The sequence below is a fragment of the Saccostrea cucullata genome, unplaced genomic scaffold (assembly GCF_032062105.1).
Source record: "Saccostrea cucullata isolate Sc308-1 unplaced genomic scaffold, CSIRO_AGI_Scuc_v1 ctg1079, whole genome shotgun sequence".
Taxonomy (NCBI): domain Eukaryota; kingdom Metazoa; phylum Mollusca; class Bivalvia; order Ostreida; family Ostreidae; genus Saccostrea; species Saccostrea cuccullata.
This window is the reverse complement of record NW_026925541.1, coordinates 710-72,798: the sequence shown is the minus strand read 5'-3', so window position 1 is coordinate 72,798 and position 72,089 is coordinate 710. Positions and strand designations below refer to the sequence as shown.

Here is a 72,089-nt window from a genome sequence, read left to right as displayed (position 1 = left end):
CTTTTGAAAAGCAATATTTTATAAAATTAGGGTTAAATACCCAGAACCTGTTTTTATTGAAACTCTTTTTAGATTTTATCAGCAAATATCTATTTATCTAATTCTTATGTGTGTTTGGGAAGGGGGGGGGGTCTTTTTCCAAGTATATATATTGTGGAAATAATTAAAATTATGTTTTAAACTATTTTAAATCGATATCATTTTTTTTAAAAACTATTATTAAATTCATCAAACATTTTGCTAAATGATTAATGCTATTTGTATTTTGAATATTGATTCATACATGTAGGTGCTTTTCACATGTGTTTTTCAATTAAATTCGGGGTTCTGTCTCGAATTGGTTGTGAAAAGACCGCGAATATTATACTTCGTGCAATTCAAGATAAATTTCGTATGATGGAGAAACCTGGATAGCAATATAGCAAGTGATCAAAATCAAGTAGATTTTCGATTAGCCCTTTGTATAATGTGATTACACATATGCATGTAACAGGGCTCTAAGTTGGACAATTTGATCCAAAGTTCATATTGTATAAATGGTATATTAGCTGTGAATTTAAGTGCCCGCAAGTAATAATGTATTATTGATACTTCTATGCATATAAATACATTTCATCTTCAATGTAAAGTACTCATATACCTGCGTTTTTCCAGTTAATATATACTCGTAAAATTATTTATTTTATTTTAGGAAAAAAAACCCAAATATCTACAATGGATAGATATTTGTTTTTTTCTAACGGTTAATGTTCAGATATTAATATCTACAATGGATATATTCATGTATTAATATCTGTTAGCCGTTATCTTGAAAGTCTTGCCGCTAACTAGAAAGGGGTCTGAGGTTGTATATGTACAAACTTACTAATGAAATAATTTCAAGATTAATTTTGAAATATATTAGGTTTAATGACTTCAATGCATTTTTGTCTGCTTTTGAACACTGGACGTTTATTTATTTTCTATCATTTGATCCTATCTGGCTTTCACTCGGTAGACCCGGGCCAATTTTAACAAGGTCTACATTTATGAAAATCGATTCGTCAAAACATGAAATATCCAGGCTACTTTCCAATTTATTCTCATAGTAAATCCTTTAAAGGTACTTGGACACAGATTTGAAGTTATTTTTTTCTCTATAATATTACGACTTACATATTTTAATAGCTTATCACACAAAAATAAATTTAAAATCTTATTAAATTTACAAGTTATCAAAATTTCAAATTTTTTGGCGGGTTTGATTGACACATTCTTGCACTTTCACAAATTTTTATTTACTTTTAATACTTAGGAAAAGTGGCAATCTTATTGTGTATAAATGAAAAATATTAAAACTATAATCCAGAAAATTCAGAGTAGACATGTTCGAAAGCAATACAAACGCAAAATATATTCTCAGTCCGTGCAGTTTTGGTGAGCAGACTTCGACAATTGAACGCACCCGGTGAACCGTAAACAGCCAACAATAACAGAGCTCTTGCCCTGTTTACAAAACTGTGTACACAACACGAGTGTGATCGATTTGCACACAACACTTAGCTCGGAATGACGATACTTTTGAAGGAGTTTTGCTTTCTAACATTTCTACTCTGAATAAAATTATTTTTCTGGATTAAAGTTTTAATATTTCTCACTTTCACACAACAAGATTGCCACTTGTCCGAAGGATTAAGAATAAAGTTAAAATTTGTGAAAGAGCAAGGATGTGTCAATCAAACCCGCCAAAAAATTTGAAGTTTTAATAATTCTTAAATGAAATAAGATTTTTAATCAATTTTTGTGTGAAATGCTATTGAAATATATTACTCGTGATACTATAAGTTTTTCTGAAAAAATATTAACTTCAAATGTGTGTCCAAGTACCTTTAACCGTTAAATCAGTTCATGTGGTGACGTCACGGTAGTACGCACACCCTCTTTATCGATCGCTTTGATTTTTGTGTCATTGAATTTTTAAAACAGGTAAAAAAAAGGCAATTTTAAAGGACGATAACTCCATTTATTGTGCATAGATTTCTATAAGCAGGGGCCTTCTATACTTTATTATTTGAACTATATATGTGAATTGTACATGAAAATAACATTATTACCACTCATTCTTTCATGCATTCTTGTTTATTTGAAAAAATGTTGTATTATTTGTATTCATATACCCCAGTTGGGGTCTTTGTCTTAAATAAAAACTTGAAAACTGGTGTTTTTCTTTGGTTTTATAAAATAAAAAGGGAAATTCTTACAATTTGTTCGGCATGTTTTGTTAGTTCCTGTGCATGGGAAATTTCAATACTTACTTCAATTCACTGATTCAATAGTGATTTCTTAAATTAAAGTGATTTGTTTGAGGATTTTTTTTACCTTGGCTCGAGAGCTTAAAATGTCCCAGATATGTTTTTAACACATAACTCCTGCATGTGCTCATGGCTAAAAAAATCATGCAAGTACAAGACATTTAATATTTCATACAAATATCAAACAAAATTGTTATTGATTCCATATACATTTATTTTATCTATATACTGGTAATTACAACTGGGACTTTTCACTTCTTATCATAGCCTGTGAAACTGGAAGTACGAATTTTCCATTTCTAATTATAGTCTTTACCATTTGTTTATAGTAACAAGAACTATAATTTCAAAATGACTACCTACAAATGGATGTAAGTAAAAATCAACCGTCTATCTTTATTTAAATACTGGTAAATACAGACAAGTACCTATTTTTTCATGGTGAAACATAAGCATTTAAAAAAAATATTTATACACATGTTTACATTTTGTCCAGGAACTTGGGTATACAGCAATTATCAGAGTCTGTGTTCGAGGAACTGTGTTACGTAGTAGGATCCGCACAGATAGTGATCATGAGGAGAGAACTGTTGGACTTCGGGGATATTATCTTAAATCAAGTAACGAGAACAAGGACAAAAAAACTATTTATGACCAGTGGGAGTTTCAGAGAGGGATTCAGGCTAGAGGGATCAGATTTAGACAGCATGATTTGGCCAAATGACCACACGGTAATCTGGGACTTGGATCAGGCTCAGAATTTCGACTTAAGCAGAAAAACAGTGATTCTCTGTGATTGTTCTGAGAGCCCACCAGGATTTGGGTTACTTGAATTACTGACATCGACACACAGGGAAAGTGTAAAAAATGCATGCTTGAGAATAAGTGACAGAATCTATATATCTAGTTCCAAATATAGACAGATCACATGTTCAGATGTTAAGCCTGATTCTACAGAACATGGTCCGTGTGGTAGGGGTGTTTGCGGGGAATTAGAATATGACGCTGCCCAATGCTTTGGCTGTGATTTTTGGCCCCCTCCTGCCTCTAAATGGATTGACAGATGTCATTCATGGCCCCCGTCTTTTATTGTTGATGACATAGTCAGAAATGGATGCCACTTTGTTGCAATTGGACAAAAACTAGGAAAGCACGCAGACAAAGAATGGAGAATTTCCTTTTCTTTGGCAGAACAAAAACTTGTATATTCAATGAACTATTGCCAATTCTTAACCTATGGGCTGCTTAAATTGTTCTTAAGAGAGACTATTAATGATGGATTAAGTGATGAAGATAAATTACTATGTTCCTATCACATGAAGACAGCAGTTTTCTGGGCGATTCAACAAAACACAATTCCTCACTGGTGTCCAGAAAATTTCCTGGGTGGTTTCTGGGTATGTTTTAAAGTAATCCTAAAATGGGTGTATGAGGGGGTTTGTCCAAACTTCTTTATTCCAGAAAACAACATGTTTTTAAATAAAATTCATGGCGAAGCACAAAAGAATTTATTCATTAGGCTTCATAAATTTTATGAGAAGGGATTAGTATCACTGCTTCATATTCCATCTATCAGATGTTATGTTTCAAATGTCCCTCAAAATTCAAGACAATTTGTTGATACAGATCAACACATGCTGATCTCTAAGGTTTCATTTGAATTAAATCTATTTAAAGAGTTGTATGCAACTAATATGCCGACACCAGACCTACACCAATGTATGATTTTTCTCAATGCTCTAGAAAAATTGATAATTTCACCTCTGACTCAGTACCAGGTTCTCCTTTTACGGAGATTTACAGCCACTGTACTTCAGAATACTGCTTTTATATCATACGACATTTCAACACTTTTTGCACCACTCAAGGTAAATTCTACCTCAGCTGCAAACAAACAGGTGTATCTGGCGAACAAAACATCCAGTTATATGCTGAAATTAGCAGCCAAGTTTGGGTGTATTTCTGGCATGTTATACATTGCAATGTTTAACTACAAGACATTTAGATACAAGAAAACTATATCAGTTATAGAAATGACAAAGGTCAAGTTATCACAGCCAAACGTATTTCATATAAACAATTTAACTATAGATGCAGTATGGTACATGTTTCATGCATCTTTAGGGGGGCAGTCCCCGTCTACAGAGATGAAATATGCTGTGGACATATTTCTTGATAATGCAGTCTGTTACATCAATGAATTAGTGCCAGAACAACTGTCTGGGTTACAGCGAAGACACACTTTATTAGATATCCCACTCGATGTGTTCTTACACATGTTAGAGGTCTTGTGTTACAGACATGTAGACCCATTGAGAGCACAAATAACTCTTAATGACCTACAGGACCTCGTTCTCCATCGTCAGGGGTTGCAGAATGAGGAGGCACATCTCAGAGACATATGCTGGGAGATTCTTGGGATCTGTCAACAAGTTACAGGGAACCATGAAGCTGCTCTGTTCTCCTACCAACAATCTCTCCGGCAAGAATCATACAACAATATAAGCACAGCGACAGAAATGAGAATACAAGATATCATTAGACCCATGCACAGAAATCATTAATTATCATGATTGTTACCTTCAGAATTCTTTGAGATCAGTAAGAAAGACCCCACCCTTTCTCTCTACCTAAGAACCCCCCCCCCCCAATTTAGTATAATATTAAATTGTGGTATTGTTTATTATTAAATAGAATAGGGGAAATGGTTTTCATCAACCTACTTTGTATATATAAAGAAATGCATATCATGATTTTGTGAATTTAGTTTGTTGTTGTTTTTTTTATTTTGTTGTTTGTTAATTAAGTTTGTTGTTTGTAAAAAAACATTGTGGAGGGATGATTTATTTCAGTAAATTCAGGTATATTACGACTTTTATTTGCTTTAATTGCACACACGATAAATAGAATTTTATTACAAAACAAGTTGTGTTTGTGGAACACTGATGCCTCACGACTCATGGCAACTGATGGCAAAGGTTAAAGTTTCTCAGATACAATGAGAGTTTTATTACAAGGAATACAAATGTAAAATATAAAATTCCAGTTCTACATGTTAAAAGTAAAAGCCTAGCTTAAAGTTTTTAAAAGTGGGCCGAAGTTTAAGGTCAATGTCAAAAGGTAAAAAAATACAGTAAAAGTCAGTTTTAACAAAGTTATTTAAGCCAATGACAAGTATATATTATTTTCAAAGATTATAACTTAAAGTACTGAAACGTAAGATACATGTTGATTGTAAAGTGGTCCCTGATAGTGGACCCTGATCGTAAAGTGCATGGCTCCTGATCATATAGTGTCTCTCCTTCTTAGAACATGGCTCCGAACAACCCTGCTCCGAAATGTGCGGCCCAGATAAGAGCGCTAAGTAAAATTAGACTATCACTTTTACAATGTACAATGCATAATATCCATTTACATATGAAACAAACAAGTCAGATGCGAGTCAACACGTTATACAATAAATTGGGAAGAAATCCTGGAATTATATAAAGTAGATTGTAATAAGAGTCAGTTATACGTTTGTTTATTTTTACGGAAAAGTATTACACTTTCATACCCCGCTCAATTTACTCTATCATATGTACATTGTTAATAGTTTATAATTTACATTTTTTGATTATAATAATTGTCTTAAACTTCATAAGTTTACAGTCACTGGGACCTATGAAATTACTGAGCTATATCTGCTGTATCCGTGTGAGGAATTCGTTAAATTAAAATAGCTGGGGATCCAAGAAAACTTCGTTATAACCGTGAATTCCCAATGTCCGTTTTCATACTTAACAAGTTTTACTGTATACCCATTAAAAAGTCTTGTCACAATGAATACACATGTGAAGTATGAAAGCCCCAACACCAACTGTTCAAGTATTAAGGACAAGGTTACAATTAGATATTTTTGTAAAAGTGGGACAAACTCGAATGTCAAGTCAAAGGGTCAAATTTGGTGGTACCTGAAGAAAGGTCTTGTCACGAGGAACACAGTTATGAAATATTAAAGCCAAAGCCTCATCCACATAAAAGTTATGGACAATGATGAAGCTTTAATGGACCAACAGACAAACCGACAAACAGGTGGAAAGACAGGACAAAACTACATAACCTTCGAAACTTCGATTACAATGACATAAAAACAACAGAGAGATACTATTGAGTTTCATTTTTCATAAATCTAATACTTAACAAGAGGCCCATAGGCCACATTGCTCACATGAGTACTGAGATTAAAAAAGAAAGAAATCATTCCAGTATTAAAAAGCTTAAATAGATAAGTAGTCTTGACCTACGACTAAAAGGGGGGTATTATTCCTTGAATCTACACTAACTATGAATGCTTACATATTTCTTTGACTGACTGTGGATTTGTTTCCCTTTAAGTTCGAACTTTCATTTTGGCCCCACCCTACCCAGAGAGGTCATGATGTGAACGGATTTGGATCTACACTATCTTCCTTGAGTATGCTTCCATATAAATATGACCGATCATGGCATAGTTGTTCTTGAGAAAAAGATGTTTCCTATATATTCCTATGTAAAACTTTGATCTAATAGGAGAGCTAATAAAATTAGTATTTAAAAAATGGACCGCGCGGGATTCGAACGCGGGATCTCTCACATATTATGCGAGAGTCGTATCCCTATACCACGGAGTAACTTGCTTGTTTCGTATATTATATTCAAACATTAGGTCACATACATGTATATATTCAAGTTCGATATTGTCAAAATTTTACACAATACATATGGTGACTTATTTAGCCTTATTAAATATGCTTAATAGATGTAATAAGGATAAAAAGTCCGCCGACAACCTGTATTATACGTTATAACTCTACACATGCCCCTGTGCTAAAAATAGTACCAAGCGACATTAAATACAATAGATACTAATTTAAAAAAAAGGGGGAAGGACACTTTGAGAGGGGTGAGAGAGGCACTAGGGAGTTTTGGTATAAAATTTCTGGTACTGTTTACTGACCCTCAGATAAAGAGTCTGTAATCATCAGCAACAAAAAATGTTGATCAATTTCATACAAAGTTGTATCATTCCGTAAAGTAATGGAGACCTATAAGGAAAAGTTCATCCCCTTTGCCAGCTGATTTATAACCTCATTGCCTACAAATTCTCATTTTTAGTGTTTAATACGAAAAAAGTATTTGAAATTTTTGTAGTGAAATGCGTACTGAAAAGATATACATATTTCAAGGCTATTTAGCATTTTTAAAAAATCATAATACAGATACGTCATAAGTGAGGTCAGCGGAAGCAGAGACTTATGTACCCCATTCATACGACGAAAAATTGCCTACGTATGTAAATATACTCATGTGTAAATTTACACATATAAGCAAAAGGTTATTTGCGATGCTTTCAGACAAGATTTGTGTACTATAAATACATCCTTAAAGTGTCATTAAACATAAGGAGATGGACTGAATGAATTGTGAATTTTCATAGAAAAAGGGTTTTTTCTTTCTATTAGACTAACTTTTAAATGATCCTTAAAGAAAGATGATAAAAACTAAAAACTGACCCGCTAATTGGTATCACAAAACTAAACTTAACGACTTTAAGTAGAAGAGTAAAGAAAAATATGGTTATTGCCTTCTTCTAGTTGGCATCTTCAGAGGAATATAGGACAACTGGAAATCTTTCTGGTCTGGGGAAATCTACAATGTAAGGTTGTCAGTAGTCGAGCGAAATAAGGGAAAATACGTCATAGGAAAACTTACTACTGACGAATTCAAAACCTTACTTCAAATCTTTGGAGCTCTAAATATGTCTTGTATCTCGACAACTTCATTAATAAGACCTTTATTAAATATTTGTAAAAATAAAAAAAATTAAAATTTTAAGCTGAAACTGTGTCCATGTCCCTTTCCTGTATTCACATATATAGAAATTTAAAAGAAAAACATGCTGCATAACCTAACTCTGAGAAACTGAAAAATGGGACAGTTAAACCTCAATCTTATCAGGAATTTGATAGAACTAACAAGAGGCCAATGGACCACATCGCTCAACTAAGCAACTGCCGAGGAAAAAAACAGAAATCAATAAATCAATACAGTATTGAAAAGCTTTATTGCATAAAGTGGACTCAACCTACCCCTAAAAACCATAAGTTTGAAAATTTTATTTTGGCATCACCCTACCTCCAGGGATCATGATGTGAACAAATTTGAATTTGCAGTACCTGAGGATGTTTCATTACAAATATAACCCTTTTGGGCTTTATTGTTCTTAACAAGAATACTTTTAAAGAATTTTTCAAATGAATATATTCCTTTGTTTAATTTTGATCATCCACTGTGCCTCCACACTACCCCCCGGATCATGATTCGTACAAACTTGAATCTATACTACCTGAGGATGCTTCCATATAAACTTTACCAATCATTGCTTTGTTGTTCTTGAGAAGAAGAATTTTCAAGATGTTTCCTATATATCCCTTTGTTAAACTAAGACCATTTATTGTTGTCCCACCCTTCTCCCGAGGTCATGATTTGAAAAAAAAACTCGAATTTCCTCTGAAGAATTTTCCATATAAATAGGACTAATCATGACTTTGTTGTTCTAGAGAAGAAGATTTTTGAAGATTTTCCCTATATATTCCTACGTAAAACTTCCTATATGGACAAAACTTCATTAATTAAACAAACTTGAACCAGGATGCTTGCATGAAGGATATGGAGATGACGAACAGTATTCAATATTATGTCCATAAAACAATTCAAAATAAGAGCAGAGCAAACACGGACCTCCGAAATATCAGAGATGGGATCAGGTGCCATGGAGGAGTGAGCATCCCCTGCTGACCGGTCACACCCGCCGTGTGCTGCTTGTCATGATCGGGAAATAACGGAAAAAATCCGTCGTCAATTCAGTGTATAAATAATGGACTAACAATTGGTATGAAAAACGTCAGTCAGCATTTGTCTCAATGATAAATTGTTTTGCTGCCAAGGTCATTGTATCGATCATAGAACTTACGAAATGATGACTTTAAACGAGACAGTTGATATTCGTGTTTCATCAACTTGCTTGTCAATATTTTACCTCGTTTTAGAAATTGTTCATACATAGAGCATGCACTTGCGTATCGAATCAAATTAGATATATATACTCCGTATGCAGGTGATGAAGGTATATTGCTGCATAAGTATGGAAAGTTGACGATAGAAACCTTAATGTCATCATGTTTGTCATGTAGTTCGGTTCTTACTTTACCATTCACGAATTTTTCAAGTAAAATATCCAAGTATGAAACAGATGTTCAGACTCTGTGGTATCTTTTATCTCAAGCTCACCAGAATATATCGTATCGACGTAGGAATGGAAATTACCAATGTTAATGGACAATACTTCATCGATATATTTAAATGTCGAGTTGAAGACCACAGTAAGTGTTTTCTCCTTTTCATGCATAAGATTTTTCATATATTCTGCTTCATATGAATATAAAAATAAGTCTGTTAATAACGGAGCGCAAATGGTACCCATGGAATTCCAATAAATTGTCGGAATACCTGGTCTCCAAAAGCCACATAGATATTGTCAATCAGAAACCCAAGCATCTCTTTGATGTCAACTTCAGAGTACTTGTGGGTACAATCAGAATGTTTTCTAACAAAATAATTCTGCAAATGACCAATGACCAGGTATGTAAATTTACGACTTCCATTCTTTTTAAAAAGCAACTGTCAATGATATCAAAAAGCCTGGATTTATCGTGAGGAATGGTTGTGTATAAAGTTGAAAAATCGTAAGTTTTTAAGCTGTTGATTTTGGTCAAATCTTGTGATTTCAAATTGTCGAAAAGTTCTTTAGAATTTTTAAGTATCACATTTGATTCACACCACCTCTTGAATATATATTGTTGCACAGTACTCTAGAAGTTTTTCCTTCACTACTGTCAATATCTTTGCGAGGAGTAACGAAAGAGGCTTGGTTCAACATTTACTGGAACCAGCAATGTATCTTTGTTTGTAAGGATTTTTATGAAGTTTCAGAATCCAATATATTTAGGGCAGTTCAAATTCATTTTGGCTCTGTGGAATATTAAAAATATTTAAAACTGACATATAATTTGGAACAATTTCATCCTTAGAAAGGGAAGTATGAGAATAAGTAGGATTGCCACTTGTAGAATTAAATCCAAGTTTTCTAAAATCAATTTATATAATGAGCCTTACAAACGAAGACAATTTTGTTCCCTGATTTGTCGGCAGGGACCAGTACGTACTGATCATGTAATCTATCTAATTCTTTTTTCACTTCTGGATTATTGAACATAGAAGGATAGATGGTTTTCCGTAGTAACTGAAGGTATTAACAATCATAAGACATTGAATTGATATTGAGTGGAAAGTGATGCTATAATGTTATATTTACACATCAGCGCATTTATCTTTTTAAAGTTTTTACTTTCTACTATGTTTTTCATGCAAACTTTTTAACCTAAGTTTTAAGTTTTATTGTAATAATTTTCTATTTTAAAGATTAAATATTTATATAAACTCCTAAAGAATAACATGTTATAAATATAAATCAGTGAGAACTAAATTACCTCACATACATCAAGCTAAATGGTCACCATTCACAATTTAAGCAATATCTCTGAAACTTGATGCTGCTTTCTTGATGAGTCAATGGTTTTTACATAGCCTTCACTATCAATTAGAAAACGGATAGTTTATTCAATGTTTCACAGGCAAGGATCCATGATTTTTTTCCAAGGAGGGTCCATCCCAGATGAAGAACAAAATCCAAACCCAGAAATTACTTTCAATAAAGTATTCACTTTTCCCAAACGAAAAAAAAAACTATTGGGGTGGTGGTGGGGGGTGGGGTGGTTTTTTTCACCTTTAAAGCCTCATACGTATGACTTTTCATACCTGTGTCCTATGATCCGAGTTTTCGAGGAGGGGTCCGCCTTTTCTACGGCGCTCCAATGTCACTTTTAATTGTTTAATTGCTTCAACATATAAATTTCATATCTCTGCAAATTCTACGTGGGGTTTCCAGACACCCCATTCTCTACCCTCTAAATCCGTACAAGTTTCATAAGGATTGTTGATTAATTGAATTTATTTTAACATCCCTCTCATGATTTTTTCACACATATGAGGCACCACACTTGCCATTGGAGAGCTGCAAATCGTGTCCTAGACTCGACACTAAGGGTCATTGAGTAGAGAGGAATCTTTTTCGTGCCAAAACCTACTTCGGTCTTTTTTGGTCTCATCCAAGGGATCTGTCTCCACGTCCCACAGTCCTGCGACGTATGGATCAACTCTCTACTTCACGACTCTACAAGGACGCTTTAATCACTGTACTAATTGAGCGACTGTTTCATAAGGATAAGGATATAAAGGATTAACTAAGAATCAACAAAAATAGATCTGGGTCATTTCAGATTTAATTTTGTATCTTTTTCAAAAGGAAAAACTGCTACAAAATCAAATGTGAAAATACCCATATCTATTTTTTGTTGTTTCTTAGGATAAGAGAGTTACAATCTAAAATTAGTATGACAATTACTTTTATACTTTTAATGCAAGGAAATTAATGGTGCAAGTGAACCAATTGTCTTTCATCATGTTTCAAGTTGAAGTCCACGCTTGTATTTCTTACAGATATACATAAATTTTTGCTTTCAAACTTTTTAATTTCAAAAAGAAACCACAGAGCCTAGATATCGAAAATATAGAATACAATCCTGCTACATGTTCATGTTCTTCTTCACCCTACAACCTTAGTCCTACTTGACATGTTATTAATAATGATAAACTTTAATTAAAAATGATGACCTTACGGTATATCACTTGTCAATTTTTAGAAAGTTCAGTCAGAACCTCTCATACTTTAAAGTATTTAATACAATTCAATTTTTATAACATATTTAAATTAAACAATGAAAATTGTTCAACCTTCAATTAAAAACTGACAAAAATAAAAAAAAAAGCAATATTTATTTTAGTAAAAAAAATTCCTCTGAGAGTACAAGTATTGCAAAATAGGCATAGTGAAATTGTAATATTCTTGATTTTGAAGAAAATGGATGAATTTGAGCATCTTCAGCTAATAATTCAAATGTGAGCCCAACCAGGATCCAAAAAAAACAAATTATGGATAAGAATCTTTTCATTATATAATTAAACTTATTAGAATCCGAGGTTGGGGGCTACAACATATTCTTTATTTTTGGCGAATACTTATTATCACAAAGAGTCCCTTGAACGTCAAATCGCGAGAATAATTATTTGCGAATGAACGGTTGATCAAGAGGATTTACGTGGATTTTGAAACTATAAAAATAAAAGCGAGTAATATTGTTTTGCGAGTGATGCTTCTCGTAAAATTACGCGATTATCTATTCCTCGCGTAGAAGGAATCTACATTATGCAAAAAATTGCTTAAACTTCTGGCCTTTTATGACTTTTTTTTTTAGAAATTGAGTAATATGACGCAATTCATGATGTCATAGTAGAGAAAAAATAGTACGTCATTTTTTATTGATATGAAGTAACCTAAGGTCCAAGTAAATTTTACATATTTCAACTAAAACTGAGCAGTTTTACAGAAATTCAGAGGTTTAGAAAAGGCCATGAGTGAACTTTGTTATTTTTCAACAAGTCGCATAAGGGCACAGGAAAAATGTATAGAGTTTTTAAACACATACTGCATCAACTAACTTTGACAAATGTAATTTCCTCGTTCTTCTGTACCAGAAAATGGCTTAAAAGTTTTGATGCGTTTTAATACATATTTATTGCCTGTTCTCATTGCTCTAAGGTCATACAAGTATCTAATATCTCATACGATTATCAAACAAAAATACTTATATTATTGAATTCTCATAGTAACATTTTTTTTAATTTTTATACTGAAAATTTCAATAGGAATTTTCCACTTCTAATTATAGTTATTAACGTAACAGAAACTATAATATTAAAATGAATTTCTACAAGAAGGATTTGGAGATAACGAACAGTATTCAATCTCAAAGTTCATAAAACAACAGAAAATAAGAGCAGAGCAAACACGGACCCCTGAAAAATCTGAGGTAGGATCAGGTGCCATGGAGGAGTGAGCATCCCCTGCCGACTGGTCACACCCGCCGTGTGTTCCATGTCATGATCAGAAAATAACGGAAAAAATCCGTCGTCAATTCAGTATATAAATAATAACAATTGGTATGATTGATTGATTGATTGTATATTGTTTTACGTCCCTTTTGAGAATTTTTCACTCATATGGAGACGTCACCGATGCCGGTGAAGGGCTTCAAATTTAGACCTTTACTCCGCTCTCAGGGCCATTGAGCAGTGAGGGTTCATTTTTAAGGTCATATCCGAAAGACCCGTGACTTTCACTTCAAGTGCCGAGCGCTTGGCGAAGGAACAGTCACTACCTATGTTAACGTCTTAGGTATGACGCGGCGCCGCGATCGAGAATCGAACCCGGGCCTCCCGATCACGAAGCGAACGCTCTACCACTAGGCTACCGTGACCGGTAACAATTGGTATGAAAAACGTCAGTCAGTATTTGACTCAATGATAAATTGTATTTGCTGACAAGGTCATTGTATCGACCACAGAACTTACGAAATGATGACTTTAAACGAAACTAGCGATATTCTTGTTTCGTCAACTTGCTTGTCAATAATTTACCTCGTTAAAGAAATCTTTCATTCGTAGAGCATGATCTTGCATATCGAATCAACTGAGATATATATATACTCCGTATGCAGGTGATGAAGGTATATTGCTAAATAAGTAAGGGAAGTTGACGATATAAAAGTTAAAGTCATGGTTGTTAGATTACCATTAATGTCTTTTTCATGTTAAATATCCAAGTATGAAACAGAAGTGTCGCACTCTGTGCCATCTTTTTTTCTTAAGTTTACCAGGATATATCGTATCGACGTAGGAATGGAAATTACCATTATTAATCGACAATACGTCATCGATATATCTAAATGTCCAGTTGAAGGCCACAGTAAGTGGCTTTAAAGTAAAAAAAACTTGTACATATATGTATCTTTATTTAATCAACATTGACTGTCAAATATATCTGCAATTTCCAAAAATTCGATGACCTGTAAGATTTGGCAAGTATACGAGGGTTTATCCAAAAGTAATGTCACAACTTCGATAAAATTGCTACTAGTCGACTTAAGTCAGCAAAATTATACATGATGTATTTATTATTATATTAATTACAAATCAGTCCTGAAAAATTCAAATAAAAATGATTAATACTTTTAAAAAGCCATCTATAAACAAGTCTCTTATTGTACCCCGATTTCGCGAAAGTGAGAGGACATTTAATCCATTCGTCTGTACGTCTGTCCGTCAGTCTGTCAGTCTGTCCGTCAAAAAAACTTTAGCCTTGCCCATAACTTTTGATTTAGTGTAGCTAATTTTACATGTTTATTTCTTGTGACAAGACCTTTCATTGGATACCAACAACTTTGTCTTTTTGACCTTGACCTTGGAGTTTGACCTACTTTTACACAAAAATTGCAAACTTTTACTCTGGCCATAAATGTTGAATGGTAGGTACTAGGACTTTTATATTTCACAGATGTATTTTTGTGGCTAGACCTTTCATTATATACCAATAACTTTGACCTTTTGTTCTTGACCTTGGAGATTACGTACTTTTGAAAAAAATAACCTTGGTCATAACTTTTGAAAGGTAATGGCTAGAGCTATTATACTTCACATATGAAATCTTGTGAGAATACCTTTTATTGGATATCAACAACTTAGACCCTTTGATCGTGACCTTTGATTTGACCTACTTTTAACAAACTTAGATTTTAGCATCACTTTTTAACGGTTAGGATTAGGGTTTTCATCCTTCACAAATGTATTACTTGTGACAAGATCTTTCTTAAGGAACAAATAATTCGAACCCTTTCACGTTGGAGTTTGACCTACCTTTCAAATATTTATCCTCCACTATAACTTTTGAACAGAAGGTGCTAAGAAGTTTGTATTTCATAATCATATTTCTTGTGAGAAACCCTCTACTTGGGCTAATAATATATTAAATTTGCATTAAAAAGTGTAATCTTCGTTCTGTAGCCATTGGGGGTCACAAACAAACACATCTTGTTTCTTATATTGAGAATAGATAGGGACTTCATATATGACATGTGCATTACCAAGATAATTCCGAGCATGCTATGATTTCTTTCCCCTTGACCTTGACCTTCACTATTGACCTTATTTTAAAAAATCAACTTTAATGATAATTTTTAAATAAATGAAATATGATAGGGTGACCGTGTTTATATTAGACACAATATATCATAAAGAATAACATATCACCCAGAAAGACACCAAAAGTGGGGACCACAATTCTTTGAATTCGCTTGTTTACATTCATTTCTCTCATCTTTAATCATCGTAACTGTCTCTACTGGTGATTTCCACATTTTGAAGTAAGAAACGCATTTCAGCTTGTTTCAGCGGTTTTTTTTCCATTCCAACATCTCTTTTGTTCAATACATCAGATTAAAACATCTATGTTTATGATCAAAGAGGAATTGCGTCATTTAGTTTTTAACTAAAGACTAGAAAATGCCATAATTTTTTTTTTTTTTTTTTTTTTTTTTTTTTTGTCTTTTCAAAAAATTGGCGATTAGACGCTTTTTAGGTGGTTTTTAATGTGTTTTTTTTAATATAACAAATACAGTTTTAAAGTTGTGACGCGGTGACGCCCCTTTGTTTAATGTTTTCAAAGTCTATAAAATTAATTCAATTAAACATTATTGAATGAAATTTTCAATTTTGATTCGATTTATTTTTATGTTTTTTTTGGTACATTATATTTGATAATATGACGCCAAATATTAAAGATATGGACACAGTGACATTACTTTTGGATCAACCTTCGTACACCATAAAACTCAATATACCTTGGATAAATCAGTGAAATTAAAGTTTAAAAAAAATATTTTATACCTATTTATATTTTGTCCAGAGATTTAGATTTACAGCGTTTATCGGAATCTGTGTTTATTCGATTGAGTCACGAAGTGGGGTCCTCACAGACGGTGATCATGAGGAGAGAGATGACGGACTTCAGGGAAATAATGATAAATCAAGTCAAAAAAATAATAGAAGACAGGATGATGATGTTAAGTGGGGGTTTGAGAGAAGGATTCAGGCTACCGGGGTCAGATGTGGGACTGTGTTTCAAAGTGGGGTCCTCACAGACGGTGGTCATGAGGAGAGAGATGGTGGACTTCGGGGAAATGATAATAAATCAAGAAATACAAACAGGAAAAAAAAGACATGAACATAGAAAAGATCAGTATGAGCTATAGAGAAGGATTCAGGATGAAGGGATTAGATGTGGTCTTTATGACCACACGGTATGGGACTTATACATGTTATACCAGGCTAAGAGTTATGACTTAAGTAGAAAAACACTGATTCTCTGTGACTGTTCTGATAGCCCACCAGGATTTGCATTACTTGAACTACTGACACCAACGCACAAGAAAAATTTACAGTATGCAAGTACGAGAATAAATGACAGACTCTGCATATCTAGTTCCAAATATAGACAGATCACATGTTCAGCAATTTTTTCTAATTCTACAGAACATGCTACGTGTGGTAGTGGTATTTTCCAGGAAGTAAAGTATGACACTGCGTTATGTCTTGTTTGTGAATATTGGCCCCCTCCTGCCTCCAAATGGATAGACAATTGTTACTCACGGCCTCAGTCTCATATTGTTGATGACATTGTCAGAAATGGTTGCCACTTTGTAGCAAAAGAACACAAACTAGGAAAACATGCAGACAAGGAATGGAGAATTTCTTTCTCTTTAGCAGAACAAAGACTTGTCTACTCAATGAACGATTGCCGATTCTTAACCTATGGGTTGCTTATATAAATTACTGTGTTCCTACCACATGAAGACAGCAGTTTTCTAGATGATTCAACAAATTACAATGTCTCAATTGCTTCCTGGGGGTGTTTTTGGGTCTGCGTACTGATCATGTAATTTATCTAGTTCTTTTTTTTTCGCTTCTGGATAATTGAATCCGGAACGATAGATGTTTTCATATTGCCCCTCAATCTTTTAATACCGGTATCCAATTTTATTATGGATCTGATACATTTAATCCATTTTGACAAAGTGTCAACGTCTTCTTTTTCATTTCTGGCCCATCGACTGGCGTAATATTTAACATAATCCATAATATTAATTTTACAATATTCCGACGAAAGTTGAAGAATCGGGATTCCCTATATTTATTCATTTTTATTTTTTTTAAGAAGTAATGTTTCAAAGCATCCTTTATAACCTAAAAAAATATCAATGACTTCCTTAAGAGACATTGCTCTTTTAAATATGATATTTAAAATTATAAACATATAAAAATTGCCTACTTCATGCTACTTTTCAGAGTTTATTTTTAGCAATCTTATAAAATATAAGGAGACAAGATGTATCCAAACTGATCATTTTTAACTCATAGAACCATAAAGTACTGCAGTATGGTTTGGAGCTAAATTTAAGGTAGGCTATTTAAATGATACATTAATTGGAGGGTCAAACATGTTTATTCCTCTGTTTAGATATACAGTTTATAGTCTTCCATGTAGAATTTTCACAATTTACCCCTTGTACCGCATTAATATTAATGCTTTATTTACCTGTATCAGTTACCATTTATCCCCTGGGTTGATAAGGTGCGCTATGACAGTAAAATAATTTATTATGATTAAGTAGATTTTTAGCGACCTAATCCGACTCAAACCCAGGGCTTCTTTGTCTTATCACTGCACCACCACATCTGTAGGGGATTTGCATTTTATGTTTTAGTACAGTGTTACAAAGGATATTGTAAACAAAACTTTTGTGTTCATATACAATATAAATTGAATTTTACTATTAACAAAACTGAAACTGTTTAACTGAATTTCTTTCCTTTTGATAGAATCTACGTATTTACAGGAAATACTTGATCAAGGCTTCCCCCTCTTGGCTGTAAGTAGAATCAATGCTTGTACATAAATGTGTGGTTTAAAGGAACTAGCAAGTATTTGTCTATTTTACAAGTTTTAAGATTATGTTATTATCGAGATGCTTATAAATAATGATATTTTGATACATTCTTACGAGTTTTGTCATCGGTTCACGTGACGTATATGTAATTATATAGATATAAATATTGCCAATCATACACTTGTTAAACTAGTCCTCAAGCAACATATGTGTTCCTTCAACTTCAATTTTCCACCAAAAAAAGCAATGACTCTGTGAATTTATTATATATTCATTATATAATACCATTATATATATATATATATATATATATATATATATATATATATATATATATATATATATATATATATATATATATATATATATATATATATATATATATATATATATATATATATATATATATATATATATATATATATATATATATATATATATATATATATATATATATATATATATATATATATATATATATATATATATATATATATATATATATATATCATTATATATTCGTTATATTATGCTCGATCGCATAAAGGTCCAGCCATATATTCCAACATATTAAGTTGAAGTCTACACTTCGTATTTCTTACAAATATACTTCGATTACTGCTTCCAAACTATTTCATCACCAAAAAACTCTTCAGTGCCTAAATATTAAACTTCTGAAATACATTTCTCCAACATGATCATTTTCTTCTTGACTCTACAGCTATAGTCCTGCTCGATACCTCATTACAAATTATCTACATATAGGTACTAGTAAATATGAGGACCATATATCTCTTAAGGGGATGAAGGATGTATGGTCACGTGACTCATTTGATTTATGTCATAATCTCTGATAAAATATGTACAAAACGAGGTTGAAACCACAGTTCTTGTATAATTTTTTGACTGTTTGTTTGCGTTCACCATCTAGTATAAAAATATCTGAAAACATTAAAATTTCTTGCAAATATTATCAAATTACGGAATAGATTAATCCACTCTGCCGTTTCCCTACTCTGCGCGTCCAGTGCGTTTTTTTTTGACGTCATAGTGGATCTCTTAGTTCAGTAAGATCATACACGGTAAAAACAGGTAGTATAAAATCATAAAAACGGGCCATAATATGTACATGGTAGGGTATTTTGTAATTTTCAGAACGCAAAAAATATTTTTACATGGTTGTTGACGGAAAAGTTCTGTGGTTTTGTCTTATTTCGCTTATTTCAGGAATGTGTGACGTCATAGTTGGGTTTTCCCGTACTCGAGAAATGTAAGCATGACACATTTTTCTCATGATCATGACACGTTTAACTTTGCCCCGTGCAATATTGAGCTCAGCTTCACCAATCGATATTTTTACAGTTAATCAATACAATGACGACCTTGAACTTCGACGTAAATTTTCAAATATTGAATGATAGGATTTTTTGCAAATTGATTTTTTTATGGTTTAAGTTGACCTAAAAAAGTCGTAAATTTCCGTCTCCAGATGTGGTGTTACAAAAGAATCTTGCTTTTTCGAATTTTTAACCCTATTCATACTCTAAAATATTTTAAAATACACATTTCCGCTGGTATATTTTTTATCTATGGTGAAAAATTTCAATTATCCACCGAGTAATGGACCCAAAACACGGAGAATAAAAACTCCGCTCAGACACTGTGGGGTATGGTATTTGTCACTCAATATCTCAGAAATAAGTCTAGAAACCTATTGATAAGTCTGCTTTATAGTATGTAGGACATACTATATAAGATGTATACAAAATATGAAAAAAATTAAATGACAGGTATTTTTTCAGCTAAAGGTCCTTCATCCCCTTAAATAAAAAGAAGGAAAGCTTTCAGAACTCTATTCTTTCATCGGATATCATATTGTTATAAAATATATGCATTTTGTGGAAGATTACGGGAGGAGATGAGCCAGGCATGAAAAAGAAGACCCCGAAACTTAAGTTGATATTGAAATCTCGCAATGATTAATGGACAATATAAAAACCAGCTATCTTTCTGTCTTTAATAACTAAATCTAATAAGTAAAAATTGAATTTTATATTACACGACCAATATGCACTGCGTCTCGCTGATAAAACAGGCAACAACACAGTCTTTGTTTTTTTAGAGTCATTAGTTTAATTGTATTTTGAATCTTGAATCTATTTTTGTAAGAAGTTATCCAATTTTGGGTTTCCTTTTTAAGCAGGAAATTCTTCTAAATTATATGTCAGTTTTCAATATTTTTAATATTTCCAATAATCAAATCCAATAATTTCCAATAATCAACTGTATTTGAATTAGATGTATACCATTGACTAACAAGTTGATGAAACAAGAATATTAGCAGTCATGTTTAAAGTCATCATTTCGTAAGTTCCATGGTCGATACAATGACCTTGTCAGCAAATACAATTTTCATTGAGTAAAATGCTGATTGACGTTTTTCATACTAATTGTTAGTCTATTGCGAGGGTTGTCCCAAAAAGTCGTAGACAGGGAAAACAGTTTAGTTTCTCTTTGATTAATTCAATTACTTTCCTTGTCATAGCAAAAAGTAACATTTTATGATCATGCATTTCAAGTTTCATGATGATATAACATCTAATAAGAAAATTATGTGAAAATAAAGAAAGAATGTAAGTGTACACCTGCGCACGAAAGCAAACGTAAATAACGTCTCTTATAAGGTCATGATCTCTTTGTCTGCTTCACTCGCGTCCATTAACATTCAGCATTTTCTTTTAAAGTGATAGACCACTCTTGATTAAGGGACTTATCTAAATTCACTATTATCCGTTTGTTTCATATATTTTTTAAAGCAGATTCAAATTTCAGTCGAATTTGTAAATTTAGTCGAAAGGTGGCCTTATATTGTAGGCAGGAGAGATTACACATTTTTTGACGTCGTACGCGTACAGATTGTTCTCAACTGCCTGTGCTCAACAAACAGTACTCTACTTCTTACATGCCGTAATTATTTTCGGTAAAAAGGAAAACTCTCATTGAATACTTTCCCATTTAAAAATATTTTTTTATTAAAATCTGGTGTAATGTCATTTTCTTACTCTTTGTCCCGTCTATGATGTAAATAAAGCATATTCAACACAATTTATTACATCTCCGTGCGCCGGTTACGCGTTTGACGACGTCATTTTCATCAAACTCAATTCCAACGATACTATGAAAATCATGACAATCGTCTGTTTTTAAATCTATTTATATGAAATTTTGACATATTATTAAGATTTTAATTCTGGTTTCAGTCATGTAAATTTTAGTTCAATCTATTGCATAGTACTAAAGATATAAAGGCAGATGTAATAAATATATATGCGTAAATTATTCAGAATTTTGTTCGTGCGCCGACAGACCTTACCGGCCTTCATATAAATCTTCCTAAATTTATTAATATGAACATATATATTTGAAAATTGACAATTTTTAAGAACATTGAATATGTTATGTCTATGCAAAATTTGGTTAGTATTGGTTGCATGTTTAAAAAAAATTATAAACATTGTCTACGACTTTTTGGGACAACCCTCGTGAATTGTATGCTTGTGCGTATTTTAATGTTAGTGTACTAGAGTATCTATAATATAATGTGCTATAGAAATTACTGTATAGGGGATTAATTTCACGGGTTGTAATTTTCACGTTTTTCTCTCATCTGACACGATCGCGGTTTCTTGAATTCGCGGAATTGGTATATAATAAAAGTTACCTCCCCTGTCTATTTTCTTTTAATCCATACCATAGTTCACACGACATTCTTCAGCGTTGTTTTTATTTCTCGAACAACAGGGTAGGTTAATATAAAATTGATAGAATTAATTAATAATTAATTAAAACAAGTGCACTTATCAAAAGTCCTACACTCTAAACGTCAAATAACTTTCCTATATGCTATTACGATGAGTGCATGTGCACCCAAGATCTCCAATACAACGTGGCGAAAAACCACTGGACGGAAGTAAATGTGTTTATGTAGTTCGCCGAAATAATATATTCCACACCTTCAGTAAGTTCGATATTTATTTGAATGATTTTTTTAAAACCAAAATGTCGATAAAAACTAACATGCATGATAATGCAGGTCACAAATACACATGGTAAAATTAGTTACACACGGGTAATCAAAACCTATGGCCCACGTGTTTTAATTGTTGAAACATGTAGCGTTGGGTATTAAAACAGCTTTTGAACAAACACGAGTTATTATCTGCCGATCTGAATTAAAGTAAAGTGTGATAATTAAAATGATAAAATGACGGGTACTACTCGTAATTACTGAAACGACCATGTACTGCGCGTACATGTATATCAACCTGTCGTAGTCAACATATCGTTGTCTATTCTCAAATTTCCAAATAAAACATTGAGATTATTGAAAATTTATTCACTGTTTCTTGAATTCACGGATTTATTAACACCGTGAATATAGCGAATATAGCGAATATTAACACCGCGAGTTATTTCCCCCCCTATATAGTATTGTACTTTATCGTATTGTATTATTGTCTACAAAGTGACATTAAGTGATATTAAATGATTCCCACAAATGGTAAGACACCATACTTGAACATAATGCACACTAGCACCTGTTTCCATATTCTACAAATAACTATTTCACAATCTGATTATGACCTTGAAATTATGGTCTAGATACAGTGCGAAATTTGATACAATTTGCATTCATTAATTATGAAATTTCAAAACTGTTTCCTCTTACACTTATACTTTGACACATTCATGATAATCATGTTTTCTACAGGGACTGTGTCATATAGTAGGGTTCTCACAGATGGTGATCATGAGGAGAGAGATGGCGGACATCATGGACGTGATTTTGAATCAAGTGACGATGACTTATAGCGTAACGATGATGACTAGTGGGAGTTATAGAGAAGGATTCAGGCTTCAGGGATCAGATATGGACTTAATGCTCTGGCCAAATGACCACACAGTAATATGGGACTTAGATCAGGCTCAGAATTACGACTTATATAGAAAAACATTGATTCTCTGTGATTGTTCTGATAGTCAACCAGGGTTTGCTTTACTTGAATTACTGACACCAAGACACAAGGAAAGTGTTGAAAATGCATGCATGAGAATGAACAAAAGACTCTATATATCCAGTTCCAAATATAGACAGATCAAATGTTCAGTATCTATTCCAAAATTTAAGGAGCATGGTCCGTGTGGTAGTAATATTAAATGGGGAGAAGAATATGACTATGCTGAATGTTTTGCCTGTGATTCTTGGCCCCCTCCTGCCTCCAAATGGATAGACCGATGTCACTCATGGCCCCCATCTTATGTTGTTGAGGACATAGTCAGAAATGGATGCCACTTTGTAGCAATAGGACACAAACTAGGAAAACATGCAGACAAAGAATGGAGAATTTCCTTCTCTTTGGCAGAACAAAAACTTGTCTATTCAATGAACCATTGTCAATTCTTAACCTATGGGATGCTTAAATTATTTTTAAAGAATGCATTAACAAGGGATTAAAAGATAAGGACAAATGTCTTTGTTCCTATCACATGAAGACAGTACTTTTCTGGGCAATTCAACAAAATACAATTCCTCACTGGCATTCACAAAATATCCTGGGTGTTTCTGGATCTGTTTTAAACTTATCCTTAAATGGGTGTTTGAGGGTGAATGTCCAAACTTTTTCATTCCAGAAAACAACATGTTTCTGAGTAATATCCATGGTGAAGCACAAACGAATTTATTCCTAAGACTTCATAACTTGTATGAGAAGGGTTTGGTATCACTGCTTCAAATTCAATGTTTCATGCCAAGTGGCCTTCAAAATGCTAGACAATCTTTTGATACAGATAAACACATTCTGATCTCCAAGGTTTTGTTTGAAATAGATCTATTTGATGAGTTGTATGACAGGGGTCTACCATCAATAGATATAAATAAATGTATGAGGTTCTTTAATGCTGTAGAAAAGTTGATATTTTCACCCCTGAGTCAATATCAGATTCTCATGTTACAGAAGCTAACAGTCAAAATACTCCAGAAAACTGCCTATATGTTATACAACTTAACCGTTTTTGCACCATTCAAGGTATACACAAATTCAGTTGTAAACAAACAGATGTATCTGGCTAATAAAGCATCCAGTCATATGCTGAAATTAGCAGCCAAGTTTGGATGTATTTCTGACATATTATACGTTGCAATGTTTAACTACAAGATACTTAGATATAACGAAGCCTTATCGGTTATAGAGATGGCAAAGGTCAAGTTAGCACAGCCATACGTAATGTATATCAGAGATAAAGATGTAAATGCAGAGATGTATATCTTAAGAGAAACCATATGGAGACAATCCTGGTCTACAAAGATGAAACATGCTGTGGCATCTGATATTGAACTTGAAAATGAAATTTTTTACATCGATGAATTACTTTAAACATATTTTATTGAGTATAATTCAATCAGGATTGGGCAACAGGCAATGCCTATGTAAACCCTCTCCTTACAATGAATTGGTACCAGAACAACAGTCTGGATCACGGTGTAAGCATCCTGAATTATTGATCCCACTCTATGTGTTCATACACATGTTAGAGGTCTTGTGATACAGGCATGTAGACCCAGTGAGAGCACAATCATCTCTTATTGTCCTACAGGATCTGGTCCACCATGATCAGGGGATATACATAGAAGAATGTAGAAGAGACATATCATGGCAGGTTCTAGGGATCTGTCAACAGGTGACGGGGAACTATGAAGCTGCTCTGTACTCTTAAGTACAATCTTCTAGACAAGAAACACAGAATTATATACAAATCGCTACATTGATGAGAATTAAAGACATAAGAGTAAAATTGTGGCGAGAAATTTTGTATGATATATTAACACTTTAGCGGAAATAACCGAGTTTAATATCATTGAAAAGTGCCAAAAAATGTTGTGATGTCACTTTGTAATTTTGACGTGATATTTTCAAAACGGACGTAAGAATCGACTGTGTTTAGCATACTGTCCATAAAAATAAGGTAACAAGAGAAACAATTTCAGGGAAGTCAGAATTTAATGTCAACATTTTTCTCGTTTCTTGGATGCGTGCCAACGGACACAACAGCCAGTTAAGAGAATGTTTATGTAGACTACACACTATCATATGAAATTATATTCATAGTTTCTGTAGTTCTGAGGTAGTTTAAAAGAGTGTCAAAAATATTCTGTTATCGAATATTGCTCAAAATATTGCGTAAAAAGACATTGCTGTTAGAAAAATGACAAAAATCGAAATCAAGGGAGGTGAACTACAAAATTTGTTGGCATTAATTTATCAGGTTTTTTGACAGTTTTGTGCGAACAATTACAGCTCAATAGAGGTTAAGCTAAGGATGTTAAATATTTATTTGTGAAAACCAAAATGCCACCGGTGCAGTTGTACCTCTTCCGTAACTCGATAGGGGGGGGGGGGGCAGCGAAGTTGAGAAAACGTGTGCATGTAAACCAAGACCGAGGGAAGGTAATTGCACATTTTATTTGTTATCGGATAGAGTCCCGTTGCTGAAGATAAATTTGTAGGAAAATGTATTGATACGCTTTAGTTTTGTACATAATATTTTTTATTCAACACAATTGTGAACTACACAAAGTCCATCTATACCATATCAATGAAAATCTTTTGCGATAAATATATATCATAACATAACCGGACATGAAGCGTGAAATATGGAACCTCTGATAAACAATTCCATTTTTTCCGCCTTACTCTACCTCCAAACAAATTTTCTTTGAAATACCTTTCCAAGTAGCTTTCGACAGCACTTTTCTGATCTCATATGTGAAGAAAAAACACCACGTTTCAATTTGTGATTCTGATGTTAATAAGAAAGTGATGTTAGAATAAATGCAATTTTTCCAGCTTATTTTATTGGCACCCATTTTATCAAATTCTGTGAAGCCGTTAATTAGGGTGCCTACTCCACCCCCACCCCTCGCTCTCTACCTTACACTTTAAAAAAAAAATAATTTAAATTGTTAGTATGATATTAAAATGTATTGTTTATTATTAAAAATATGGGAGTTTTTCTGAGTTTCTTTGACAATATAAAAAGAAATCCTCATCATTTATTTATGAATTATTATTTTTTTAATTGTAAATAAAGTTTGTGAAGCCATGAATTATTTAAGTAAATTCAAGTAAAAATACTAAATATTGGGTTTTCTTTCCTTTAATCTCAGAGATGAAAAATAGAATTGTATATCAGGAAAAATGATACAAACAAAAAGAATGTATGCATGGATTGGTATGTATTCTTGACTTAATTTCATTGCAAATGATGCCAATAATAAATTTCAAGAATATAAAGAGATTGTAAACTTTCTGTGGTGTTCAAAATTCTACCTTCTAAAACATCCTTATTATCCTATATAGATATTTTTTCACTTAAAACAACGCGGTGAAACGTTTTTTTTTATTTTATTCATTAAACATGACCCATGTTGTTATTTGAAAAAAAATTTCGACAGAAGTTGGTTTGTATCATCTGTCCTTAAAAACCAAAAACAACAGATAAATTCTATCGAGTTTCATCTTTTATCACATATTACCTCTTTATCATGTCAATATCACTCATTGGATATTATTCCATACACATAATCGGAAACTATCCTCTGCCACCTGTGTTGAATGAAAACACGGCACAAATAGCATCTCTCACTCACCAGATGTGGGCCAGTGTTTATGGAACGCCGTCACTGCCTTATGTGGAGAACTTTCATTATATGCTGGTATTTTGTTATTATATAATGGTATTTTTTCATTATATGATGGTATTTTGTCATTATATGCTGGTACTTTGTCATTACATGATGGTATTTTGTCATTATATGCTGGTATTTTGTCATTATATGATGGTATTTTGTCATAATATGATGGTGTTTTGTCATTATATGATGGTATTTTGTCATTATATGCTAGTATTTTGTCATTATATGCAAGTATTTTGTCATTAAATGCTGGTACTTTGTCATTATATGATGGTATTTTGCCATTATATGATGGTATTTTGTCATAATATGATGGTACTCTGTTATTATATGATGGTATTTTGTCATTATATGCTACTACTTTTCATTATATGTTACTAATTTGTCATTATATACTTCTACTTTTCATTATATTATGATACTTCAACATTATGGGTCCGTAGGTGATCGATAGATTTGTAGAAGAGATAATAGATGTTGATAATATTTTAAGCGATGAGCAGTTCATGATTTACTACTAATGGCGATCGAATTCGTCTCAGAGAAATGATCAAATGCAAGCCCGAGAAAAGTTCAAACATCTGTGGCGTAATAGGGGCAAAAGGTAAATCTAGTCTGCCCGACTCCCGACGGTCCGAGAATTAATTTTGATTTTTGACAATTTCTCTTTTTCAAGATGCTCAGAAACTATTTTCGAGGTTTAAATATGTTAAATGCATTCGTACATAAAAATTTTAACAAATTTGTGTTTTTTTTTTACTGAACCAGATGTATCACCTGCCAAAAAGCGGTAAATCTATAACTCTGTTATAAATTTGTAAACAAAAACGGATACAGAATCACGATTAAAAACAACAAAATTTGAAAATGATGTAAAGATTAAAAAAAATAAAATAAAGGAAAACATCATTTACATGCCAGATAATTTGTATGCACAAAAACACCCAAATATTTTCTTTCTTTTCCTTGTATACATGTACTAATAGAACTATTTGTCACATCATGTTCACAGTCGACATCGACATGGTTCTACCTCGGACCCCCTTTTTTATTTTTTTTATTTTTTAATTCAATTGTACTTTTGTAACTTAATTACTGTAAAAGCACAAATAGCTTTTTTGTCAATAGTTTCGATTTAGCAGCAGTTTACCATACAGAATTATTTTTTTTATTTGACAGACTGACAGAGTATCTCTTCACTTTCACTGTATCAGGTGATTAGGAAATTAATCTAACATTGGTCATTGCTTCAATAAAGCTTTTAATGATAAGTGATTATCGTCTCCATTGACATGTTAAAAAATTATATGATTGAAATTCTTAAGGCAACTGACTTTAAAAGTTATTTTCATGTTATGGATTTAATGAAAATTAATATTTTCATATTTTTTTAACACCGCCAATTATCTTCCCCAAAAATATCAATATAATGATCTACGAAACCTCACGTCTCCGCTCATCACTATGTATCGATAATTAATGAGCATAACTTTAAATTAAATAAAGAAAATATGTAAGATTTTTTGTGCGTACAAATTATCTAGTATGTAAACGGGGTTTTCCTTTTATTTTTTAAATATATATATACTTCATTTTTTTTAATCGAGATTTTACGAAAACATAGGTGTCCGTTTTTGGTTTTAAAATTTATAACAGAGAACTAGATTTACCGCTTTTTGGCAGGTGATAGTCATACTGCTGATTCAGTAATAAATACGCATGTCTCCTAAAGTTTACATGCATTAATGAATTCATTTAAAATGTTATGAAAATTTTGAATAAATTCTGTGCAACAATAAAAGGATATCGCTAAAAATCCTAAATCCAGGACCGTCGGGAGTCGGGAAGACTAGATTTACCGCTTGCCCTTAAAGCCACTGGTGTTTGAACTTCTCTCGGTTTTGCATTTGATCATTTCTCTGACACGAATTCGATCGCCAATAGTAGTAATTCCAGAACTGCTCAATTGTTCATCGATCAAGCTTAAAATATTTTCAACATCTCTTCTCTCTTCTACAAATCTATCAATGACCTGCAGACCCATCATTAGTTCTTCGAGGATGCTTTTCAATGTGATCGCGTTTTCACAATTTTGCGCCATTTTTTCCCTTAAACTAGTGTACTACTTAACGGTATCCCGATCCCGATGTTATATCTATTTAACAATTATCTTCATGCAATGTTGAAGTATCATCATATAATGAAAAAGTACCAGCATATAATGATAAAGTAGTAGCATATAATGACAAAGTAGTAACATATAATGACAAAGTAGTAGCATATAATGACAAAATACCATCATATAATGACAAAATACCATCATATAATGACAAAGTACCAGCATATAATGACAAAATACCATCATATAATGACAAAATACCATCATATAATGACAAAATACCTGCATATAATGACAAAATACTAGCATATAATGACAAAATACCATCATATAATGACAAAGTACCATGATCATATAATGACAAAATACCATCATATAATGACAAAATACCAGCATATAATGACAAAATACCAGCATATAATGAAAAAATACCATCATATAATGACAAAATACCATTATTTAATGACAAAATACCATGATATAATGACAAAGTACCAACATATAATGAAAGTTCTCCACATAAGGCAGTGAAAGCGTTCCATTGTGTTGTGTTGGGGAGAACACTCTGTAGAAATATTATAGTAATCTGCGGATTACCTCCCCTGATACAAAACGATCCATGTCAGCATCAGCCGCCTTAAGATTACTCATATAAAATGTCTCTTTAACTTTTATTATTTTTTAAACAATTTTAACATGGCTTAAGAATTGTTAATGAGCATGATCTGGGAAATTAATTTGGAAAAAAATCTTTTAATTTCCTTATGAGATATCTTTTCTTTGGAATCTGAAATTTTAAAATTATAAATACGTCATTAAATTAGCTTACTACATGCTACATTTAGAATTTTCTTTTTGGCAATCCTCCAGAATAAAAAGGGACAAAATGAAACCAAACTGATCACTCTCCGCTTATTCTTAGGTAGAACCATAAAGTACTGCAGTATGGTTTGGAACAACGTTTAAGGTAGGCTATGTGTTATATTGATCGGAAGGTCAAACATGTTTAATTCTCTTTTACATATAAAGTTTACAGTTTTTCGCGTACAATTTCCCACTAGTACCGAGCTTATGTTTTTTTTACGCCCACGTTTTTTAAGCTAGTCAATCTCATGTCCCAATTTAACCCCTGAGTTGATAGGATGCGCCATATCAGTGAAATAATTTTCGTGATAACGTAAACGTAGACTTTTTACGACCGAACCCGACTTAAACCCGGGACTACCTGGTCTAAATCCCTCCATGCTAACCACTGCCACATCATCTTCACATAGAATATACCATTTGCTTGGTTTTTGTTTTACGTCTATCTCTCTCGAGAATTTTTAAGTCATATGGAGACGCCATCACTTGCCGGTGTAGAGTTATAAACTTTAAAGTAGACTCGGCATTCAAGACCATTGGGCAGTTAGGGACCTTTTTCTTGCCAGCATCTAATGTGACAAGGGAACTCGATTAATGTCTTCTCATCTGAAGGACTGGTATCCAGATCCCACAATAGGATTCAAACCGGCGACTTAAGCATTAACTCCTTACTCCGCGACTCTAGAGCAGACACTCTTACGACTGCGCCATGCAGGCAAAGAGAATTCGTCGGCGATCTACATTTGATGTTTTAGTACTTTGTTACATAATAATATTGTACACTTATTGTGTTCATATACAATATATCAAAAAATTTGATTTGATTATTTACAAAATTGACAAAAATTTAAGGGATTTTTCTTTCCATTTCATAGAATCATCGTATTAACAGGAATTACTTGATCATGGCTACCCCCTCTTGGCAGTAAGTAGAAACAATACTTGTACATTAATGTGTTGTTTAAAGTGACAAGCAACTACTTGTCCATATTCTACAAATATCAAATATATAATTGTTGAGATTCTTATAAATATTGCAATCCATAGGGTTGCTAAACGGCTATTTTTTGCATAAAAAACACACCTCAAGCAACATGTTTGTTCCTTAAATTTCAGTTTGCTAGCAAAGGTACTATTTTTCTTAATCACAAAAGGGTCCCGTCTTGTCTTTCATCATGTTTCAAGTTGAAGTCCACGCTTGTATTTCTTACAGATATACAACACTTTTTGCTTTCAAACTTTTTAATTTCAAAATGAAACCACAGAGCCTAGATATCGAAAATATGATATACAATCCTGTTACCTGTTCATGTTCTTCTTCACCCTACAACCTTAGTCCTACTTGACATGTTATTAATAATGATAAACTTTAATTAAAAATGATGACCTTACGGTATATCACTCGTCAGCTCTTTAGAAAAGTTTGGTCAGAACCTCTAATACTTCAAAACTATTTAGTACAATTCAATTTTTACAACATATTCAAATCAATGTAAATTGTTCAACCGTCAATTAAACAAGAGGCCCAGGGGGCCAAATCGCTCACCTGAGCACATTGGATATGAAAAAGCACAAATCAGATCAGAATTTTCAAGGGGTGGGGGGGGGGTGGCTTGAATTTTAATACTACTTGAGAATGCCTCCTTATCAAAACAGCATATAACTTTGCTGTTCTTGAGAAAAAGGTTTTTGAAGATTTTTTTTTAAACATTTTGTATATATTAATTGGATACTTTACTTGAAAAAGACACTAATGGTAATTTAACAACCAAGCTATATGATAAACCTGATGGCTTTAACTTTTCTATCGTCAACTTCCCTTACTTATGCAGCAATATACCTTCATCACCTGCATACAAAGTATATATATCTCAGTTGATTCGATACGCAAGAGCATGCTCTACATGTACGTATGAACAATTTCTAAAACAAGGTAAATTATTGACAAACAAGTTGATGAAACAAGAATATCAGCAGTCTCGTTTAAAGTCAACATTTCGTAATTTCTATGGTCGATACAAGGACATTGTCAGCAAATACAATTTATCATTGAGTCAAATGCTTTTCATACCAATTGTTAGTCCATAAATTATACACCGAATTAAATTGACGACGATTTTTCCCGTTATTTCCTGATCATGACAAGACGCACACGTGACCTGTCGGCATGGAATGCTCACTCTTCCATGGCACCTGATCCCACCTGAATTAAAGAGAGATTGGTTGAGGTTCATTTCAACAGATGGATATGAAGATAATGAACAGTATTCAATCTCAAAGTCCATAATTATTAAAGATTTTTTTTTAAAATGCCATTCATTTTCTCAAATTTATAATTGTCTCTCCTTGGGAGAGAGCGTGGCCCTTCATTTGAACAAACTTGAATCCCCTTCGACCCAGGTGAGCTAAAAACTGCTCAAAAATTCATAAAAAGCAAGATTTCTTGCTTTCAGTCACGTGACCCTCTCCATAGCGTTCTGTCACAAAAGCTGAGAGATTTTTTTGGAGTTTTATATTTCTTTCCATGTCAGTTAATTTCTATAACAAGAACAGTTCATTTGTCAGAAATGGTCAAATTTCGGCAACAGAATGGATGGATAAGGATATCCTTTCCAAAAATAAGCATGGCGACCATTAAAACACAAATCTTTTGTCTCGGGAGAGACGTTTATTAAAGGTGGATAGAGAATGGTTGCCTCCTTTTTATCATATCTTATATACGAGGGGTTATCAAAAAGTTCGTGGACTGAGGTTATAAAAATTAGTACTATGTAGTCTGTGCTTTTAAAATTTATATGGAACATAAAACGACAAAAAAAAAAAATAAAGAAATGTTGAAATTTTTAGCCTGATACGTTCATTATAGTAAAACTCGTTTAGTACGAACACGGATATAGCGAATTCACGGATATAGCGAAGTTTTTCTGGGTCCCCGGCAAAATTCCTAACAAAGCTTTGTAAAATTTTACGGTTATAACGAACTCTGATATAACGAATTTACGGATATAGCGAACTGATTTTGAGTCCCGTTGAGGTTAAATATAATGAAATATACATCTTTTATAACGAACCTTCAAAGATTATAAGAAAAGGATAAATTGAACTCACTTTTTTTTCCTTTTAGCATTTGTATATAAAATTCAATTCATAAGAAAACCTTAGTTTTCGAAGATATGTCATGTAATATTTGCTTCACTAACATAGTTGGTAGTAATACTTGAAAAACATGCATAGTGCGAATTCGTTATACTGGTTATACGAATTCTTTATACGGATATAACGAATTACGGATATAGCGAATTAAATTCACAGGTCCCGAGGACTTCGCTATAACCGAGTTTTACTGTATTTGCCAAATTATTATAAAAAGAAAACGACTTTATATGATCATCGGGGGCTGTCGTCGTTTATTTTCATGACGTCCGATAACGTCTTTGTTTTTTCAATGTCAGCTTCTTCTACCTCAAACACTTTTTTATGAGATTCCCTGGAGCTGAGTATGGACTTAAACCCGCCTTGTTTATATGACTTTACAATATCATGAACAGTGACCTTCAATGAATAATATTCCAAATGGATTAATACGAGGGCTGTTCGGAAATTATTGAGACAATTACATTTACTCAATAAAGGACAGAAATAATTTCATGAAAATTCATCTACATCTTATAAAGAACGGATAAAAAACTTAAGCAAAATTTCTTATTCCTATGTTAATTAGATAAGTTTTGGTGAAGAAATAAATATGCATATGTCTATCGACCCGGAGCAGCATCACTACGTCAATTAACGTCACGTTAACCGTAGATTGTTTCGCATGTGAAACGATCGGGAAGCGTTTAATACTCTTCCTTCTTTGTTATTACATATAACATTACAAAAATCAAACAGTCTATTACCTTAAACCATTCTTTAAAAATGTATGCCGTTGCTACCCCCAGTGAAAAAAATTTAATTTGAGGGAAAGGATGACTTGGAATCATGCAGTGCCGATTTATGCAACGCAGGTTTAACACCGTAGCGATATTAATGCTGTACGTAACAACTCATAGTCATCTAGAGCTTTTAATTTTACTCTGGTCAAATTATTTGTAAAAAAAAATGTACACCGATGAAATAACAAACCCTAACACATAATTTTTTCTCGTTGTTATTGTTTTAACAGGTTGTTCAGTCTTGAAAACAGTTCTACATTGCACTACACACAATTTTAGTTATGCTGGCTGCTCCGCCCTTGACGTCAAAATCCATTTTGTTTATGTTAGCAGATTTCTCTAATGCGCTTAATTTTATTACGATCTCCGTATTTCTGATCAAAATTCTATCAAAGTTGCACAACATGAATTTGAAATAAAGCTGAAAAATTATACACGTAAACTGAATTATTTTCGCTCTTATTATGGATCCACGAACAGTAAGAATGTCGGTGTAACATAATTTCAGTATCTGATTTCGTGACTGCTCCGGGTACCCCTACTTTTGACACATTTATATACCATTGTAGAGAAAATATTAAATATTTGTAAAATATTTCTTGCTTTTATTAATTATTAGTGTATGTCAAACTTATATGCAAATTTTCACCCAAAGACGTTCATTAGAAAGCAAAATATACACAATGTCTCAATAATTTCCGAACAGCCCTCGTATATTAGGAGATATCCTCGCTTGATTGTGCCGGCATATTTTGCTTTTGGGAGTTCAATATCTACAACACATGATCAACGTCATATTTTGACGTGATTGATTTTTCATACATTGACTGCAAATCGACATGAACTGTATATCCCTTTTCTCTCTCGGAATCTATTTTGACATTACAAGACAAGTACTCTGGATGCATACCGTACAAGTAGAATTTTTAGCGAGGATTTAATTTTGGCATTATTAGCGAGGGTTTCGCTAAAAATTAATTGCGTATTATTTGTAATAGCTTCTTTGGTTAGCATTTTAAAATCGCTAAAATTACTTCTCGCTAAAAATAAAATACCAGATTTAAGGTAGAAATCGCTAAATTTGCGTCTCGCTAAAAATCCACTTATACGGTATTATTTCTCTGTGGCCAGTTTCAACATATTTTAGGCCTATACCAGTTTTTTTTCAGGGCAAATTCATGGAATCTTGGAAACGGAAACTCCTCCCTCCTTTTGACGTCATTTTCATGGCCCCATTTGTTTGGACATTCCGTGTAAAATTTACAATAAAATTTCATAGAACTTCCAGAATGAAGTGAAAATTTCATATTTTATGGAACAATGGTGTCCCATTACATGCCTGAATCAACAGGATTTTTGGATGTCATATAATCATATCAAGTGATTTTTTCTCAGTTACACATAGGTCGGAAAAACGTCGTGTTCGAGGTTGCGCCTCCTGGACATGCCATTGCTTACAAAAATATTACTAATTTATTTTAAAATAACATTTATGGCTTATGGTTTATTCTTTAGATAGAAAAGATGATGCTAGATATTTTAAAATTCATTGATGTACCTAAAGCTGTTTTAATCTTATGACGCTAGTCCACGAACTTTTTGATAACCCCTCGTATTTAAAATCTAAAGTAAACGATATCTTGGGTATTTAATAATTATATTATTGTTCAAATATTCAACTTATTTGCAAACTGTAATTTGAGGTCTTTGATATCAAATTGCTTAATTAAAAACCCACATCTTTTCAAACTTGCTTTCGCTGGGCAACATAACAGTTATCATTTTTAACCATCTGCCTTCCTTCACTAAAATGATCAATCCAATCATTGATTGAATTTATAGGAAGTCATTGGTCTTAAGGGGGATGTACGGCCACCTTTAGTGTAGTGAGAACAAAATGTAAACATTTCTTCAAATGGCTAGAGTACATTATATTTTGAATAAATTTTAAGTCTTTATGATAAAGATACAATAAATATGCATAACTGAATGCATGTTGTGCATATATAATCTATACTTTTGCAGAAAAATGCTTTTGATATTCTCCTTAGAACTGCGCAGCTACAGAATTCAGCAGAGCCTTAAAAAATCCAAAAAAAATACGCAAACTGTGCATTAATGTTCTCTCTACAACCATTTGTTGAGAAAATGCCTAAATTTTGCACTTTTAAATGATAATTTCAAGTTCAAAACAAAGTATCGTTGTCTTCAAAAAGAGTGTAAAGAACCATGAAAGTAGTTCATTGATAGCAGCACGTGGTCTATTTTTAGCACAGAATTTTGTTTTCCAGACCTCTTCTTAATATGGAGGGACATAACAATCTTTACACGTAGAAGAGAATTAGAGTTGCAAAATGTTTCAAATAATATGAACACTTTTAAAAGAGGAAATGTGTTATAGTGTGGCTTGAAGTAATTTATTTAGTATTATTATCGAACAGTTGTTAAATAGTGTACGTATTGATATAAACCTTTTGATTCCAGGTAAGGAAAAATGAGCACCATCAAAGTTAAAAATTAAGAGTTTGTAAGTTTGCCACGGATAACTTTATATAATATCTATCAAAAGTTTAATTATCACCAATGAAACACAAAGAAATTCAACACATAAAATCGATATGAATGACCTTCTGTTAGTACCTACTAGTACGAGGGGTGATCAAAAAGTTCTCGAACTATCTCTTTATCTACAAAACTACAATTTAGATTAGAAACAAATTTGGGGCACACACAAGTTCTATAAATAGCATATGCTGAATAAAGTTTTGCTCACAATGTGAAAATGATGTCATTATGAAGGTACTTGTGACGAAAAATGGTTGTCTCAGTGGAAATCGTTCAACAAACGACTAAAATATTTATGGTATATCTTAAAAATGCCTTTGAAGTAGCGTATAAGAATTTGTTCATAGTTTATTAAGACAAATGACTTTCTAATAATTCAATCAATGATTGGATTGATCGTTTTAGTGAAGGAAGGCAGATGGTTGAATATGATACGTGTTATGTTGCACGGTGAAAGCAAGTTTGAAAAGGGGGGTGTTTTTAATTAAGCAATATGCTATCAAAGATCTCCAATTTACACTTTGAAAAATACTTGAACATTTCAACAATAATATAACTATCAAATACCTAAGATATCGTTTACTTTTTGATCCCCCCCCCCCCGTATACTCTGTCAAATAAACATTTACAATTTTTATTACAGCGGAGCAACATTTGAAAAGGAATAAAATCATTAAGAGTGGGTTAGGAGATTTAATGAATAAAAAACTTTTTTTCTATTTGCCCATTTTGTCAAAATTACAATTTTACAGAGTAAAGAAAAAATCAACATAATTAAATATTTTATATCATCTTTAAAATGACGTTTGGTGGTCCTCCCAACTCTGGGAAAATTATTGGGTCCGTATTTATAGGTGAGAAAAAAATTCCTTAAGATTTAAACATATTTATTGACGGAAGAAAAAAAAAATATCGTGTAATTGGATGTAAAATAAAATTGAGTCGGGCCATTTCTAGGCAGTAGATCGGGAGAGAGGGCAACCAAATATTTTTAAAACAAATGGTCCTATAAGGCTACTCGGCTATGTTAAGGAAGGTCAAGGTTAACATTCCTTATACATCGTATTGGAAGTTTAATTGTGACGTCATTGAAATTTAATAAGCAACAAAAATTAATTAACGACATGATCATGCGTAAATAACAACTTGAATTTATATATTTTTATCGATTATTCAAAAAATCTTGTAAAATTGCAATACTTGATAGCGATACAGTCGAGTAATAGAAGAAAGCTTTTTGTCAGATATGACGTCATCAGCCTTGACATGACGCAGCACAAGTGATCCAGAGGCGTAGATTCACTGATTTAATAATTACAAGAATGCTTAAATAAATATGATACCGTTGCTAATTTTTAGACCTAATCATTAAAACTCAAAGAAAATAATTTATTAAATACAATGTGTATAGAACATGAATTTATCTAGTAGCATTGAAGCTGCACAGGGATAAGGAATATAGAGAATATCGCTAAAACGATGAGCGTATTCGTGATTTACATCAAAAGTGCAAGGGCATAGACTATTTTGCTTGAGCTGAAATTTGGAATATTTATTGCTCATAAAGTGTATATTTTGAAAAGTGCTGGGAGCTGATCCTGGTCAGCATAACATTAATTTTATTTATAGCAGAATTTAAGCGAAGTGGAAATTTTTAGCTATTATAAGCATTTTCGGCAAAATTTTAAGTACTTCACAAACAGCACTGACTAGCTCCCAGCACTTTTTGGGTAGAGGATATAAACCTCTTTTAATGTGTAACAATTTTTTTCTTGAAAAACAAGCGTATGCCCTTGCACTATCCCTATTTCCTACATTCAGCTTAACAATTCTATTTTTATACAAGTCACGTGACAAACAGCTGATATGTGCGATATAACTGGTAATAACTACGGCCCAGTCCTATCCATTATTGATAGCTATATTACATTTTCTACAAGTATTCAGTTGCTTTGTTAAATTTTTTGAAAAGAAGTAATGCATATTAAAACGGTCAAAGGTAACATTTTCCATATTGTTCCTTAACATAGCTGAGTAGTACATGTTCCATCACATACTTAGTAATGCAAATTTTTTGAATCTTTGGCACTATTTTAAAAAAAGAACACAAGGATTTTCGAGGGGGGGAGGGGGGGGGGTAGCCTCTCATTTTTTTTGCATTGGACCTTTCTTTACAAACATTGTGCTTGCTATTTCAAAGAAACAACTCAATATATTTTATCAAGCTTCGTATGTTCAATGAGCGAGAGCTTAAAACGTTGTCAATATAATGAGACAGGATGCGTTTTTATGTCCAAACATTACTCCATACAATGTGTGGGTCATTGCAAACAATCAAGCTATTTATGTGAGGTGCCTGAAGGAAATCCTATAGCTGCCTATTTTTTTCTATCTAACTGCTAAACAAAATAGACATATGTACCAACTTTTCAAATGTAAGACATGTAATTACAATTTGTTTTTCATGCACCGCATATTGTTTAACATTTTCAAATTAAATGCTAAGCATCCTTCTTGCAGTGCCCCATTTCAAAATAACTTCTATCGCCACAGAAAAAAGACCCGACGTAAACACGTGTTTAGGACATTTTTTATCTTTTTTCTTGAGTTTTAAAGAAACCAACAAATTATCAAGACTTGTTCCATGAAAAATTAAATATAATCATGGTAATAAACGCATCTATCCAAAGCAGATATATGAACATGCCAACCACGTGCTCAGTGTAATAATATTAACGAGGAACCTCGAGCTGTAAACAGAACAGTTTTTCCCGATTTGCTTGAGTGGGGTTAAAATCACATTTTTCATTAATGAGACGAAGCGATGCAACAAATAAAAGTAGTAAGTAATATTACCCAATGATTATAACTTAGTAATTTCTTGTCTTGATGTTATTATGGTCGCATTTATTCTAAAATCAATGTTATTCGAACTCTGTGTGACAGAGGAATGGCGGACGAAATAAACACATGGCCTCAGGAAGACACCCATATGAAAAATCAAATTTTCAAGAATTATGGATAATGACAAGAAAAAAGTGAAACAAATGGTTGTAGCCATATTATCAATGAATCAAACTAACACCATTTTCAATGCATTTTTCATCTCGTGAATGCTGTAGCTGCGAAGTTCTAACATGATTAATTTCCTTCTAATTAAAACAAAATAAACTTAATTCTTTTTCTAATTTTGGTCTCTAACAGTATGTAATTTGTGCATTAGCACTTTAAGTAACTTTGGGCTAGTTTAGTAGAGTATTAAGCGCATTCTTGGTATTTCTTATTTCACACCAGACTAGATCCAATATGGCTTGTACATCCCCCTTAATAAATTGTGTACAAGTTTTTATATGCTACTGCAAAGGGCTTTCTAAGATATACAATAAATTGTACTGTCGTTTGTTGAACGAGTAAGACTGAGACAACCAATTTTCGTCACAAGTGACCCACATAGTGACGTCATTTTCATATTGTGACGTCACAAACAAGGAACAACACTTGATTCAGCATATGCTATTTATAGAACTTGTGCATAGCTATGTGTGTACCAAATTTTATTCTGATTTGAATTGTGGTTTTGTAGATATAGAGATAGTTCGCGAACTTTTTGATCACCTTTAGGAACATAAGCCTCACATACTTTTACTCGGAGAATTTTTTTATTCGTTATGGTATGCCAGGAATATAAAGTATAGGTCTCAATTTATATTTTTCGAACAAATTTTACACGTTCAACAAACGTTGCCAAGAAATGAAGATATGTTACAGAAGTCAAGATAAAACTTAAACAGTTTTACTTTTGCCTGAAAATTGCTTATGTTGACCAATATTTGAAAAAATACATCGTCGGCCCAGATTGTTTCTTTCATTATTTTAAACTATTCAATCCTTTTTGATCGATCAGGACTTTCAGACGAAAGTTTGATGCTAGAAAATATGTTTTTGCCTATTTAGATTTTTGATTCAAAAAAGTGAAACTTTTTAAGTGCAAAAAGATCACACAGTAATTTACGCGCATTAATTAGCATGATTTGTTCAATGAAAAATATTCTTCAATCTATTTACGTAAAATAAGATTATATTAATTGCCATGGTTACATCTGATAAAATATGATAAAGTGATTAACCAAAGATTTATAATTTAAGTGAAAAAAAATGTCAACTTAATTGTGCCGTAGCTCAGTGAGATGCACACTGACCCCCTATTTTATCTGTGATTTTGAGTCATACTATTTGAGTAATTATTCAAAATGCACTTCTCAAAACTCCTTAATTGATATAACTCATTTCATGAGTGGCATACATATCTTTGGCAGAAAGACACTTCCGCTAATCCAAGTACGTTTAATGTCTTGCTCATATATACCGGTATACATAAATAAAGACACTAAGTAAAGTGCCAAATTACATCTACGCTAAGAGCAAGAGCCTTTTTGGGCCTTATTTGACCCTGAGAATTTCTGAAAAATCAAAACCGCTCAGTTTAGGTTGCAAATGCCGTATTTATCACTTGGAGTGTTGGTGACCACGTATCTATCATATAAATCACAACCTCTGATCCTAAATATGCAAATGCATAATGAGAGCTCTGTTTCTGAAGATAATAAAAAAAAAAAAACATGTTTTATTTTTTTGGATCGTGGGCTGTGCTCATATTTTAATTCTTTGCTAAAGGTAGTTAAATAATGTTTTCTGCAAATTTAAAGAACATTGCTATTTCTCAATCCAATATCTGGATTTTCAAAACGAAATTTTATTATAGAAAATGAAAGCACCAAGTGTCTACTTTATTTTGATATATGAAATGGGAAAGAGGGTGATAGTTAATTAATTGATAAAAATGCAGAGCCATTTTATGCATAGGAAGGCTCTTGCTCTTTGTTCAAAAATGAATTCTCACATATATCGTAAACGCTTAGAAATATTTCATTTACAGTATATGGAATTAACGACGTTCGATCCTGATATTTAAAGTCTTAAACTTTTTTTGCCAATTATATTTTAAGTTTCTACATACATAGCTTAATTGAAATGCAAATTCAAAAAATGGGGGTCAATATGCTTCTTTTGGCGCTACAGTACATTTGATATGACCTTCTTGCACTGAAATTTGTGTCTTAATTAAAAATTACACCTTCGACGTTTTCCTTGCAATATTTTTATCCAATGAAAGCAAGAAACAAAATGAACTCTAAGTCTGTTTAAAAAAAGACACTTTAAATTTGTAACTATGAAAAAGTTTCAAATTATTTCGCATTATCAATTATTTGACCTTTCTGCACTAATAAAATGTGATTTTTCTGGCATTGAAAATTTAATATGCAAGAAAATTATTTTAAAGTCTGATGTTAATTTTCAAATATTACTAAAAAAGTGTCAATTTTACGTTAAATTTGGTTCAATTTTTTCCCGGGTTTTTAGAATATTTTTACTATATTTGTCACACTTTGTTGATAGACTTCATAAGAAATAATTTAATAGATATTTCAGAACCGGCATGACACATTTTACTGCAAAAAACAGCTTTGTGTGCAACCAGCATGCAAAAATAGGAATCCAAAATAAAGAGTACTGTTATAGTTCAAAGGTGAAAAACTGACGAATTTCGTCTAAAAAACCTTCCGCCGCAAAATATAGTCCCTAGTTTAATTCAACTTGAATGGAATTTAATCGCAGTTTTTTCATTGAATAAAGTTCAATTTGCAATGTAGAATTCAGATTTAATGTTAAACTTTAAAAATGATGCAGAATTTTATATATGACCATGACCAAAATCCACTCAGAAACTCAGGATCGAACGTCCTTAAATAAATATCCGACTTTTAAAAGTATTTGCTCTAAATGACCTTCTGCAAAATATATGATTAATCACATGATATTTAAATTGTAGGCATCAAATTACTTTACTTACACTAGTCAACTCAACCTTTTTTATCCCACGTTTACCCCTTTGTCCCATGAATATGACTCATTGGATATTTTAATACCCCGGCCATAGTTGTGACTTTTCAATGTTCTTGTTGCCAAAGCTCCACACAACTCGTTGGATAAAAATCATATCCAAATTAACAAATCATGAAGGATCCTTATATATTTATCACGCCCACTAGCAATGTTCTGACATAAACACCTCTTCTATTGTGTTCGGAACCTTTTATTTTTCTATGCCCTGCAAATTATAAAACCCAATGAGTTTAGAGTAGCTCTGGCAGTGGCTCTGGCGAGAGCTAGCAAGACTTCAGCGAGAAAGAGTAAATTATTCACGAAAATATGGCTAGGAAGTGACTAGCACGTAGAGACATGGTAAACAGAAAAGTTATGTTGCCTTTTAGTTTTCACCATCCTATATTATGCCACCTGATCCCACCTCTGATGTCTCGGAGGTCTGTGTTTACTCTGCTCTTATTTTGTATTGTTTTATGGACTTTGAGATTGAATACTGTTCATTATCTTCATACCCATCTGTTGAAATGAACCTCAACCAATCTCTCTTTAATTCATTCAAAATAAATAAGTATCCTCTATGATACAATTTTCTGCTGTCAATTATTAAAATTTCTTTTTGGATAAGTATCCTCTATGATACAATTTTCTGCTGTCATTAATTGAAATTTCTTTTTGAACAAATATGTTTGCATGGGAACTGAAACTCTATTTTTGGCGTCAAATTAGCGAATGAGGAAACAACGTGACTTTAACTGAAAAATTATATGAATGAGAATTGCATTATAGGTTACTACGAATACAACAGGAATTTAACGTTTGAAAAAAAGGAAAATCTTATGGCGATCGAAAAGTACGAAAGCCCAGAAGGCTCATTCGAGATTCAAGGTTCGAAATACGAGATTCGAAATTCAAGTTTCGAGATTCAAGATCCAGATTAACCAATCAAAAGCTCCCAAAAGGCTCATTCGAGATTCAAGGTTCGAAATACGAGATTCGAAATTCGAATTTCGAGATTCAAGATCCAGATTAACCAATCAAAAGCGGGTTCAAGATTTGATTACTCCCCTTTATTATGATTTTACTATCAAGAAATCGTTTAATACATAAATAACAAATAAGTCATTTAATACAATTACAATGCATGAAAGAGTGTTATTTATATAAGAAGGAAATTTAAATAATCATTGGATTTTTGATCAGCAAGATATACTTTAATTTATATTATGGCTTCTTAAATATTAAATAAAATACATATATTAGGAATATATATATTTTTGTATTGTCTACTTTGCGAAGCGGATTATAAAAAAAGCGTAAACTGACCCAAACCAAATTATACTCGATAATTTGGCCAAGAATTAGAGTCATTCCTTATAATTTAATTTTAAAATAATTATTCAACTGGGGATGTAAAATTGTGTTGTTTTTATGAGTTCAAATTTACCGCGCAATAATACAACCGTAGTAACGGAAGTGATGGGAAGCGAGGGGAGGTAAAAAATGATACATAGATCTAGCAGCCATGATGCTTGTTTACATGAGGTAAGATCGAGTAACTGTTTGAAATTAAAGGTACATTCATTAAATCTGGAATTTTCCATGAATCCCAAGGACTGGAAATGAGGGGATTGATGGATACAGTTGATTATGCTGGTTGTCAACGGGGTGTGTCCCCATACCAAACCAGATTATACAAAATGTTATGCGTTCCTTTTTGGAAATCAACCAATGAGAGGCAAGAATACAAGCAAAATTAAATTATTGATAAATAAACAGTGGTAGTTTAGGTTTCTCAAAGTCATACTGCAAAGCGATTTGTGTCTGTATTGATTTCTTTTTGTACTATCGGTGAATACAATTGTCAGGTGGATTCCCTGGCCAAAAAACATGACCACGATTATAGTAATGAAAAAAAAATGTTTTGTCCATTTAAATGCATGATATGCGGCTCGTTTTCCTTATCCTTGAATCTTTGGTGTTCTGAACTTGACACATTTTACTATTTTTGTTTAGTAAACAACAAGTATATGCACCCATGACATCTTTCATATTATCAAATCTTTGCATTTTGTTCATAAGAACATTTTTATTGAACTCCAATGACATGATCATAGATTGACCTGAAGCATCTGTTTGAATTAAAATGTAAATATTTATTTGCCATGAACGTTACTATTCATTTAAGATTTGGTCAGTTGCTCGTGGGAAGATCCTCTGTGCGCATCAATAACATAATCATAAATGGTAAACAAAGGTTTGTCAGTGTAGATGATATTACACATTTTGTATTAGTGTATCGGTGGCTAGTGAGCTCTAAATATTTTCAACGTGAATTATGATAAAATATGTAATAATGCAAAGTCCGATAGTCTTGCCAAACCCCGATGGACTGCGCCAAACCCAGTTGGGTTGTTGTCGGTAAGGACGCCAAAGTCCTATGGTCATGCCGAAGTCCGATGCCTCGTTTCCTATGAGACACGCTGCACTAGTGTGCAATGGTCTGACACGCTAAAGTCCGATGATGCGGAGAGACAATTAACGTTTATGGCGTCTCAATAAATTGACGTCAATCCTTGAGGCCGTTGTCAGTGTTCAAAAGCCATCATTTTTGATTAGGTTCTCCCAATCAATTTTATTGTTTTTGCTTATTGCTTGAACCTTCCATAAGGATTAGTTCTCTCACACCGCTCGATTGATTAGGTTTAGTCCTTGCTTTGCAACAACCCGAGAGATTTAGGGTTAGTCCTCAATAGCCGACTAATAAGGGTTAGTCTTGCATCCACCCAAAATAGATAGCGAAATAGACTATGGCCTGGCGCGGCATTGAGGTTTGGCGCAGTGCTACTATAGCGTCATAAAAGTCAATTGGGTTCTGCACCATCAGACTTTGGCGTGACCATCGGACTTTAGAGTCCCATCGCACTTTGGAGTCTTACAGATAGATTGTTATTTAACACCCCCGCCCATTAGTCACTCTTTTTATGAAATTACATATTTACCCAATCCTTAATTCAAATAAAAAAGTTAAAAATCTAAGACGTTATGCGCGACTTTGGTGCCACTTTACAATTTTAGAATCTGAGTTTTTAATCTCCTCGGTGATTTAAAAAAAATCCTATATGGATGAATAATATGGATGAATTTGGTTGGAATGGGCAGATTTTCAACAGAACTACCCGATTATAGTAAGAAAAAAATCATTACACTAATTTTTTATGCAAAAAGTAGAATTTTAAAAGGCAAATAAAAGGCATTTTAAGCGTGTAAAAGGTAACATTTTTTAGCAGGGATAGTGCATTTTTCGTGTGTAGAGCTTTCAAAAGTGAATCTAGAATTTTCATTTTCCTCACAAAACAAGAGCAATCTATGTCGTTTGTGACTTAATGATTAATGAATTTGCATTAAATGTTGGCAAGAAATAGAAAAAGCTATAGTTTTTAAAGATGAAGAATCTGTAACGCTTTTAATTGAAAACGTGCAAATGAATATAAAGGAAAAATTTCTCATTTAAACGAAAATTTAAATAGACAAATATTACATCAAAATAATGTGCTTTTCCTGTAGATTTGAAATATTTCATTGATGTTGATATTAAGCAGCATGCTTTGGAGCTAGGATTTAAACTATAAGTTCAACAGAAATGTCCAGCGTGTAAAATGACGTGCAAAAATAAGACAATGCATCTTTCAAGTCGTTAAATTATATTGTTTTTCCCTATCGACTACAGAAATAATTAAATATTCATAATGTTATACTCTTAACGGTTAGATTGAATGTCAGTAAAATAAATTTACTCCATTAATTAATATTTTACACAACATTTAGGGGGTTCGAGTAATTTGTCCAGTGGACGTTCTTGACGCATAAATTTTGTTCTGCTTCAACGTAATACATGAAAATCGTTTAAGACTGCTTCGAGTAATTAACAATTTATCATATGTATACAAATCCAAAGCGCCTTTTATGTTCATTAGTTTAATTATAAATAGCCTATGACTTTTTAAACTCGCATTTCAAGTACAAAGATATAGCGATATGGTACATGTCTAGCATGTAACACTATTAGAAGCATAACGTCAATTTTTTCCGTAGCGCTTTAAAAGCGTAACGTCAAACGTCACCAACATCGCGTGTAACGTCCTAAGCGTCCCCACCGAGTGCATTTTTAACCATCACATGTTGAAAAAGCATGTAGTTCTGTCATGTGCTGAGCAAATCTATTTCTGGAATTACTTAGCTATTACCTCATTTGTAGTTTTATCTCAGAGAAAGACATTGGAAAATGTAAATATTAAGTGAAATATTTACACATTTGTGTAGGGTTAATAATGCAAGAGACAATTTTTGATATGCAAAAATATTACACATTTTAGCCTGTATATTAATGATTTAATTGTAAAACCTTCACAATTAAAATCCAAATTAAGAAGCATACACTCACCGTAACACCAAACTGTGTGGTGTCAGCACTACCCTTGGGTCGCATGGAGGGGGGCATCATCTCTGGGGTGAGAGTGGCTGGAGGATCTACTCTCTTTAGTTTCTGTTGTACGAGGTACATGGCTAGGGCGAACTGTTCCATATGTTTATCTTTCCTACACTGTTTGTGTCACAGAGTCCTAAACGATTGATAGAATAAGAGAGGCTTTATTTTAATTGTGGTTGCATTCTTAATTAATCCAGTATATATATAATTATCCTAAAATGAGTACAACTTCAAATTGATACTGGTTACAAAGAGCTTGGTTCACTAAATCCAACAAAAAGCCCTGTCCCCATACATATTTACTGACGAAGTTGTTTTTCACCAGCTTTTCCTCTTGTCGTACTTTATAAGACTCCACCTTATCTCCAGGTCGGCCCGGGTACATGCATTGATTTCAACAACCTAGGATCTTCACTCCACAGCAAGATTCCATATATGTTTAAGCTATTTGAAATAAATTTTCCATCATATTTCAATGTAAAACGTTGATCCCTATTGCCCCCAATCATGATTTAAACAATTTATATTCTACAAAATCTACACTTCCCTGAAATGCTTCCACACAAGTTTCAATTTTTCTGGCCCAGTGGTCCTTGAAGAAATTTTTTTTTAAAAAACGCCACCCTATTTTTGACAATCTCCCCTTGGAAAAGGCTTGGCCGTTTATTTCTATAAATCAGAATCTCCTTCATCCAGGGATGCTTTGTATCAATTTTGGTTAAATTGGTCAAGTGGTTCCCGAAAAGTTGAAGATGTGAAAAGTTTACAATAATAATAATAATAATAATAAAAATAATAATAATAATAACATTTGTATAGCGCCCTATTAAAATAAGTAACTCTGAGGCGCTGAACAGACACTATTTCAGATATACAAGTAGTTAAATACAACACAATAATCATAAAAAACATAAAGCCTAAAATCATTGTAAGAGATCGTTACTAACATAAGGGTAAGCTAAAATTATAAGCTGCTAGACCAAGATCAAATTGAGATCAACTTAAAAATTTCACACAATACAGGTTGTGCCCAAATAAATAGTCTGAGGACAATAAAACTTGATAACTTGTTCAAAATAAAAAAATACACGTCGTATGCTATGTTAAAAAGATGAGTCTTAAAATCTCGTTTAAAAGCTAAAAGTGACGTCTGGAACTGGAGAGCATCCGGTAAACCATTTCGCAAAGTTGCTGCTGCCTGGTCAAAACGACGCGTTCCGTATGTTTCCGTGCGAACACGAGGTTTCACAAGTTGTTTGGGGTCATACGATGTAGAGTTCTTGACGGTTTATAGACTGTTATGAATTCCTTTAGGTATGATGGTGATGTCCCCTGGAGTACTTTGAAAGTGTATAAAAGGATCTTATAATATGTTCTAAATTTAACTGGAAGCCAGTGAAGAGATATTAGGACTTCGGAGACATGATCATGCTTCTTAGTTCGGGTCACAATCCTTGCTGCCGTATTTTGTACTTTCTGTAGCCGTGATTTATTTGTCTCTGTAATTCAATAGAGTAGTGCATTTCCATAATCAAGTCTTGATGTAACTAGAGCGACAACTAGAGTCTTACAAGCATCTTCTGTTATGAATGAACGAATTCGACTAATATTTCGTAGGTGGTAAAAACAGGATTTGGACACTGCGTTAATCTGATTCTCCAGGGTAAGTTATTTGTTGAAAAACACTCCCCAATTCTTCACACAATCTGATTCACAGATTGTTTACAAATGTTTACAAATGGACAGAAAGACACACAGCTACAGGTGATCAGAAAAGCTTATTTGAGTTTTCAGCTCAGGTGAACCAGAATCTCTGAAATTCAGAAGATTCAAGATACTGTGAGCATCTGAAATTTGCTTAAAGAAGAGGTTGGTGGGGATTTCCAATCAATTTGACATATCCATGAGCTTTAATGTTTATTTATCGCTAAAACATACATTCCTTTTGATTACCGTAACCTGTCCTAATGACCACTTTGAAAAATAGTTATGTTAATGATATGAAGTTCACAGTAGACTCTCTGAGTTGCACTTTGAAATAAGGGCTAAATAAATTATTGACAATTTTTCACTATGTCTTAGATGTGTTTAACAAATACCTACTACATGTGCTCATGGCTCAAAGATCATACAAGTGCAAGGCATCTAATATTTTATACAAATATCAAATAAAAATATTGATTTCACACACATTCATTTTGTTTAATTTTATGAAATGAAAATTACAATTGGGATTTTCGACTTCTAATTATAGCCAGCGAAAGTGGAAGTACAATAGTAATTTTCCACTTCTAATTATAGTCTTTTAGGCGAAAGCTAGGAATATTAAAATGTCTTCCTACAAATGGCTGTAAGTAAAAAATGTCAAACTTCCATCTTTATCTGATCAAAACAGACAAGCAAATTTTTTTCTGCAAATTCTTACATTATTATAATTATAATTTTGTATTTATTGGGGTGTTGTTGTTGTACAATGACCTGCCAAATTTTGACCTTCATACATCACTTAATACAGTATAACTTTATAGTAAAAGTTCAACTTAAAAAAAAAATTTGCACAATAAATATACTTATATTTTGTAAAGGGACTTGAGTACACAGCGCATATCAGAGTCTGTCTTTGTGAGACTGTGTCGAAGTGTGGGGTCCTCAAAGCAGGTAATCATGAGGAGACAGATGGTGGACTTCTGGGAAATTATAGGTCAAGTGATACTGACAAGAGAACAATATAGGGTAATGATGAGTGGGAGCTACAAAGAAGGATTCAGGCTAGTTGGATCAGATATAGACGCAATGTTTTGGCCAGACGACCACACAGTAATATGGCGCTTAGATCAGGCTCAGAATTACGACTTAAGTAGAAAAACCCTGATTCTCTGTGATAGTTCGGAAAGCCCACCAGGATTTGCTTTACTTAAATTACTGACAACAACACAAAGGGAATATTTAGAAAAAGCATGCATAAACATAAATAGCAGACTCTATATATCAAGTTCCAAATATAGACAGTTAAACTGTTCAGCAACATTGCCTAATTCTACAGAACATGGTCCATGTGGTAGTGGTGTTTATGGGTTAGTAGAGTATGACCATGCCCAATGTTTATTCTGTGATTTTTGGCCCCCACCTGCCTCCAAATGGATAGACAGATGTCACTCATGGCCCCCATCTTATATTGTTGATGACATAGTCAGAAATGGATGCCACTTTGTTGCAATTGGACAAAAACTAGGAAAGCATGCAGACAAAGAATGGAGAATTTCCTTCTCTTTGGCAGAACAAAAACTTGTCTACTCAATGAACCATTGTCAATTCTTGACCTATGGGTTGCTTAAATTGTTTTTAAAAGAATCTATTAATAATGGAATAAGTGATGGGAATAAATTTCTGTGTTCCTATCACATGAAGACAGCAGTTTTCTGGATGATTCAACAAAACACAATGCCTCAGTGGCTTCCACAAAATCTTCTGCAGTGTTTCTGGCTCTGTTTTAAACTTGTCCTGAAATGGGTGTATGATGGTGTGTGTCCAAACTTTTTTATTCCCCAAAACAACATGTTTTTGAGTAATATCTATGGTGAAACACAAAATAATTTATTTATTAAGCTTCATAAATTGTACGAGAAGGGTTTGGAATCACTCTTTCAAATTCCATCTATCAGGTCCAGTGTACTTCAAAATCCAAGACGATCTGTTGGTATAGATGAACACATCCTGATCTCCAAGGTTTTGCTTGAAAGAGATCTACTCTATGAATTGTTTTCAAATAATATACCAATACCAGACCTCCACCAGTGCATGAGGTTCCTCAAAGCTGTAGAAAAACTGATGATTTTCCCCCTGACTCGGTACCAAGTTCTCATGTTACAAAGGATTACAGCCTCTATACTTCAGAGGACTGCCTTTATGTTTTACAATTTTTTAACCCTTTTTGAACCATTCAATGCATATCCTAGCTCAATTGTAAACAAGCAGGTGTATATGGCTAATAAAATATCTAGTTATATGCTGAAATTAGCATCCAAGTTTGGGTGTATTTCTGATATGTTGTATATTGCAATGTTTTACTACAAGACACTTAGATATAAAGAAGCTATATCCATTTTAAAGATGACAAAGGTCAAGTTAGCAAAGCCATATGTAATGTACGTCCTACATTTACCTATAGATGTACTGCAGTACATGTTCCGTGAGGTCTTAGGGGGACAGTTCTGGTCTGCAAAGATGAGACATGCTGTAGCAATGGATATTGTCCTGGAAGATGAAATCTGTTACATAAATGAATTATTGATAGAACACCAGTCTGGGTTACAGTGTGGATGCCCTATATTACCTATTCCACTCTATGTTCTGTTACATATGTTAGAGATCTTGTGTTACAGACATGTAGACTCAGTGAGAGCACAAACAGCTCTTAATGACCTACAGGACCTCGTCCACCATGATCAGGGAATGTATATACATCCAAATCAAAGAGACATATCCTGGGAGATTCTAGGGATCTGTCAACAGGTTATAGGGAACCATCAGGCTGCTCTGTACTCCTACCAACAATCTCTCAGACATACAACAAACAATATTCAAACTGCTACATTTATGAGAATGCAAGAAATCATGGGACACATGCACAGAAATCAATAATAATATGTCATAATTGTTACATGTCAGAGTTAAGCAATTCAGAACTTTTCTTTGGGAATAGTTATAGAGAAAGGAACTCTCATCCCCTCTCCTTGGAATAGTAAGAGAGAAAGAAACTGTCACCCCCTCTCTCCCTTGGAATTTCTTGACTTTTTTCATTTTTAGTATTATATTCATATTATTTTTGCTTATTTTCAAAATATTTGGGGATTTTTTAAATCCCATCACAACCCACTATGTACATTGTTGCAAACAAATCCTTATCATGGTTTTTAAATGATGTTTGTTGTTGTTTTTAATTTGTTGTTTGTAAATAAAATTTGTGAAGGGATGATTTGAGTAAAGTTAGGTATATTACAATTTTCATTTCCATTAATCTTACACATGATAAAATTTTATAATCCCAAACAACAAAGAGATACCTGAGTTTCATCTTTTATTAGTATGCTTCCTGTCAGTTTGTCTCTATATAATCAATAGGGTCTGTAAGTCTCGTTGACTTTCACTTTCGTTTTATAACTTTCGGGTACCTGGGCGTTATTGGAGATGTAAGCCTCACAGTTGACTTATAGAACTTGTGGGTTCATTTTGTTTCCCAATTATTGGAAAGAAGAAGAGAAAATGGACTGATCAAAGCAGGTAAACAGTGTTAAATTTCTTTATTTCTTCATTATGTGACGTAAATACAAGCTATTCCGAATGGGTCACAATTAGTGAACATTTTAACATATAAAGGGAAAGATTATTTTTTTTTATGTTAAATAGTCTGTTTTGAAAATATGAGATTCCTTACAGATTGGTTCAATAAATTAATTTCATTACTTTAGCTCACAATAAGACATGACCATAGAATGAGATAGGGATATCGAATGCTAAGTCAATGAGAACAAATGGAAATGCATGTACCCAAACGCATCGATCATTGGAATACAAGGTTGATTACTATGTGGATAAAGTATTTTCCTAATAAGAATAATGTTCCTTTTTTAAATTTTAATGAAATTATACTAATGTATCTTTCATGCCTTTCCGGGGGCCCTTGATTGGAAAAAATATTGTCTAATATTATACTTGAATAATTACAGCAAAAATAAAGATCAGTTCATTATGTACTATATTCATTCTATCCAGAAATGAAAATTGTCAAACTACTTTTGTAAAAGAAAATTCAGTTTTTATTTTAAAAAGAAGAAATGACCCTTCAAACTACCAACTAAAGGAAAATAATAAAAAGGATAATTTACTAAAATTATTTAAACGAACAATAAAATTTTTAGAAACTTACTTTTAAACAAAATGCCAAATTAATTATCATATGCATGTAGTAAGAATTATTTAATACGATAGGCACTTATTGTTATAATGAATATCTTTTCATAATCTTTGTTTCGTTTCTTTATGAATGATTAAAACATACATGTAATAAAAACAAAATGTAAATTTCTTTTCTTTTTAGATCTGAAATTTTGTTGTGATATTTTTTTTTCTCACACATGTAAATGATGGAACCATACTGAAGGGTGACCTGACCCTCAGTACAAGTAGCAGAGAGATTTGATGGACTCTTATTTTATTATACAAATTTCCACTGTAACAAGGGTCATATATACAAATGTGACTGGTATTATATCAAATATTAACATACGAAAAATATAAGTCTGTAATAAACTTTGATTTATTTTTTTGTCATTGTTTGATTTCATTGTACTGAAATTTAATATACAAAACAATGATATTCATATAATTTATAATATTTCATTTAGTACAAAATGATCACAGATGTTTGCGGTCCTGCTATTATATATAAGATTTTTACAATTTTGAGATTTTCAATATTTAAAACTATGTCTGCTGTTAAAAACTCTTTGTACACATTGTATTGTGTATTATCTATATAAATAAATGAAAAAAGGAAAGGTATATCTTTATAATATATATATATATATATATATATATATATATATATATATATATATATATATATATATATATATATATATATATATATATATATATATATATATCCCTTTAAGACTCCCTCTTACAATTATGACCATACAGACAATTTTTCTTAAAATAGGACTAGATATAGGAATTTTTCTCATTTCTTATAGTTAGAGTATTATTTAACGGCTGTCTGTTTCTTTGTTCACATACTGTGGTTAATAAAGGGACCATAATGTTAGCTTAATTTGTCATATATTTTCTTATTAAATTTGTCAAAGGATGTTTCCACTTAAGCATAGTGCCTTGGCCCCGTTTTTGGACCCCTAACTTTATCTAATTAATTCAAATCTTAATTTTTTTTTTACACCTAACACATATTTTGTCATCTGTGTGGTACATAACTTGCAAAAATGTACATTGAAAACGGCGCTTTAGTTTATTAAAGGTAATTCAAAAAGCCCTCTGCTGGGTGTTCATAGTAGGGGAAAAATACCCTTTCTGGACCAGTAGCCTCCCATAGAGTTACTATGGAGTAGCCTCCTGGTAGCCTCCCAGGATGTGAGGCTACCTATGACGTCATTTAATGAACAAATTAATTAAATTGATTTAATTGAAATTCGATTAATCAGATTAATAAAAATTCAATTAACTCTCATCTAATTTTAATAGTTATTATTAATTTCATAGTCTTAGATTATGAATCAGTTTAGTTCAGTTCCATGTTCACTTCTAAACACTGTACATGAAGGAATGCGTCTATTGTAGGATATCCGATCCTCAGCCAGGAAAAATAACTCCAAAAATCAATTTATAATTAGAAATGAATCAAAATGAAGCTTGAAATTGAATTTTTTCATGCAAAAAATTTCTTTTTATTCATCTTTAAAAGATTCAAGGTTTTTTGAAGTCTTAGAAAATGTCTTATTACCCTGTAAAAGGAAAACAAATTAATACAGTTTTAGAGAATTTTGAAATAAGATTTTCTTGAATCCAGGTTTAGATACCAATGCTTATTAGAAAGTCTTTTACACTATGTACTATAGCATATATGACGGAATAGAAGACGAAAAATACCAAATAAGTGTAAAAATCGTGACAATTTCTCTGAATGCCTGGATGGACCCGGACCACAATTAGCTTACATATAGACTTATATAGTAAAAACATGTGTTTTATTTTCTTTGTAACTTTTTTAAAAATCTTCACTTGCAAAATATCTTTGACCATATGATAGAGCAATGTGTCAGATAAATATTCACATCCAGAAATAGGGGTGTTGAATGTGGAATTCCCTGGTTATTAATAAACTTCTGACGTCATGACCTCAGGATAGCTCTCGCTTGGCAAAAAAAGTGTAAACAAACCAAACGAATGCTCTTTTCAATTCATATTTCTAGGCATAATTTTTGCTTGAAATGCACCTTGCTGCATATCATTGTAAACTTTAGACACTCTACTTTTATTCTATACCCCAAAAGTATTTAAAACATGTGAGCTATTTTTATTTTTATCATTGAAAGGGAGGCATATGAATTTCCTACATGTGATACGTTTTAGCCATTTGACCTTCACCCTTTAATTGTGGCCCGGATCCTATATGGAGGCATAAAATTCATTAAAAAATTTTAAGGCCATATTTGAAATCCTTAGATACTACTTAACTAATATACCAAGTTTGATTGAAATTGGTTGATATCTACATGTAAAATTACATATTGTGTATACTAAGGCAATACAGGAAAGAAAATGGCAAAAAATGGCAAGTATGAAATTTTAAAATTGAAATATGTAAAAACTGTTAGACAATAAAAGGAACTAATTATTACAAGTAAGTTGTTGATACCTTTTAAACACACACACACTCTTAAATATGTAAAATACAAGATTTTTAGATTTCTAGGTAATTTGATGATCTGTACCCTGTATTTTCATAAAATTTTCTTAAATTAAGAAATATAAAATCTATCATGAAAAACTGAGAGTGACAATAGGGGTAAACATTTAAAGTACATTTATTCATAAATCAAATGATGTATCACATTACTGATAAAAGTGTACATAACATTCAAAATAAACAGATTTTTAAGCCCACCCCCATATCCTTTTTCCTGACTGTGAAGAGGGGCCATGTGCAGCTGATTGGCTAAGAGTCTTTGTATAGGTAATCTTAATACCCTATTGGAGTCTGTTTTGACAGGTGATTGTCAAAGGAATATATTGCAGTAAATACCACTAAAATGTGTCCAAATAAACATTGTCATAATTCAATCTTACTTTCTAATCCACTCTTCACTACACATGAAAACAATGAAAGGTGACCATAAAAGAAAAAAAAATCTTAATTTTGGGTTTAAAAAAGGGAACACTCATTATATTAAGGCTCATCAGGCTACGTCAAATTCCGCAGGAGCTTCAAGTTCAGCGTCAAACATCCAGGGATCCCCAGAGACTGAGACAGCACATCCCCTTGCTGAAGGCCAGGAAAACATCTCAAGGACACCGATCCTTCGTCCCAGACCTGAGCCATGCCAGGAGCTAAAAAATGAAGAGACGTCTTATGAGTTTGAGGGAAACCGCATTGTTGACATAACATTGGTCTTGGAAATGTTTAATGATGCAGCCAAATGCCACTTTGACCAGGCCAAGCACTGTAATTTTCCAGTGTGGGAATACTCAGGACAGAGGAAATGGGGGTTTGGATGGCAGAAGAGACTACTGTGTACGGTATGTAATTTTCAGACAAATTACTATAAATTATACACTGAAATTCCTACCTTTAACAAACCAGGCCCTAATCCTGCCAGTATCAACTGGAACTTTCAGTTAGCCCTGCAGAACACCTCCATGGGGAATCGACGCAGTCGGGAAATGGTAGCTGCCTTGGACATTCCACCTCCTAACCGCAGTTCCATGCAAAGGGCCAGCAACCAGGTCAACACAGCCACTCTAGCCCTGAATAAAAAAGACATGGGTGAGAAGAGACAACTGGTTAAGGCCATCAACCAGGTCAAAGGTCAAGAACATCCAGAGGAACTGGACATTGCCATAGATGGACGCTACAACTCCATAACCTTCGGTAGCAGCAAAAAGCCAGGCTACAATGCATCACAAGCTTACGCCATTGCATGCGAGACCAACACCGACAAACAGTATATTATTGGCTCAGCAATGCAGAACAAACTTTGCTGGACTGGAACCTGGCTTCGAGGTAATGGTTATGATGTTCATTGTCCGGGGGGTCATGAAGACTGCACAGCTAATATTGAAATGTTCTCACCTCTTTCAGAGTACGAGATGGCTAAATCCATAGGCGAAGATCTGGCAGCGGACGGGTTCAAGGTGAAGCACGCCACAACAGACGGTGATGCCCGGTCAGCCCAGGGATTCCAAGATGCCATGCGAATTTTTCATCCAGACTGGCAAGTCACTCGACTGGCCGACCCAACCCATGTCAGCAGAGCCCAGTTCCGGCAGTGTCGCAGTGCCCCCTTCAGCCCCGAGATGTTTCCCTGCAAAACAAGAATGAGGTTAGACCAGATGAGAAAAGTTTTTGCACAAGATGTAAAGGCCCGGTGCAGCTTAGTCTATAAGAAACTCATGGATACCTACACTGGAGACATCAACATCATCTGTAGTAAACTTCCTCTTGTCGTAGAAAGTACCATCCTCTGCTACTCAGGAGACTGTTCAAAATGTCGAAGGAATTCAGTGGTGTGTGAAGGTGGAGACAGACACAACTGGTGGAATCAGTCTTATATCCTCGCCCCGAACAAACTGACATCCCTGCACCTGAATGAAAATGACAAGCACTTGTTAAAAGTCATTCTTGAGATGCGACTTAGCCAAAGTGCCATTGAGGAAATGAAACTCAACACGTCAACTCAGAAATGTGAGGGTCTTAACAGAGCAGTCAGCGAAGTTTTACCTAAGCACACCAACTATTCAAGAAATGCTGAAGGAATCCTCTCAGCTGAGATTTTAAGACAAAACAACAGTCCGGGACTAGCAACATTAATGAAAGCAGCAGAGATTACATTGCCACTGTCCGGCCACACACATCAGTACCTAAAAAGCATTGACCAGGAATATGCCTATCGCAGAGAATACAGAAAGAGAAAAGCAGTTAAAAGGCGAGAAATGCAGAGAAAAGCTACGCTAATGAAACAACATGCGGCGGCTAGAAAAGGAAAGACCAAACCCGGGTGCACCTACAACAAAGGGCAACTTGATCCCAAACCCACCAGCCTACAGTCCAAGGGAGGCAATCCAGAGGATCACACCTACTACCAGACATGAGTTGGCAAGACGAAGACAAAACGGCCCTTCTCAGGGCCAACCAAATTATTCGAAAAGATACCAACATTACAAACGTATAAGAAACAAGTAAAAATTAACACCAGGCCACAACCCAAAACTTCCACATAAATACATAAGACACATCATAATACACATACGCACACATGTACATACATACATCCATACATACTGTAAAACGAGATAATTTGGCGCATACATATTTTAGCGCAAACGCAAGTGAGAAAGCATTGGCGCAAATAAATTTTAGCGCTTGCACTTGTCATTAAATAAAAAATAAATGTGATATTTATTCCTTTGATCCACGCCTGTATTTTATCTTGTGGTCACTCAACACAATAGAATTGATTTTTAACTTACGTACACAGGTAAATGTACGCTCACTTTTCCGTAGTGTTGGACGGGGCACAATGTCCATTTTTAACTATTTTAATAAGAGAAAACGTGATGAGTTTCTTCCCGACCCAGAGAAGGAAAACAGTAAAGAAGCGGCAGACCTATGTGAATATATCAATAATTCTTTAGAATTGCCTAAAACACCAAAGCGAGAAAAGCGTGGTACCTACAATGTGTATTCACCGGAGGTCAGGGCAAAAATTGGAAAATATGCATTAGAGAACGGAGTAATGAATGCATCCAGACATTTTACTTCACAGCTTGGTTCACCAGTGAGGGAAAGTACTGTACGTAATTTGAAAAAAGCGTATGTTAAAAGCAGAGAAAAAACACCAACACGGAGAGTCTTGGAATTACCAAAGGCCGACAGGGGACGACCATTGATGTTAGGTAGTTACGATGAAGTTGTTCAAAACCACATAAAAATAATTACGTTTAAACGGTGGTATTGTTAATACATACATCGTCATGTCTATCTCACGTGCAGTGCTTATGTTTCACAAAAAATCGCTACTTAGTGAATTTGGTGGACCCATTACAATAGAAAAGTCTTTAGCAGAATCTATCCTCAGAAGAATGGGATATTCAAAACGAAAGGGAACTAAGTCTGTAAAAGTCCTTCCTAGTGATTTTGAAAACGTGAAGGCAGTTTTCCTAGAGAAAATCACAACAGTTGCTAAGAAACACTCTATTCCGAAATCGTTAGTAATTAATGTTGATGAAACGGGTATCAATATTGTTCAAGTCGGAAACTGGACAATGGATTTGGAAGGAAACAAACAAGTGAAGATTACGGGTTTAGATGATAAACGTCAGATTACAGTAACATTAGCCTGCACAGCATCGGGTGATCTCCTAAACCCACAAGTCATTTACGAGGGAAAAACACCATCGTGCCATCCCAAATTCAAATTCCCCGATGGCTGGGCCATTACCCAGTCGGAAAATCACTGGGCAAATTCAGAGACCACGAGAGAGTAAGTATGATCTAATTAAAATTTTTAAAATTAAGGAAAAAATTATACTTTATGAAAATATTTATTAGTATGTATTATTCATTTCAACAATAACATTTTCAGACTTGTAAATTCAATCATCATTCCCTATGTAATGTCAACAAGAAAACGACTCGGAATCAAAGCGACATCCAAGGCGTTGCTATTGTGGGACGTTTTCCGGGGTCACCAGGACGAAGAGGCACGCACAATTCTAAAGCGAAACCACATTGAGCTGGTCTACATACCCCCCAATTGCACTGACCAATTACAACCTCTAGACCAGCTGGTAAATAAGGAGTTTAAAGGAGCTCTCAAGAAAGAATTTCAAAAGTGGTATGCAGACTGCATTCTCAACAAAATGTCAGAAAACGGCGTCGCTAACGACAACATGGTGTCCTCCTAAAGTCGTCCGTACTAAAACCCATACACGCGCAGTGGCTCGTCCGTGCTGTCGACAATATAGCAGAAAGAAAAGAATTGTTTTTAAAGTCGTTTGAAACAACAGGAATTTTGGATGTGATATGATGATGCTTCTTTAGTGTAACTTGTGCATTTTATTACGATTTTATTTGACACTCATTTTAAAATCGTTTTATAATTGAGATTTTTATGAACACAAAACACTTTCATTTTTTTTTTACCTGTGAATGTACTTCAATAAATGATTGTGAGCTGTTCACGCATTTTGTTAATATTAAAACCACGCATGCATCGAAGGGTAGTTACTTAGATAAACGGTAAACATAATCAGGTACATGTATTGTCTGCAAGGTCGATCGATATGCTTGATCGCTTTTTTCACCTCGAGGCGATAAATGATTGACACGACTAGAAGGTGCTAATCATGGGTACTGGCCTGGGTGACAGGTAACAGTAGTTTAATTAATTCATAATTGGGAGAATTTACTCAATCAATCCTACTTGTAACAGTTTATCAGTGTGTACACTAAAATAGAGTGACCTTGCGACATTACGTAATCGCACGTACAGATTTACATGTGCTTTATAGATCGTTTTGAACACAAGAAATTTTTCATACTTGGAAATCCTTTAGCGCACAATAAATTTTAGCGCTCAGGGACGTTTGCGCCAAATTAAAAAAATTTAAGGCCATATTTGAAATCCTTAGATACTACTTAACTAATATACCAAGTTTGATTGAAATTGGTTGATATCTACATGTAAAATTACATATTGTGTATACTAAGGCAATACAGGAAAGAAAATGGCAAAAAATGGCAAGTATGAAATTTTAAAATTGAAATATGTAAAAACTGTTAGACAATAAAAGGAACTAATTATTACAAGTAAGTTGTTGATACCTTTTAAACACACACACACTCTTAAATATGTAAAATACAAGATTTTTAGATTTCTAGGTAATTTGATGATCTGTACCCTGTATTTTCATAAAATTTTCTTAAATTAAGAAATATAAAATCTATCATGAAAAACTGAGAGTGACAATAGGGGTAAACATTTAAAGTACATTTATTCATAAATCAAATGATGTATCACATTACTGATAAAAGTGTACATAACATTCAAAATAAACAGATTTCTAAGCCCACCCCCATATCCTTTTTCCTGACTGTGAAGAGGGGCCATGTGCAGCTGATTGGCTAAGAGTCTTTGTATAGGTAATCTTAATACCCTATTGGAGTCTGTTTTGACAGGTGATTGTCAAAGGAATATATTGCAGTAAATACCACTAAAATGTGTCCAAATAAACATTGTCATAATTCAATCTTACTTTCTAATCCACTCTTCACTACACATGAAAATAATGAAAGGTGACCATAAAAGAAAAAAAAATCTTAATTTTGGGTTTAAAAAAGGGAACACTCATTATATTAAGGCTCATCAGGCTACGTCAAACATCCAGGGATCCCCAGAGACTGAGACAGCACATCCCCTTGCTGAAGGCCAGAAAAGCCTCTCAAGGACACCGATCCTTCGTCCCAGACCTGAGCCATGCCAGGAGCTAAAAAATGAAGAGACGTCTTATGAGTTTGAGGGAAACCGCATTGTTGACATAACATTGGTCTTGGAAATGTTTAATGATGCAGCCAAATGCCACTTTGACCAGGCCAAGCACTGTAATTTTCCAGTGTGAGAATACTCAGGACAGAGGAAATGGGGGTTTGGATGGCAGAAGAGACTACTGTGTACGGTATGTAATTTTCAGACAAATTACTATAAATTATACACTGAAATTCCTACCTTTAACAAACCAGGCCCTAATCCTGCCAGTATCAACTGGAACTTTCAGTTAGCTCTGCAGAACACCTCCATGGGGAATCGACGCAGTCGGGAAATGGTAGCTGCCTTGGACATTCCACCTCCTAACCGCAGCTCCATGCAAAGGGCCAGCAACCAGGTCAACACAGCCACTCTAGCCCTGAATAAAAAAGACATGGGTGAGAAGAGACAACTGGTTAAGGCCATCAATCAGGTCAAAGGTCAAGAACATCCAGAGGAACTGGACATTGCCATAGATGGACGCTACAACTCCATAACCTTCGGTAGCAGCAAAAAGCCAGGCTACAATGCATCACAAGCTTACGCCATTGCATGCGAGACCAACACCGACAAACAGTACATTATTGGCTCAGCAATGCAGAACAAACTTTGCTGGACTGGAACCTGGCTTCGAGGTAATGGTTATGATGTTCATTGTCCGGGGGGTCATGAAGACTGCACAGCTAATATTGAAATGTTCTCACCTCTTTCAGAGTACGAGATGGCTAAATCCATAGGCGAAGATCTGGCAGCGGACGGGTTCAAGGTGAAGCACACCACAACAGACGGTGATGCCCGGTCAGCCCAGGAATTCCAAGATGCCATGCGAATTTTTCATCCAGACTGGCGAGTCACTCGACTGGCCGACCCAACCCATGTCAGCAGAGCCCAGTTCCGGCAGTGTCGCAGTGCCCACTTCAGCCCCGAGATGTTTCCCTGCAAAACAAGAATGAGGTTAGACCACATGAGAAAAGTTTTTGCACAAGATGTAAAGGCCCGGTGCAGCTTAGTCTATAAGAAACTCATGGATACCTACACTTGAGACATCAACATCATCTGTAGTAAACTTCCTCTTGTCGTAGAAAGTACCATCCTCTGCTACTCAGGAGACTGTTCAAAGTGTCGAAGGAATTCAGTGGTGTGTGAAGGTGGAGACAGACACAACTGGTGGAATCAGTCTTATATCCTCGCCCCGAACAAACTGACATCCCTGCACCTGAATGAAAATGACAAGCACCTACAACAAAGGGCAACTTGATCCCAAACCCACCAGCCTACAGTCCAAGGGAGGCAATCCAGAGGATCACACCTACTACCAGACATGAGTTGGCAAGACGAAGACAAAACGGCCCTTCTCAGGGCCAACCAAATTATTCGAAAAGATACCAACATTACAAACGTATAAGAAACGTGTAAAAATTAACACCAGGCCACAACCCAAAACTTCCACATAAATACATAAGACACATCATACACATACGCACACATGTACATACATACATCCATACATACTTACTTACTGATCAATGTTTTTGTCAAAAACTACAAACTATACCCCCCCCCCCCCCCCCCCATCTTCCTTGAAATGACAAACCCATCAACCCCCATTTCTAATATTTAGTGAAAAGTACATATTTTTACACAACATAATATAATTTCCACTCACCTGAAATTATAAACTCCAATACACAACCTCTGCCTGCATGTGCAATATGAGTCGGGCAAAGCCTGAATCCCATTTCCACGTGTTTTCCTGCAAAATAAATCCATGCACATGTTATATTATATACAATATAAATATTGGCCCAATCACCACCTTCTTATTGCGCCTTATTTTGGGTGGGGGAAATCAATGGATAGCTTGTCTGTCATTTCCAATAAACACATCGTCTTTCATCTATGACTTCAAAGGGACCCCTTAGTAAGATTACACATGCAAATACACATTACAAAACAGTTTTTCTATTTTTAAAAAGGAACTATTTTCGTGGTCAGTGGATCACTAATGTGATCTCTTTCACCGACATATCAATTCCCCTGAAATATTGCATTCTGGGATGCATAATTTAAATTTTTTTTCAATCACAATTTTTAAAAATTTTAATTTTAAAATGCTTAAATATTTTTTAAAAATTTTTATGAAACTATTTCAAAATGTATATCCCACCTCCTGTCAAAATTTCATTGTCATATCTTTAAAAATAAATTCAGGGGAATCCCTCAAACACCCCATCATAAGGACCCGGACCACAATTAGCTTACATATAGACTTATATAGTAAAAACATGTGTTTTATTTTCTTTGTAACTTTTTTAAAAATCTTCACTTGCAAAATATCTTTGACCATATGATAGAGCAATGTGTCAGATAAATATTCACATCCAGAAATAGGGGTGTTGAATGTGGAATTCCCTGGTTATTAATAAACTTCTGACGTTATGACCTCAGGATAGCTCTCACTTGGCAAAAAAAGTGTAAACAAACCAAACGAATGCTCTTTTCAATTCATATTTCTAGGCATAATTTTTGCTTGAAATGCACCTTGCTGCATATCATTGTAAACTTTAGACACTCTACTTTTATTCTATACCCCAAAAGTATCTAAAACATGTGAGCTATTTTTATTTTTATCATTATAAGGGAGGCATATGAATTTCCTACATGTGCTACGTTTTAGCCATTTGACCTTCACCCTTTAATTGTGGCCCGGATCCGGATACCTATAGTTTTTAAACCTCAAATATATTTGTTGATCAATTTGAAATTAGAAAATGCATTGAAGATATTTCAATTCGCCTTTTCTGCAAAAATATTGGAGATTTGGCAATTTTCCCTCTATAATATGATTAACTTTAATCTTTAACTTTAAAGAAATACTGTGAACAAATTTACATATTTTTTTGGATTCAGAGATACATGTATGAGTATTTTTAATTACTTAACTGCTAATTTTTTAAACCTGAGGATAGGACTACCTTAAATGTATACACGATCAAGCGCAACACCTATCAAAAAGTTTGAACAGATCAGAAACTAAACTGGTTTAAACCAGTTTAAAAATCAATAACACGACGCTATATGCAATTGAAATTGGATTGTTTATTACTCATGTTTTATATTTCAAAAACATTAGAATATTTTCAAATTGGTCGATTTATCCATTGCATGAAAATATAAATACATGAAATACATCAATGTGTTTTAAATGTGAATGTATTGAAGTATGTAATGAAGTAAACATGCAAGTATTTACTTATAAAAGCAAAAGCCGAGATAGTTTAACCTTCTAATCACAGCATATTCTCATATGATGATGTAGTTATTATATTCTATACATGTATTTAGAATTATCAAACATATCTTTGTTTCAATATTAATCCAGACAAGAAATGTTACCTAGTTTTATCCTAATGATTATACTTAATCAATAGTACACGATATATATTCAAACGCGTTTTAAGGATTGATTACATGAAAAGGACTAAAAACTCGAAAACTTCGATTTACAAACCGGTAGAAACACAAATCCAAATGATAAATCACACATTCATTATCCATAGATGTATAAAAGTTATCAAACTTATAAAACCAAAACCAAAACATACAGTGTTATGATGTAACTTATATGTATGGAACGCCATAACTGCCTTATGTGGAGAACTTTCATTATATGCTGATACTTTTTCATTATATGATGGTATTTTGTCTTTATATTATGGTACTTTATCATTATATGATGGTATTTTGTCATTATATGATGGTACTTTATCTTTATATGATGGTATTTTGTCATTATATGATGGTACTTTGTCATTATATGCTACTACTTTGTCATTATATGCTACTACTTTGTCATTATATGCTACTACTTTTCATTATATGCTACTACTTTGTCATTATATGCTACTACTTTTCATTATATGCTACTACTTTGTCATGATATGCTAGTACTTTGTCATTATATGCTAGTACTTTGTCATTATATGCTTCCTTATTTGTCATTATATGCTGGTACTTTGTCATTATATGATGATACTTCAACATTATATGAAGATAATTTTTAAATAGGTATAACATCGGGATCGGGATATCGTTAACTAGTAAACTAGTTTAAGGGAAAAAAATTGTGAAAACGCGATCACATTGAAAAGCATCCTCGAGGAACTAATGATGGGTTCGCAGGTCATCGATAGATTTGTAGAAGAGAGAAAAGATGCTGATATTTTTAGCTTGAGCAATGAACAATTGAGCAGTTATAGAATTACTACTATTGGCGATCGAATTCGTCTAAGAGAAATGGTCAAATGTTAAACCGAGAGAAGTTCAAACACCAGTGGCGAATTTAATGGCAAGCGGTAAATCTAGTCTTCCCGACTCCCGACGGTCCCGGATCTAGGATTTTTAGCGATTTTCTTTTATTGTTGCACAGAATTTATTCAAATTTTTCAGAACATTTTATAGGTTTAAATAAATTCATTAATGCATAAAGACTTTAGGAGACATTCGTATCTATTACTGAATCAGCACTATGACTATCACCTGCCAAAAAGCGGTAAATCTATAGTACTCTGTTTTAAATGTTAAAACCAAAAACTGACACCGATGTTTTCGTTGAATCGCGATTAAAAAACAACAAATTGAGGATTTTATATATATATATATAACTTAACTGAGGATTTTTGTGTTTTCTTTTTAACTTTATAAATATATATATATATATATATATATATATATATATATATATATATATATATATATATATATATATATATATATATATATATATATATATATATATATCTAAAGATTGTATATGATAAATTATATAATAGTGTCCGGCAAAAGAAAAAACGATGAGGTCTCAATGAATGTTCGGGAAACAAGCAAAAGCGTATATGTTGAACATATGAGAAATAAACATACATATATATAAAATACAATAAACTATGCTAAACTGTTCAAAGTTGGTTTTAAAGACTTAATAAAATGTTTTTCTTTCTCTCTTCTTTCTACCGTACTGTCGGTAAACAGTTTGTGAAAGGGGAACACGGTGAAATGTCCGTTACGGCAATGGTCCAGGCCGGTGTTCACTTACTTTGACCTGTCTGTACTCCTGATGTTGAATATGTTTTTTGTGGATTCGGATACGGGTACGGAGAGTAGTTCCAGTCTCGCCGATGTAAAATTGGCCACATCCTTCACACGTTATACAATATATGACGTTTTTAGAACCACAAGACATATTAGCATTAACTTAAAAATCTTTGGGCCCACTTTTAAAGGTATTTCCTTCTCTTATGTACGGACATGTTCCACAGCGACGGTCAGGGAATTTGCTGACTGAGTGCACATTATTTTGTTGAAAATGCGACTTGCACAATAAGCGGCAGGGGTTCTTCGGTTGCCTCTTACTGTTTACGAATTTTGAAGAACTTTTGACATTTTTTCGTCGGTTTTAAGAGCTCCATTGAGATGTTGAACAATTGGGGTCATGTTTCTATTTCTTGGATTGTGGGTCGTAACGAAAGGAAGTATTTTCTCCTCTGTAGTGTCCGTAGACGGTGGATTAAATAATTGGTTACGGTCCAGTTTTTCAGCTTTTTTAATTCCATCTTCTATAATTTCTAATGGATATTTCTGATCCAAAAGATACACTTTCAATTCTCTAAGACGTTCCTTCCTTTGTGCCTCATCACTGACTATGGTACAGATTCTTCTCGATGAATTATACGGTATTGAACGCTTAGTATGTCTGGGGTGGCATGAACCGAGATGGAGGTATTGGTGTGTGTCTGTCGCTTTGTAGTATACATCAGTTGTCAGTTTCTCTCCATTTCGAGTAATTAAGACGTCCAGAAATGATATAATTTCCAGATTCTTCTCCACAGTAAAATGTATGTCGGGATCAAGCTCATTTAGAATGTTGTAAAAGATGTCTATATTCATACCGTTTACGCCCCAAATGATGAAACAGTCATCAAGATATCTTTTCCATTTCTGTTTAATGTTGCGGTAGTTAAATCAAACCGATCACTGATTTTCTCATATAGTATCTCTTCTAAATACCCTTAATGAAATGCTCAAACATGGTCAAGCGGTCTTGGTACCAATATTACTGAAAATCTTTAATGGTTGCTTAACTCATGGATATTATCCTTCTTCATGGTGTGAAGGATACATTACTCCAGTATACAAATCTAACAACACTAATGATCCCAACAATTATAGAGGAATCACAATAACCAGCTCAATTGGCAAACTGTTTAACTATATTCTTAACTCAAGATTAGATAAATATTTAAAATGCAATGATAAAATCAATCCTTGTCAAATAGGATTTACAAAACAAGCTAGAACATCAGATCATGTTTTTGTCTTGAAAACACTTGTTGAAAAATACTGCAAATCAAAACAAGGGAAGCTATATGCTTGCTTTGTTGACTTTCATAAGGCCTTCGATAGTATAAACCATGCTGGTCTGAAGCTTAAACTACTAAAAGCTGGTATTAGCACTAAATTTTACTCAATTGTTAAGGATATGTATTCTAAAAGCTATTCTTCTATTAAACTGGGTAACAAATTAATTGGTCACTTCCGTACTTACAATGGGGTCAGACAAGGTGATAACATGAGCCCAAACCTATTCAAGATTTATCTCAATGATCTATCAAATTATCTGTCAAATTCTAAAAGTTTTGTAAAATTAAACAATGATTCATCTATGTCCATTCATTGCCTAATGTATGCTGATGACATGGTACTTCTCTCCCCAACTGCTGAAGGTCTACAAGAAAAACTCGATATACTAAGTACATACTGTAAGGACTGGTGTCTCAAAGTTAATACAAAGAAAACAAAAATTATAGTCTTCAATTCATCTGGTAAACACGTTAAAATTCCCTTCCATCTGGATAACAACAATATTGAATGTGTTAAACAATACAAGTATCTGGGTCTGACTGTTAATGCATCTGGAACACTAAGTAATGCTAAAAATGATTGTTGTAACAAAGCCAAAAAAGCCTATTTTAAACTTCAAAAAGACTTTCTCACATTTAATCCATCAATTAGAACTGCTTTAAATGTATTTGACCACACTATTAAACCCATTATCCTGTATGGTTCGGAGTTATGGTTTTTTTTTGACCCAACAACCTCTAAATTTAAGAGAAATCCAAATATAACTCTAGACAAAATATACCAAAGCTTAGAAGGCGAAATTCTAAATCTTAAATTTTACAAACATTTACTAATGGTTCATGGTAAAAGCAGCAATTCTGTTGTAAGATCTGAGCTAGGACGTTTGAATTTACATTTTGATGTCATTAAAAATATGTTGTTATACTGGCATAGATTAGAGAATCTAGATGGTGAATTTCCCTTGCTTAGTGAGGCTTTTAACTGCTCTAAAACACTACACCAAAATGGTTTTACTTCATGGTATTCTTGTGTTAACTTCTTACTTAACCATATTGATATTAAAATTGGTGATTTTCTACATGTAGGTATGTCAACCCCATAATTTAAAATCAATTTGAAAAGAATACGGTATTACTGAATTTCTATAAATTAACATGGGAAAAAGACAGGAATTTACATAAAGATGGCAAATTGTCTACCTTTACCAGCATAAAGACTAAATTTTGTTTTGAACCTTATCTAGATATTCTTACAAATAATCTTCATAGATCAGTTTTAACAAAGTTAAGAATATCGGCTCACAGGCCTAAAATTGAAATTGGACGTTACCAAAAAATACCTAGAGAGGAACGAATTTGTTCACTTTGTCATCACAACGAGATTCAGGATGAAATTCATTTTCTCCTTGTATGTCCTCATCTTAATGTACAAAGACTTGAACTCATAAATATTTGTAAAATTAAATGTAAAAATTTTCAGTCTCTATCTTATGATAATCAATTTTATTGGCTCATGACTAATGAAGACCCAGACATCCTTAGATCACTTGCTGGATTCCTTAGTAATTTACCTTAATTGAAGATATTGTGATAAGCATAAAAAATTATATACCTCTTTCCCAGTTTCTTGCCTTTAACTATATATATAATTATGTATAAATTATATATATTTGTATGTAACTTACAATACGATACATGTATGTATCTTCAGTATATCTCTTGTATACTTTTTTTTTGTTTTTTTTTAACAATTGCTCTTTATTTGTAATATCATCATCATGCTTGTTCTATCATTTGGATCCTCCTCCTTCTATTTGTAAATCTTTTTGCTCCTCCGGGGGCCCAAATTGGATTAATAAAATCTTGTATCTTGTATCTTGTATATTAGAGTAGCGTAGGTAGGGGCCATTTTTGTGCCCATTGCTGTTCCTTTGAGTTGCTCGTAATGTTTATCACAAAAAAAAAGTATTGTTCTTTTATACTATTTCTGTGGCTTCTAAGAAGCAATCTTTTGTGAATCGATAATTTATTTTTTCTGGATGCTTGTCAATCCAGTAATTCAAAGCTTTGAGACCTAGTGTACTAGTTATGTTAGTATATAAGTTCGTTACATCCATTGTAACTAATGTTTCACTAGGAAGAATTTTGTCCGGGAGATGTCTTAAAAAATTTAAGTCATCTCTAACATAACTTTTCACTTCTGTGCATAAAGGTTTTAAGAGGATATCAAGGAGTTGACTTAGGTGTTGTGTTGGAGATATAGGTCCTCCCACTATAGGTTTGAATGTAACATCCTCTGGTCTCACAATGTATGGGTCTGTAGCTCTCTGGCAATGTTCTAAATTAAAATTATCTCTTCATGTCTTCGATTTCCTTGGAGATGATGTCCAGTTCTTTGATGGCTGAAGAATCAGCCACATGTCCATAGGGTCCGGCATTCACTCCATCCTGTAAAAATCAACCGCCAAATTATTACTTCTTCTAGATTAATGCTAGAATTTTTTCACATTACAATATAAATTAGATTTGTAAGGAGTTAATAATGCAAAACATTTCATTTAAAATGAAAATATATTACAAATTTTAGACCTACAATGAACTACTTGAAAAACATTTGAAATTTAAATCTAAGTTATAAGCCTATACTCACCGTAACACCAAACTGTGTGGTGTCGGCACTACCCTTCGGTCGCATGGAGGAGGGCATCATCTCTGGGGTGAGGGTGGCTGGAGGATCTATCCCCTTCAGTTTCTGTTGTACGAGGTACAAGGCCAGGGCGAACTGTTCCATGTTTATCTTCCCCACACTGTTGGTGTCACATAGGGTCCTAAAAGAGATTTACATAATGGATCAAAGAGGCTTTTCTTTTACAGAAAGAGCTAGTTTCACTTACTTTACAAAATGGCCCTGTACCTATACCTATTTACTGACGAAGTCACAATGTTAAATATCATTTCAAAGGAGAGACATAGTGCTTTCATTTCCAATAAAAAAAAATTCCTTTGAGAGTTTGGGTATTGCAAAGAAAGATTTGTGAAATTGCAATATTTTTGAATTTTGAAGAGATTAATGAATTTGAGCATCTTCAGCTAATTATTTAAATATGAGCCCACACCCCAATACAAAAAAAATCCTTGTTAAGAATATTTTCATTATAATTAAACATATTAGATTCTAGGTTGGGGCTTTGCATAATATTGAAACAGCTGAAAATTTTGGCCTTTTTATTACTTTCTTTAGAATTGAGGAAAATGACGCAATTCGTGACATCATATTAGAGAAAAAATTACATCATTTCTAATTAATATTAGGTGACCTATGGTCAAAATAAAACTACACATATTTTCAATTAAAACTGAATAGTTTCGATTTTTCCGATATTCACTTGCAGGGTCCATAAGTGAACTTTATTATTTTATATATTTTTTTATATATTTTATATAATTTTCTTTATTCTTCTGTAATGGCTGGGACAATCATTTCATTTTTAGCTCTAATGGTCAGAGACCAGAAGAGCTTATGCGATAGTAATGCGTCCATCTTCTGTCCATCTAGCTGTCCGTCTGTCTTTAAACAATTTTTCAAAATGCAACTCCTCCTACAGTTTTAGCCCGATTTCAATATATAACTTGGCACACAAGTAGACTACACTAAGACACATACCTCTGTGAATCGGTTTTTGATATCGATGAATGGCGTTGTCATTGTTACTAAAAATAGACATTTCTGTAAAATACTTTCAAAATGCTACTCCTTCTACAGTTTTGGTCCGATTTCAATATAACTTGGCACACAAGTAGAATACACTTAGATACATAATTCTATGCATGGGTTTTTGCGTTCGATGAACGGTGTTGCCGTCGATTTGAATATAACTTGGCACACAAGTAGACTTTATTGAGATACATAATTCTGTGTATCGTTTTTTTTTTTTTTATTTTTATGGTTGGCAAGGATCATTTTTCTATTTATTGCTGTCTTAAAATTTCAAGTCCCAACTGCTACTTTTCTCTTCCTTTGTTTTAAGTATAAACCAGTAGAGCTACAATGTCGACAGAGACTTATGGGGTTTTTTCAACTCAACTAAACCTCATTATCAAGAATTTGATGGCACTAAAACAAGAGGCCCATGGGCCACAATGCTCACCTGAGTAACGTTGGCCTTTCAGCTCAGCTCAGTCAAAAATTAGGTGATACTAGTTCTACTCTAAATCCATTTATTACTTTCACATGAAAGTACAATAAACAACAAACGCACCATTTGGACATATCAACGAAACGCAGCAGCTTTATTTGTACAGTGTACAGAACTTATGCGAAATATGAAAATCAATTTGTATATACAAGTTTACA

General features: G+C 33.4%; 2 protein-coding genes and 1 long non-coding RNA gene across 3 annotated transcripts; 1 reads left to right on the top strand and 2 right to left on the bottom strand.

The window, feature by feature from the left end:
• The first annotated feature begins 49,662 nt into the window (after positions 1–49,662).
• On the top strand, positions 49,663–51,639 carry LOC134269161 (uncharacterized). The gene has a single exon (XM_062751384.1). It carries the CDS (start codon positions 49,663–49,665, stop codon positions 51,637–51,639), a length of 1,977 nt encoding a protein of 658 aa, XP_062607368.1.
• Positions 51,640–61,171: 9,532 nt separating this feature from the next.
• LOC134269159 (uncharacterized) lies at positions 61,172–63,083 on the bottom strand. Its single transcript, XR_009992514.1, has 5 exons — positions 62,983–63,083; positions 62,353–62,532; positions 62,021–62,252; positions 61,518–61,695; positions 61,172–61,278 (listed from the first exon to the last, which is right to left on the bottom strand). It is a non-coding gene; the product is annotated as an uncharacterized LOC134269159 (long non-coding RNA).
• Positions 63,084–70,084: 7,001 nt separating this feature from the next.
• LOC134269158 (epidermal growth factor receptor substrate 15-like) lies at positions 70,085–70,563 on the bottom strand (the record flags this gene model as incomplete). Its single annotated transcript, XM_062751381.1, has 2 exons — positions 70,085–70,183; positions 70,386–70,563. Coding segments are annotated over 2 exons (277 nt in total), but the record flags the coding sequence as incomplete, so codon positions are not given.
• Positions 70,564–72,089: the final 1,526 nt, after the last annotated feature.

Excerpts from the sequence above, each read along its gene's own strand:
- LOC134269161 (XM_062751384.1), top strand. The coding sequence starts at position 49,663 with ATGAGGAGACAGATGGTGGACTTCTGGGAAATTATAGGTCAAGTGATA.